The 72,089-nt window shown below is 40.9% G+C and overlaps 2 protein-coding genes across 2 annotated transcripts; one reads left to right on the forward strand and one right to left on the reverse strand.

Moving 5' to 3' along the window:
- Positions 1-6,021: 6,021 nt before the first annotated feature.
- Positions 6,022-23,105, forward strand: TEX28 (testis expressed 28). Its single transcript, XM_031944599.1, has 5 exons — positions 6,022-6,244; positions 8,974-9,212; positions 10,522-11,243; positions 18,909-19,044; positions 22,355-23,105. Exons 2-5 carry the CDS (start codon positions 9,072-9,074, stop codon positions 22,709-22,711), a joined length of 1,356 nt encoding a protein of 451 aa, XP_031800459.1. The 5' UTR covers positions 6,022-6,244; positions 8,974-9,071; the 3' UTR covers positions 22,712-23,105.
- A 179-nt stretch (positions 23,106-23,284) lies between these two features.
- Positions 23,285-34,769, reverse strand: LOC100921555 (red-sensitive opsin). Its single transcript, XM_003774721.2, has 6 exons — positions 34,638-34,769; positions 33,841-34,137; positions 32,746-32,914; positions 31,773-31,938; positions 26,283-26,522; positions 23,285-23,475 (listed from the first exon to the last, which is right to left on the reverse strand). The coding sequence occupies exons 1-6, from the start codon at positions 34,744-34,746 to the stop codon at positions 23,365-23,367; spliced, it is 1,092 nt and encodes a 363-aa protein (XP_003774769.1). The 5' UTR covers positions 34,747-34,769; the 3' UTR covers positions 23,285-23,364.
- Positions 34,770-72,089: the final 37,320 nt, after the last annotated feature.

Genomic DNA, 72,089 nt, shown 5'->3' on the forward strand with positions numbered 1-72,089 from the left:
TTGAATATTATAACAATCATTTTGCTTTTAAAATACCCAATACTCAGAAAAATTCCAAACTACATATTGTCCATAACAAAACATTTTCAAAAGGATGAAGGCAAAAACTATTATCCTTGGAGTCCCTTTAAATAATTGGCATCAATACATTAAGTAAAACTTCCTATTTTCACATAAAAGAATCTGAAAAGTTCTTAAAAACATCAATTAAACTTATTGAAATAACCCTTTCAAACTAGAGATCACATTTATGATCATATTCCTTAAACAAGAAAACCATTGGGTTTCAAAGAAATAAATATTCAGTCAATTAACACCTTGTGAAAGCAGCCTGTCCCTTTAAAAGCTTAGACTGCTTTCTTCAGCAGAAGGAACCAAGTGGCTGCAGCACGAACAGAGGCCCCTTTCCACTACTGCCCTTTCCCCCACTCAATTTCCTACATGGGAATCCTTCTCAAGATTTAGGCAATCACATTGTCCAATTGATAAATGGTCAAAGGACATGAACAGACAATTTTCAGATGATGAAATTGAAACTATTTCCACTGTATGAAAGAGTGTTCCAAATCACAATTGATCAGAGAAATGCAAATTAAGACAACTCTGAGATACCACTACACACCTGTCAGATTGGCTAAGATGACAGGAAAAAATAATGATGAATGTTGGAGGGGATGCGGGAAAACTGGGACACTGATGCATTGTCGGTGGAGTTGTGAACGAATCCAACCATTCTGGAGAGTAGTTTGGAACTATGCTCAAGAAGTTATCAAACTGTACCTACCCTTTGACCCAGCAGTGCTACTACTGGGCTTATACCCCAAGGAGATACTAAATTAGGGAAAGGGACCAGTATGTGCCAAAATGTTTGTGGCAGCCCTGTTTGTAGTGGCTAGAAACTGGAAAATGAATGGAAGCCCATCAATTGAAGAATGGTTGGGTAAATTGTGGTATATGAATATTATGGAATATTATTGTTCTGTAAGAAATGACCAGCAGCAGTAATGAACTGAACCAGCTACGCCCAGAGAAAGAACTCTGGGAGATGACTAAAAACCATTACATTGAATTCCCAATCCCTACATTTTTGCCCACCTGCATTTTGGATTTCCTTCACAGGATAATTGTACAATATTTCAGAGTCTGATTCTTTTTATACGGCAAAATAATGGTTTGGCCATGTAGACTTATTGTGTATCTAATTTATATTTTAATATGTTTAACATCTACTGGTCATCCTGCCATCTAGGGGAGGGGATGGGGGGAAGGAGGGGAAAAATCGGAACAAAAGGTTTGGCAATTGTCAATGCTGTAAAGTTACCCATACATATAACTTGTAAATAAAAAGCTATGAAATTTAAAAAAAAGAAATATTAAAAAAAGAAAAAAATCAACAAAACTAGCCAATACATTGACCACATCTGAACATATATGCAATAGTCCCCATTTGTGGTTCCCCATCTCTACAATGAAGGGAAGGAGGATCATTTCCCCACTCTCTTCCCAAGCCAAATTTATTCATTTTAATTAGACAGTGTTCATGTTTGGTTTTGTTATTATTGTTTGCTCTATTTGTATTGCTGCAGTCATTATGCATATTGTTTTCCTGATTCTGCTTACTTCATTCCATATCAGTTTATATAAATCTCGTGTTTTTCTGAATTCTTCATATTCATCCCTTCTTACAGCACAGTAATATTCTATTATATTCATGTACAATTTATTTACAATTACAAACCCACAACCTAGTTAGCTATTTCCCAATTAATGGTCATCTACTTTGCTTCCAATTCTTTGCTACCACAAAAATACTGCAATTGATATTTTGGTGAATATATAATCTTTTCTTTCATTTTTGGCTATGGGTCTACTAGTGTGATATTTAGTTTAAAAGTGTGGACATTTTAGTACGTTGGCATAATTCTAAATTGGTTTCCAATTTGCTTCATGAACAGGGTATTAATGGCCTTCCATAGTTTCTCTAACATTGATTATTTCAATATTTTCTCATCTTTGACAATTTGCTCGGTATGAAGTAAAACCTCAGCACTGTTTTAACTTACATTCTATATGTTTTGCATAACTTTACATGGAGGAAGGGAGAGAATTTAGAACCAATATTTTTAAAAATTAATGTTGGAAATTAATAGATTGATTTTGAAAGTTTACATTTCTATTTTTATTAGTGATTCAGAATAATCCTTCATATTGTTTCCAATAGTTTGCTGTTCGTCTTTTGAGAACTGCTAGTTCATATTTTTTTTTTCACTTATCCATTGAGTTTCTTAGTCTTATATATTCATTCCTTATACATCTTAGGTAAAGATCTTTATCAGAGATATTTAATGCAAAGATTCTTTCCAAATCAAGTTTCTTTTCTTATTCTAGTTTCAATGATTTTATCTTTGCAAAAGCTTTTCAATTTATTCTAATTGAAATTCTTTTTTTTTTCTTTTATGACTTCTTTTTTCATTTGTTTGGCTAAGAAATTTTCCCCTTAGTCATAGTTTTGGAAGATACTCTCATCCATTTTCCGCAATTTCTAAAATTATGTGAGCTTTTATACCCCCTTGGATTATTGTGATGAATGGTCCACCTTCCTATCTACTCTTATGCTTTTGAACACTGCTGGAGAAAATCATGTAGCTGTGTCAACTACAAAGTGAATATATATAATTTCAGCAGGGTCTTCATTGCAACAATTTAACTCAACAAAAATTTATGAAGTGCCTGTATGCCAGGCACTGTGCTAAACATTAAGAAACACTATCTCTAAATAAGAAAAAGAAAGAAATTCTTTTATTTTTACCCTGGTTGAATCTCTATTACTCTTCCCAAGGTGGCTGTTCCAAACTTTCTCTTCTGTTTTCAAATTCCTTATACTACCTCCTTCCCTCCTTTTCAGCAGAAGACCTCACCTCCTATCTTTCCTCAGAATTTCCCCCCTTAATCCTAATATTCTATTCACCTTCCATTTCTTCTTACCCGTGGACTTTTTCTCTATTGCAATCAAACATGTCTAAGTCTCCCTCAACCTTTAAAAACCTTCATGTGATTTGGCCATCCAATATAGTTTGGATATATAAGTTTGGCTGTAAAAAAGTTTCTTGAGACTGTTTCCTCCCACTAATTTATGTAATCTGGCCTCCTATCCCTGTCCTAAACAGATCTCCCCAAGTTTACTAATGATGTCAACTGTTAAACCTCATTCTTTTATCCTCATTCTGCTTGACCTTTCTATAACTTCTGAGAGTCAATCAAACACCCCTTCCTAAATATTTTCTCTTCCCTTGGCTCCCATGACTCTACTTTCTTTCTCTTTTCTCTGTCTCTGTCTCTCTGTGTCTGTCTTTGTCTCTGTCTCTGTCTCTCTGTGTCTCTATGTCTCTCTGTGTCTCTCTTTCTCTCTCTCTCTCTCTCTCTCTCTCTCTCTCTCTCTCTCTCTCTCTCTCTCTCTCTCTCTCTCTCTCTCTCCCCCCTCCTATCTATCTTGCTGTTCTTCCTCTTACCTATTCATAATGGCTGTCCTCCAAGAGTCTGCCCTTAGCCTTTTTCTTTTCTGTCTACTCTCTTTATCCTAACTGTTTCCACGGATTCATTTATCATCTCTATACAATAATTCTTGAATCTATGTAATTAGCCCTCATCTCTCTCCACTCCCACTTCTCCAACTGCCAGATATCTCTACCTGTATGTTCCAGTGACATCTCAAACTCAACATGTTCAAAATGGGACTCATTATCTTTCCCCTGAAATCACTGTCTCCAAACTGCTCCATTTCTATTGATGGCACTGACATCCTTCCAGTCACCCAGTTTCACAGTTTCAGAATTGCCCCTGGCTCCTTCACTCTCATTCATCTTTGTCTAATCATCTGCCAAATCTGATCGATGCTATGTCTGTAATACCTCTTGCTTCTTTCCATTCACCTTAGTCATTACCCAAGTTCAAGCCCTCATTGCTTCTCAACTGAGATGCTGTAAAAGTCTTCTAATTGGTCTCCCTGGCTCAAATCTTTTCCCTCTCAACCCATCTTCCACATAACTGTTAAAAGTTATTTTTCTAAAACTGAACACTGTGCAGTTATAATGACAAAGCTTGGCTAGTGATAAAAGTTTGGAAAAATGTCCCCCCTCCCTTCGTTAAAGAGGTGGGGTACTATAGATGTTGAATTTCACATATACTATCACACTTGGTCTATGTATTGGTAAGTGGGAGCCAGTTAATATAATATAAATTTGGGAGAAGGAAAATTGGAAACAGGGAAGCCAATTAAAAGACTTACAATAGTCAAGGTGAAAGGTGACCAGAACTGACAAGGGAACCAAGTTGACTTGTTCATATAGTATATTTTCTTCCAGTTAAGCAGAAAATACCACACTATACCACAGCAAAGCCCCCTCAAAAATATGGCCTATTTCCTGATTAGATGGTGTAGAGGGTCACAGTCAGTGGGGAAACTCTGAGGGAGGTATAAGACCCTTCAGCCCAGAGAGAACCTGCTAACAATGTCTGGTTGGGCTCCCCATCTTCTCTAAGGGCTCTTGGCCTTCCTGAGAAGTCAGGGGGCGGTGACAACCCGTGTGGAGATTGAGGCAGAGGGATACCAGGTGGAAGAGTGATACCAGGTGGCAAACCATATACAATAGCAAGTTGTTTATGTTTTGTTTTTGTTACAATATATAAAGGGGAAGGTCCTTGAAATAAATGGACTCCATTTTCCCATCCTCCTCAGGAGTTGCCTCATCACTTCTCCACTAGGAAGGGATATTTTAATCACCCTGGTGTGGGGGCTCTAGGAAGCAATGGTACATTTTGTCACTTCAACTTGGGGGCTCTAGAAAGCAGGACACAACAAGATGGTGCTTCTTCCTGATCATGCTGTTTCTTTTTTCCCTTCATTTAGTCTCATTTTACCAGGTACCACCAAGGAGCATACAATCTAACTCCTCACATGCAGAGCAGATGAGGAAGGTACTAGGGCAATCTTGAGGATACAAAACTACATGTGTATATATAATATGGGTGGAACAAGCAACACTAAGCACAAGTCTTGAGGAAGAGCTCAAATGACAGAAGAAGAGGTCAAGAGACTGGAGCTACTACAGGCAGGATTGGATGCATGTGGGAAAGAACCTAAATCAGGGAGGAGGAGAAAGTATTTCTTAAGCTGAAGGGACAGTGGGTTCTGTGGAGTCCAATATTTGGATCATCTTTATAATCTTCCAAAAGGAGTGTTTTTCCACTAGGAATATTTAGGGTGTGGGGGACAGTAGGGGTTCCTCCCCTTATCATCCCCTCTTGCTAAAGCCAAGAATGAAGGGGGGATGACTGTAGATGAGTCCTTCATTAGATGGGAAGGATAGAAATCAGAACCTCCCTGTCCCCACCAGTTGCTAATGTCCTCTCTTCCCAACTGTCCCCCAGCCTCGACTAGTCCCTTCCTAATGCTAATAAGTACCCAGTCCCTGGAGATGAAAGATGAGGGCTAAAAGAAGAAGGCAAACTAGAGAGTCCAGATGCAAGACCTGGAGAGTATAGGCAAGCAGCAAAGTACTGAGAAGTCCCCCTCCCCAGATTGAGAAGCGAGAGCTTTTGCCTGGGGTCACCATCAAAATGAAGGCCTGTCATAGTGAATTCTTATTATTATACTCCTCTTAAGAATCATTCTAAAGCCCCTCAGGGTGTCACTATAGAGACTAGTTACCAGGGAGACCACCTAAAAGGTCTACAAATGAAATGAAATGAAAGAAAATGGCTACCTAGAATTCACTATAATGAGTGCAGCACAACAGTTGCCATGGAAATAGAGGTAGGTCATCATGGAGATTCTCTCCCCTTAGGGTGATATGGGTAAGAAGAAGGTTACCAAGGTAACCAGTTGCTGAAACAACCAATCCATGTCCTCATAATTGCCACTGCAAAAACAGGAGGATGCTTGTCAATAATGGTAAGCTAGCTGATGCCATAGGTAGGCCTCCTGGTGGGCCTGTCTCCATGGTGGGCCTCTTGTCTCCTGCCTTCTGGATAGTCTGGTATTGACAGCATGCCAGCTTGTTATAGATCAGCAGGCATTCCACAGAATCTGTTGATAAGGACTTTATATTGATCTTGGAATCAGTTCCAAAGCCCTCCATGTAGAAGAGCTGAAATTCACACTGATGGTAGCCTGGCATAGAGGAAATATATGGGGAGCTTGAAGCCAAAATCAGCTAAAGGAATATCCTCAGAGTCTGGCTATGAGGTGGGAACTATTGAGACTATAAAGCTGAAAATCTTCTCATTCTTCTGCAAAGAATGGTCACTCAGGGACAAATGTTCATTCAAGGCCACTGTCACCTGGATGAGTGGGAGAACTAGGCCGCATTCATAGCTCTCCACAATCATCCTCATGGCAGAGCTCAGAGAACATATGGTAGAAGTTGAAGGATATGTAGATCACATAGATAAGCTGTTTAGAGTTGGAGGAATTGATTCCTTGGATCTCCAAGCTGGAGGAGGCCATGTAATATATTTCATACTTGAGTGGCATACACCTAAGGCCATATTTTAGACATCTTTGATCTTGAAAAAATCGTGACAAACCAACGGAAATTACTGTAGTCGGAATGGGTTCATTTAGTTAGATATAAAATGAAATTTCCTGATGTGACTTGTTAAGTATTAGAATGTATGACCAAAAAAGGCTATATGATCTCTTATCTTGAAAGGAGAACCAACTGGATTAGATATAATTCTACATGGAGAAAGAGGGATGAACTAGATGAGTTTTAGTGATTATTTCTTGATTTGTAGATTGTTCTATAATCATAACATAGATTCATCAATTAGCTTATCCCTTTATCATCTTTCCCCATAAATGAGAAATGACAAATGTATGTAATTTATCTTGACAATTCCTAAATATTGTCTACTGCTTTCAATATGGATAAACAAAATAGTCTACGTGTTCATTGAAAACATTAACTATAGGAGAATGGCTGAATAAATTGTGGTATATGAATATTATGGAATATTACTGTTCTGTAAGAAATGACCAACAGGATGATTTCAGAAAGGCCTGGAGAGACTTACACGAACTGATGCTGAGTGAAATGAGTAGGACCAGGAGATCATTATATACTTCAACAACAATACTATATGATGACCAGTTCTGATGGACCAGGCCATCCTCAGCAACGAGATCAACCAAATCATTTCCAATGGAGCAGTAATGAACTGAACCAGCTATGCCCAGAAAAAGAACTCTGGGAGATGACTAAAAACCATTACATTGAATTCCCAATCCCTATATTTATACCCACCTGCATTTTTGATTTCCTTCACAAGCTAATTGTACAATATTTCAGAGTCTGATTCTTTTTATACAGCAAAATAATGTTTTGGTCATGTATACTTATTGTGTATCTAATTTATATTTTAATGTATTTAATATCTACTGGTCATCCTGCCATCTAGGGGAGGGGGTGGGGGGTAAGAGGTGAAAAATTGGAACAAGAGGTTTGGCAATTGTTAATGCTGTAAAGTTACACATGCATATAACCTGTAAATAAAAGGCTATTAAATTAAAAAAAAAAAAAAGAAAAAGAAAGAAAACATTAACTATCTGCAATGTATTATAGGGCTTCAGAGGATATGAAGGTGATTTTTTTTTACTATGAAAAGCAAGCATTTATTTCAAATTGCAATAAAGGCTTTTTGATCACTTTTAAAAAAAGAAAAGAAAAGAGAACAGTGATCTGACAGTGGGCAAAAAACTCCACAGGATGTCAAAATGGCAGCACAAGAGCTGGAGCTGTTTACATCACCAAAAAAAAGTAAATAAATGTAGTACCTGAAGTCTGGCACTTACTCCTGTGACTTCATTTCTAAACAAAAAAGAAGGACTTCTAAATGATTACATTTATTCATATATTAGTAACAAAGCCCCACCACTATAAAGTAATACAATATTTAAAATTTTAAAAAAATTAAAATTTTGCCATAATTTCTTGCCTAATTCTACCCATGTTTTTCTTGATTTTTTTTTTGGTATTACTCTAATTTTTCCCTAATTTTTTACTTATTTGATTTTTTAAATTTCTTGTAAGCTCTTCCAAGATCTCTTTTTGAGCTTGTAACCATTTTACATTTTTCTTTGAAATAGAAGTAGCCGTTTTGATTTCACTGTATTGAGTTTGAACGCAGATCTTATCACCATAGTAGCTATCTAAGTCTAGTGCCAGCCAGGGGAGGGCTTTCCTATCTTCCCAGATCAGCCCCCAGACCCTTAATGTTGGGTGTTGGGTGAAAGTTCCTGAACAGTTGCCCCCAGAGCGTGCTTTTTGTTGATCCAGCAGTATCTGCCCCAAATTATCTGCATTCCCACCAGACCAGACCAGACCTACCTTGAGAGCTCCAATCTTTCTAATGCCTTCTCAAGTTATCTTAGATTTTTCCCCTTACTTTTAATTATTTCTGCCAAGCCAAAGTTCACTTTGAGACAATATTTTAAATTGGGGAATTTGGGAGAGCCAGGTAATTTCCTGTCTTATTCTGTCATCTTCCCAGAATCCTTTAATTTGGGAACATAGAATTATAGAATACAAGAATTAGAAGGGATCTCAGAAGCCAATACATCCAATCTTTACCTGATAAAGAATTCCCTTTATAACATCCTTGACAAATGATCCCCCTGCCTCTGTTTGAAGATCTGTGGGGACAGGGCTCCCCCAATCTCCTCTGGAATTGCCTTCCCATTCAAACCCGTAGCACTTTGCATGTGGTTAGGGATTATTCCAAAGGAGATATGACTCTGCATTGGTGTGTCTCCTGATTGAGAGAGAACATTGAGAGAGCTATAACACTGAATAAGGAATGGAGTTGTTGCCAGAGCTTCTTGGAGGAAAGACAAGAAACTCTTGTAGAGTGACACATAGAGAATCTGCATATATGTAAAGAAATCCAGTTTTTCAACATGTGCTTGATTTCTAGCTTGCATTCCTAGCTTGCAACTGCTAGCGTGGACATCCTGATTTCAAGGGAAAGAGCCTGTTGAGTTCAGTAAGGGGGATCAATATCCGTGAAGAGTGATGCAGATCGATAAATTGAATCCTGAGAATGTGCGCACAATTAAACCTCGGAGAGCGAATAAGGGCTTGGCATATGACCCTCATGCATCGAGCATCATCACAGCGATGCAGAAACAGAAGCCTCTACAGAGAATATCTGAGGTAAGTCAGGTACTCCTGAACTTAAGGGGTCAGTCTACTTGAAGGGCTCAGCCCCAGCTGATTCCAGATCTTTAATGGGTGAGCCATAGAAGCAAAGTAAGGGAATAGCACTAGTGCTGAGCCATAGGCACATGCCAGAGACACCTAGGTAAAAGAAGCAATGATGCACAAACCCATTCTCCATAGTGATGTAGAGGCCCAAGGAAATTGGAAGACATGAAGACATGGCACCAGAACACCTCCATCAGGTTATCTGTTATCCCATGTTATCCCACGTTAACCCTTCTGTTATTATGGTAGTCATACATGTGTTGACTCTCCTCATGCCAGAAATGCTGAATTGGTTTTGTAAAAGCTGATGTCTTCTTTTTCGGCTTTAGAAAACCTAAGGAGACCCCAAGTAAAAAAGGCTACCCTGGGCCTGTGGACAGCTACAATGATTTCATCATCAATTCCTGGGTCAGCTAAGTGGTGAAGTGGATGTAGCCCGGGGCCTAGAATCATTAAGACTTAAATTTAAATCCAGTCTTGGACACTTTCTAGCTGTGTGACCATGAATAAGTTTAATCTCTTTCTGTCTCAGTTTCCTCAATTGTAAAATAGGTCTAATAACTGCTATACTTATTATGAGGATCAAAGGAGCTAATATTTGTTTTGTTGTTGTTGTTGCTGCTGAGGTAATTGGGGGGGTCACACAACTAAGAAGTATTAAGTTTCTGAGACCAGATTTGAACTCAGATCCTCCTGACGTCAGGGCTGGTGTTCTTTGTGACCCTATTTTGCATTATAAATTAATTATTAATATCAATACTTATTAACACTTTAATGTTTGCAAAGCCCTTTGCAATTATTATTTCATTTTATCTTCACAACAACCCTAAGAGGCAGATCCTATTATGATCCCCATTTTCAGATGAAGAAACTGAGGCAGGCCTGATGCTCACTTCTTTCTTTGACCAATTCAAAGAAGGGCATTGAATTAAAATTATATCTCTACGTTCCCTCGGATATTGGTAGTATGAGGGTTTAAGTCTGACTCGGAAGGAAAACTGTTGCCCTGGTCAGTCTCAGGAGAGACTAGCCTTTAGTTTATACTCACCAGCCTAGCTCTTTCTTACCAAGTTAGGTGATTTGCCCAGGATCACACAGTTAACAAGTATCTGGAGAGGAAACTGAACTTGGGTCTTCTTAACCCCAGTCTCACTCAGCACTCTCTTCACTGTCACCTAGTTGTGGAAATGTCATTGAAATCTCTCTCCGTGCACTAGTGAGGATTCCCAACTCTGTGACATCTGTTTTCCCATTTCAGGCAAAATATATGAAGAGTCAAAGTTCTCCACACCCTTCCACTCGCCCCTTTATCCAAGAAAGATCTTCCACTCATAAAGAGGGCCCCCCTGCCAAATCCGGTCAATCAGTCAATGAGATTAAGCGAAACCTCCAGGATAGCGTCAAACATCGTATCCTATACTTGTCAGAGCAACTGAAGGTGGAGAAAACCAGCCGGGATGAGAACACGGTGGGTTACCTCAAACTAGTATCAAAAGCTGACCGGCATCAGGCCACTCACATTAGGCAAGCCTTCGAGAAGGTGAACCAACGCTCTTCGGCCACTATCGCCCACATAGAACGAAAGCTCCGACAGTATCACCAACAGCTTCAGGAAATGGAAGAGGGTCACAGGCCCAAGTCCTTATTTCTAAAGGACGAGAGGGCCAATAGAAACCAGGAGTTGCTTGGCAGGGGCTTTTTGATGGAGCATGAAAGGTTCAGAGCGGATGAATACCACCCCACAAATCTATTGTATACCCTAGAGGAAGATATGCTAGCTGCTGCTTTCCTACCAGAAAAGTCCTTCAAGAGAGAGAACCTGATCGGGAACCCAAGCCAGATTGTCCTGAAGATCAAGGAACAGCTGGATGACATTAAAAAATCCCATAGCAGAATTGAGCTATCCTATCAAGCCTTGAAAGAGAAGTACATGTCTGATCTGAAGCTGATTGTCAAGTCTCTTCAGGAAGAGAAATACAGGTAAACTCAGGTCCTTTGCCTTTACCTGCTCATGACCCTAAAGGCCAAGGCCTTTTCTTTTATGGTCCATCACCCACCCAAATCTAAATCTTTAAAATATCAGAACTGCTATAACTTAGACGTAACTTAGACATAACTTAGAAGCCCAAGATCTTAGCCCAAGAAGGCATCTCGGAAGTCACCAAGTCCAATCCTCTTATCTCACATATGGGGAAGCTGAGACCCAGAGAGATACAATAATGAGGTCCAGAAAGATGCAGAAACTAGCTCGGGACTAGTCAGTGACAATTCAGAACTAGAATCCAGGCTCTCAATTCCCAGTGCAAGGTTTTTTCGGCCTTCCCAGACTGCTGAGAATTTTCTCCTACAAAATTTGAAATTTCTGTAAGGATACTACTTTGTAGGCAAACCCACAGACTGCCAACCCTGGGGAGCCTCTAGATAAAAATTCTTTCTTCTTGTAATTTGCATCTGGCAACAATAGAACCATAACTAGCATCGCTTGTGCTTAGGACAAGTGTATTATAAATTCTGCCTTGAGCAAAGTGTCCTCAACTGAATAGGGAGAGGAAGGTGTAGAGGAGTTTATCTTAGAATGGTAATAGCAATGATCATAATAGCATTATATATTTATAAAGCAGGTTTGCAAAGCATTTTACAAATGTTTTATTGCATCTTCATAACAACCCTGGTAGGTAGATGCTATTATTATTATCCCCGTTTTACAAGTGAGGAAAATGAGGCAAACAGATTAAATGTCTGAGGCTGAATTTAACACAGGTTTTCCTGACTTCAGGCCCAGTGCTCACAATCTGCCTGCCATTGAGGACCTTTCTTTTTAACTAATTAAAGCTTTGAACCAGATGCTAAACCTGTTTCTGGTTGATACAGGAGTGCCCTCTAAATTCAGTGCCCTAGGGGAAAGTTTTGCTCATCTCATGCGAGTTTCACCTCTGAAGTGTGGCAGGTGATTGATGCCCAGGATAATCTAAGGATTGCTTCTCTGCCCTACCTGGACCAAAAAGCCCAGCCTTATAGTCACTTGCCTGAGTTAGACAGCAAAGGGGATTTGCTCCAGTTAGGGAGGTGTGAAAAATTAATCAAGGTCTTGGAGGAGCCCCATTCTCTAATGGAAACATATCTAGACTTGGAGTCAGAATACTAAGGTTAAACAAAAGAGACAGAGATTGAGAGAGAGACAGAGACAGACACAGACACAGATGCAGACAGAGACAGAAATAGACAAACAAAAACAGAAAAATACAGACAGAGACAGAGGGGGTAAAAGAGGGAGAGACAGACAGAGAGAAAAAGGGACAAAGAAATAATAGGAAGGGACATAGGGAGGGGGCAGAAAGATAAACACAAAGTGGGGAGAGAGAAAAAGAGACAGACAAAGTGACAGGGGAAGGTTTTCAGAACTACGAGCCCTCCTTCACCCCTCTAATGCCTCTGTGTCTTTTCTTCCTCTGCACCTCATTTGTATAACATAATTACTAATATTAACTTTGTCTAGGCAGTTTTTACTTTTTAGAGTCAAATCATACTCAATTCTGCCCCAATCTTTCTTTTGAGTTACCCAATTGATGTCAATCTTAAACATATGGTATACATTTCGATGTAGAAAACATAAACAATTTGTCCATATTATGTTCCTTGAAACTGATCTTTGATAGTGGTTCTTATATGTTAGATTTTCTATTGAGTTCGGGTTTGGTTGAAAGAAAGTCTTGAAAATCAGCCAATTCATTGAATCTACATTTTTAAAAATTCAATAATATAGATAATTTTGCTGAATATGATATTTTTGGCTGTAAATCTAGTTCTTCTGGTTGCCAGTATATATGAGTCTTTTATTGTGGCTGCTGGTCAGGCCTGCACAATTCTAATTGTAGCTCCAGTGTATTTAAATTGTTTTTCTTGTTTCTTGCAAATTTTTCTCTTTGATAAAGGGGTTTCAAAATTTGGCAATAATGTTCTTATATGTTTTCCACAAAGGATCTCTTTGAGATGATGATTGGTGGATTTTTTCTATTGCTACTTTCCTCTCATGTTCTAATCACTCCAGGATAATTTTCTTGGATTATTTCTTGCATTATTGTGTCAAGGTTCTTTTTTTTTTGGTCACAGCTTTCAGGTGGTCCAATTATTCTTGTTTTCTCTTCTTAATCTGTTCGACAGATCTGTTGTTTTTCTTATAAAGTGTTTCATATTCCGTTTTATTTTTTCATTCTTTATATTCTGTTTTGTTATTTCGTGGTCTTTTATGCCTTTACTGGCTTCCCCTTGCCCAATTCTAATTTTCAAGGAGTTATTTTCGTCTGTGTATCTCCCTTTCTAGTTAGCTTTTGTTTCATAGTCTTCTTGTTTTTCTTGAATGTTTTTTAGTTTTTCTTCAATGTCTCTCGTTTGATTTTTAAATTATTTTTTGAGTTCTATATATTGGGAAGAGCCATTTAACATTACTCTGGGGTGGAAGCTCTTTTTACTTCAGAGACCTCTGAAGATGAACCCCTGTTTTCCCTGTTCCCATAGTGGTGCTCAAGGCTGGCTATTCATGCTGCCTATCTTCTGGGATTGCCAGGGCCCAGCCCACTCAGTACTGCATAAGCGGACCCCTCAGAAGGGAGGCTTCTGGAATTAGTGTTGCGTCCCAGGAGGAGATCTAGCAAGAGGACACACCTCTTTCATTTCAGGAAACCTATTAACAGTTTCTTTAACTCCTGCCAGGCACAAGCTCCTGCCTCAGAGGTCAAGCCCCTTTTTAGCTCCTGGGCCCGCCCTACCAGCTGATGTGGCAGACAGGCTCCGTGGCACATCTCAAAGACAGAGCAGTGCCTCTTTGGCCCTAACAATGGGGGATGGTATCTCTAGCTTCACTTCATTTTTCCCCTCTCACCTGGAACCCCAAACTAAAAGCTCTCCCCTCCTGCATGTCCAGCAACCTCCCTGCCCCATTGCCTCTGCACTCCTGGTGTGCTGCTTCCTTCTTACCTAAGACTGCATTTCTCCAGCACAGCTGGGCCTGGCATTTCCTAATCAGGCAGAGGCTCCCGCAGTCTTCACAGACTCCAACCCCGACTTTGCACACTGTCCACAAAATTAAAATCTCTGTGGTTTCTACTGAGGCTCCAGCCACACCCAACTCACCCTAGGGGTCCCAACTTGGGGTTTCTGTGGAGCTAGCCTGGAGCTGTTTGCACTTCACATTGGATTAATCCTCAGCCTATGAGCTCTCTTCAGAGCTTCTCTGAAGTCCCAGTTGGGACGCCCAAGTCTTCTTTATGTTTCATCAGTCTATGTTCATCCTGAGGCGCAAATTTTTTCGGTTTGTGGAAGAAATTTGAAGAGCTTAAAATTTACCAGCCTACTCTGCCATCTTCCCAGAATCTTCCCCTCAGCACTTTTAAAATATACATTTTCCAGTGAGTGTACAAGATAGCCAAGTTAGAGACATTCTTTTTCCTCTATTAAAAAAAACAGGTGAAAAATAATAAAGTGGCCTTTTCTTGATATATTTATGGTCCTATTCAATGGTTGTTACTATTTATTTATTTATTTTAAACTTAAATATAAAATAGGAAAAGAAAAAACATCTCCATGTGAAACAGCAGAACATGAGAATTCAAAATATGAGAAATAAAATATCCATTTCAAGAAAGCCCATATCATAAATACTACACATTGTGTTCAGAGCTGTCCATCTTTTCCTTGCTTCCTTGTAGGTTTCTTTTGTTCTCTGCTGGGCACTTTTTACTTTATTGGTTTTTTCCCCCTTTCTTCACTCCCTCCCCAAGAACACTGCAATAAAATGCAAATACACACATATGTATGTGTGTGTACATACATATACATACATACACATAGATACAGGTAGATATCTATAGTCATACACGTATACATTGATGTGCATCTATGCAACACCATACTATGCTTGTTTGTCCTCTGTTTCTCTAAAGGCAGATAACGTCTTCCTTCATAAATCCAAGTCTTTCCATGTTTTTCTAACTCCACCAACTCATCATTTCCTATACCACAGCTGTGGTATATTCCAATCTTATACTGCCTGGTTATTTTAAATAGTTTAAAACAATATTGCTTAATACAGCTGAAAATATAGTGTAGTTTTCCTATTTTTTCTCTTTTGATTAAATCTATTTTAGCTTTAACTTTGAGATCATGATTACTATCCCTCCTTTTTTATTTTTTTACAAAATAGCTTCCACTCCTGATCTTTATTTTATGTTTGTATGTATCCCTTATTTCCTACCCCTCCTCACTTTTCTACTTTACTTCTATTCACTACCCTTGCCTTCCTATTATTTAATCTACCTCCTCCAAGGATTTCCCCTTATCCTCACCCCCCCCATTCTATCTTTCTTTAGCCCATTACCATTAGTTTACACACTCTTCTATACTCCCCTTATCCTATTCCCTCCCTCTCTTATTTCTTTATAAATTTAGAAGACTTATTCTCTTCTAAATGTATATGTTGTTCTCTCTTTGACCTAGATCTGATGCAAATAGGGTTCCTTCTAAATTCCTCCCATATCCTATCCCCCCTTACTATCCCTTTACCCTCTTATTTCTTTCTGAATTTAGATTTCTATACCCTTGTAGATATATATGTATTGTTCCCTCTTCAACCCATTCATTCCCATGAGAGTGGGATTCCAAAACTACCAATCCTCCTTCCCCATCTGGTTCTTCTATGTCAGTTCTTTCTCTGGAAGCTCATTTGTATAAAGTAATTATTCTTTTTACTTTTTCCTACGCAGTTTTGCTTTTTAAAATGACATAATACTCAGTTTTACCCCAATCTTTCTTTAAAACTACCCAATTATGACAATCTTAGACATACAATTTACATTTCCACAATAAAACAGAATGAGTTTGTCCCTTGTAATTAGTCTTTGATGTTTACCTTATATTTTTCTTGGATCTTGTATATCAGATTTTCTATTCAGTTCAGATCTTTGTGCAACAAAATCCTGAAAGTCTAGCAATTCATTAAATGTCTGTATTTTTTTCATTCAGCATTATGCTTAACTTTGCTGGATATGGTATTTTTGGACACAAAGTCAGTTTTGTTTGTTTTGTTTTTGCTCTTTGATATATAATGTTCCAAGACCTGTGGATTTTTAGTGAATCTACTGCTAGGTCTTATATAATTCCAATTGTGGCTCTGCCCTATTTAAATTGCTATTCTCTTGTTGCTCATAATATTTTCTTCTTGACCTGGGGTTTCAGAATATGACTAGGATATTCCTGTAAATTTTCCTCATAGGATCTTTCAGGGGGTGATCAGTGAATTTTTTTTCTATTTCTACTTCCCTCTCTTGTTCTAACACTTCTAGACAATTTTCTTTAATTATTTTTTACATTATTGTATCAAAATTCTTTTTTTTTTATCAGGTAGTATCTTTTTTTTTTTCAGGTAGTCCAGTTATTCTTAAGTTTTCTCTTCTTGATCTGTTCTTTGGAACAATTATTTTTCTTTTGAGATGTCTCACATTCTCTTCTAATTTTTTTCATTCTTTTATATATACATATATATGTATATGTGTTTATATGTCTCATAACTTTGCTGGTTTCCCCTACAATTCTAATTGTCAAGGCATCATTTTCTTCCTTAAGATTCTGGATGTCCTTTTCCAATTGGTTGACTTTTTTTTCATAATCGTCTTGTTCTTTTCATTCTTTATAATGTTTTGTTATTTTTTTTTTGGTCTTTTATAACCTTTTATAATCAATTCTAATTTTCAGTTATTTTCTTTTTTAAGACTTTGTAGCTCCTTTTCTAGTTTATTAACATTTTTTCAGTCTTATTTTTCTAGGATTTTCTTTTTTTCTAGTTTTTCCTCAATGTCTCTCATTTGATTTTTAAATTCTTTTTTATATTATATTATAATTCTATAATATATTATATTATAGAATTTTTAAAATTCTTCTATAAATTCTTTTTGGGCAGGGAGCCATTTAACATTACTCTTTGGGGTAGAAGAAGCTTTTTTTACTTCAGTATCCTCCTCTGAAGATAAACCCCAGTCTTCCCTGTTCTCATTTCCATGGTTGGGTTCTTTCTTCTTTGCTGGTTCATTTTTTTAAAATGAGAAATATTAGTATAAGTGTCTCTAATCATGGGGTGGGGGGAGCCTCTACCTTCACTTCAGTTCTCCCCTGTGACCAGGAACCCCAAACTAAAAGCTCTCCCTTCCTGCAAGTGCCCACAGCTAGCAGTGTCCCTTCCACCTGCTTCTGTACTCCTAGTATGCTGGTTCCTTCTTGCTTAGGGCTGGGTCTCAGCAGCACAGCTGGGCCTGGTGTCCCTAATCAATTGAAGTTCCCTCAGTTTTCCTGGACTCAGACCGTAGAGTTTACACAGGGTCCTGGAGGTAAAAGTTTCTTTGGTTCCTGCTGAGGCTCCACTTCACACGGGTTAATCTCCAATCTGGGAGGCTTTCTTGAATCCTCTTGGGTTATACCAGGAAGACCCCTGTTCTGCCCCAAGTCTTCTTTGTGTTTCAGCAATCCATGCTTGCCCTAAGGCCCAAATTTGTTCTGTTTATGGGGGAAATCTGGAGATCTTGAAATTTATCAACCTACTCTGCCATCTTCCCAGAATCCCCTTCCACTTTGGCCGAATATTTGATACCTTCTGTTGTTGCTAAATTTTTTCATGACCACCACATTCAGTTACATATGTGGCCAAAACCAATAGTTCAAGAAGTTTGGTTTAGGGGCAGCTAGGTGGTGTAGTAGATACAGCCCTGAAATCAGGAGGACCTGAGTTCAAATTTGACCTCAGATACTTCCTAGCTGTGTGACCCTGGGCAGTTAACCCTAACTGCCTCAGCGAAGAAGAAGAAGAAGAAGGAAGAAGAAGAAGAAGAAGGAAGAAGAAGAAGAAGAAGAAGGAAGAAGAAGAAGAAGAAGAAGAAGAAGAAGAAGAAGAAAGTTTGGTTTAGACTCCAAGGGGAGTAGAATGGATTTCAGGGATGACAGATCAGTAGGGACTGGGATTATCAGGAGATGAGGTGTTTATTAAAAGAGGTGGGATGAACTACATCTTTAAAACTTGTCATTCGAACAGATAGGATGGGGGATTCCAGGTGAAGGAAGATCTGAGCATAGGCTCAATGATTTTCCCCTTCTTATCCTGGATATAAGACAGCCTGATCTCTGACTCTTGATTTCCAAAATCAGAATGAGTATCAAGTGCCCGGGAAATTAGTTCTCTGACTCCAAGAATTATTTTATTAAATTATTAATTAAATTAAAATTATGTTTTATTTCATTAAAAGTGGGTTCCCCACTGATGCAATAGGGGGAAATGTTAGATTTGGAGATTAAGGAGTGAGTTCAAATCTTAGCTCCACTCCCTTTGTAACTTCAGACAGGTCATGTAACTTCCCGATGGCTTTTGCTTCTTCCTGTGAAAAGTGATTTGCACCAGAGAGTCTCAGCTTTAAAGCTCTTTCCCTTTGTTTTGTGCGGGGAAATGGATGCTGGTTGACTTGGGTCTCAGGAAGCATTTTAGAAGGAAGTAGGATTTAGTTGGGCTTTAAAGAAAAGAAGGGGGGAAAGTCTTTGAGTATTTTCCAGACCCCAGAGAAGTGAATACTGTTTCCTGATGTGGTTTTAACTTTCTTTTCCACACATAAGGCAAAAAGCGATTGAAGAACAGGTCAATGACCACATGCAGGGGCACCTGGGTGAGATTTCTCATATCAAGCAGAACTTGGCTTGCACTGAAGAGAAGATGGTCTATCTGTCCTACGAGAGAGCCAAGGAGATATGGGTGAGACTTTTGGGACACCCAGGAGGGGGGAGCTTTTCTCCCAAGAGGAGAGGAGGGAATGCCATGCTATGCCATGGCATTCACTTCTAAGAGAATGGTGTACAGTGACCAGATATAAAGACCGAGGACCCAAAGCAGACAATTGTCTTATGCAGAGGTTCTAAACCAGCCCAAATGTTCTAATACTCCAAAGGGTCTGAAACCCTCCTGGTGTAACCGCTTCACTGACACAGGTGGCAATGCCTGCTCTGCCCCGTGGTTCCCATGCGGGGGGGGGGGGGTCATGCCCAGGGCCTTCATCAAGTCCTCTTGGCAATGGAAGGCCAGTTTATTTCAGAGCCGGCAAAGCCCTACCTTTTGATATGTTTGCTGTTTTCCATTTCCATTAGACTCACTTTAGCTGAATGGGTTAGAACATCGTATTACTGGCATTTACTAGTTGCCGGCTAGGAGTGCACTTGGTGGACCTACAGAAAAGGAGGCAGTTAATTAATTTGCCAACTAGGGAATGTAGGATTTAATTTGGGCACCAGGTGGCACTATTCTCGGGCCACCAGCCAAGTACATTAGACGGTATTGAATATACATGCACTGGCTTTCCCAAAGATCACATTACCATTACTTCTCACTAGGGGGCGCTTACCCTAGAAACTCAGACTTGTCCCTGCATAAATTCTGGAGGCCTACGCTCTGGACCAAGTTCAATACAAATCTAAGGATTTGTGGGGGAAAAAATAAGCCTGAGAGATAGAGACAGAGACAGAGACAGAGACAGAGACAGAGACAGAGACAGAGAAGGACAGAGAGAGGGGAAAAAAGAGAAGAAAGAGACAAAGACAGAGACAGAGAGAGACAGAAACTGAGACACAGAGAGACAAAGAGAGGGACAGAGACAGAGAGAGGGGAAGAGAGAGACAGAGAGAGGGACAGAGAGAAGAGAAAGAGAACGAGAAAGAAAGAGAGAAAAAAAGAAAATACCCCTTTAATGTATACAAATTATGAAAAATGGAGTCTGGCTCTCTGTGTGGCTCTGCCTCCCCCCTGAATTTGGCAGCCCCCCTTCAGTCCTGCTGACTCTGTATTTCACAGCATTTCACAGCAGTCTATACTGCACTCACACATAATTTTATTGTAAAAAGAATGTTCTATGAATGACATGCTTGTTCTGTTACCCTGTGAAGTGCTCGGTTCAATTACTTTTCCCATCCATTCTCCTGACCTTTTCCCAAAATGGAAAATTTCTAAACTGCCTTCTGGGGAGGGGGGTGTAGGGGGTGTGAAAAGGATTATGTTCAGGAGTTATGAGTCTGGCACCTCCTTTCAAGGGTCAAGGACCTTAATCAGCCCAGAAAAAGAATCCTGTCAGGGAGGGGCTCTGTGTGCCCATCAGCTGATCCAGCTTTCATAACACTACATAGTCTGGCGCCCCAGAGACTGGCTTTGCCCCAGATCTGCTTCATCTCAGCTCTGCTGCCTCTCAGAGCTCAGTGGGCAGCTCGTCTCCTCTCTGGGCCTAGGTATGAGCCTCTCCCTTGTCTCCTGGGGCATTTGTGCTCCCGAACATCACTCTGAACACAGAGGCGGATACCTTCTGTGGCCAACACTGCAGACAGAGCACACAGCTCTGCCTTCCTCCTTCTCCAATCTGTACCCCCAAACTCTCAGCTGGAAGTCTTTTCAAGGGCAAAGGAAATGGGAGCTTGAGAATTATTAGGTAACTCTGTCCATATATAGCCGCCTTTGTGGCCAGTCACCTTCCCCATCCACACTCCAAGGAGGGGATTTAGGAACACTTGGTACATTCATAAGGCCAAGAACCTTGAGCCTGTAATCAGTTAGTTTCAGAGTGTTCCAAGCCCACAGATTGAATTCCTAATGCCTGCTGTTCTGGTACAGATCTTTGATTTCAATCATGTAGAGAATTTAGTGTAGAAAAGTTCCCTTTATCAATATAGCCCCATAAAGAACAAATACGTACACAGATATTTATAAGCGGCTCTTTCTTAGGTGGTCGGGAAGAAGTGGAAATTGGGGAATAGCTAAACAGGGTGTGGTATATGACTGTGCATGAGATTGTTCTCCTGGTTAACAAGTAATACAATGACAACAATATTGTTAAGGAAAATCCACTGTGAAAGACTTAACTAAACTCTGATGAAAATGAAGATTCCCCACGACTCCAAAGGGCTGAAGATTAAAAATGCTATCCACCTCAGGAGAGCTGATGAACTCAGAGTGCAAATTGAAGCATAGTTTTTTCCTTTATTTTTCTTGCTTTTTTCCCAAACATGGCTAATGCAGAAATAGCTTTTGCATGACTGTATAATAGGAATCGTATTTCTTGCTTTCTCAATGGGTGGAGGAGAGTTAGAGGGAAGAAGAGAATTTGAAACTGAAAATAAAAATTAACTTAAAATTAAAAAAAAAACCAGCTCCATCTATAACCTACAATCTTTGACAAATGCTAAGAGTATGGAGAGATTAAGTGATTTGTTCAGTGACATAACCAATAGTCGAAGGTAGGTCTTCCTGATTGCAAAGTTGGCCCTCTGTTCCCTATACCAAAGCTTCTTAAACTGTGGGTTGGTATTCCATATGGGGTCTTGTAATTGAATGTGTGGGTAGTGAAATTCTGATTCATTTTTAGTAAATATTTGATTTGTGTACCTCTTTCATAGCTCTCTATATGGGAGGTCATGTAGAAATTTCGGAGGCAAAAAGGGGTCACAAGTGGAAAAAGTTTTAGAGGCCCTGGCCTACAGCGCTTTGCCCCTAACTTCCTGCTGGATTCGAAGGCCTCCTTGCTCACAAAAATGAGAAGAGCTGGGTCCCAACCTCCTCCTCCTTACAACTGGGAACCCCACCTGGGTCATATGAACTGACTGGGAGGAAGGGAATAAAGCCCCACTATAGTCAACATTTCTCTTGCACTTTCCTACATTCCCTCTGGTCTCTTCTCTCTTAGAAGGAAAATTTCAATTCAGTTTAATTGATATTCATCTTTTTACTTCCTTCCTTTCCCCATGATTCCCCACCCCCAATGGTATCTTTCTTTGTAGCAAATACAATGAACAAATGAACACATTGGCCACATCAACCAGTGTATACCTCACTTTGTGCCTATTGTCCACCACCTCCTAATCTAGCCGGAGCAGGCATGCTTCACTAGAAAACTCTAAGTGTTCATCGAGCACTCTCTAAGAACTCAGTAGTATGTATGTATGTAAATAACTTCTCCAAAGAGGGTCTTCTGACGTGTATGTGTTATGTGGTGTGTGTGTGTGTGTGTGGTATACTTTGTCATCCTCAGGAGGTGATGGAAACCTTCCAGAATCGAATTTCCAAGCTGGAGATCCAGCAGCAAGCAGTCCAACTACAAATAATAGAGAAGTCCAGAAGACACCCACACATCTTCCTAGCCAAATTCATGAACTTGCTCCTCACACTGACCACCATTGTTCTCGTCTGTGTGTCCACCGTCTGTACGTGCTCCTTGCCTTTCCTAAAGTGCCGTCTCCGTACCTGCACAATCCTCCTGCTCATCGGGCTGGGGATGGCCACCTGGAAGAAGTGTTATTCTGTCTCATACGTATATTGGCATGAATGGATCTTATCAAGGTGGAAGTTGTATTACAGAGACTTGTGGCCTCTGCCAAGGAGGACTTAAAAGACCAGAGCAACCGTCCCCAGACTGACAATGCCCGCTGAGTGTCTCCTGCATTTGTGCCAAGACTGCCAGCGGGGTTGTAGCAGAAATGGCCAATCCTCTATTCACTCTTCCTGCTGCTATGAAGTTTTCAAAAACTCAATCCTCTTCCCAAAGTTACTTCTGCTCATGCTTTCTCACCTCTTTCCCCTGTAATGGGTGATTCAGAGAAGGGTTGGGGTTTTCCATTGTCCACTTTACTGAGTATCTGAATATTAAAATCTGAGAAATAAGGAATGTGTCTCCTTTGTGTTCCCTAGCGCCTCCTCCTTGGCCCTGCCTTTGCCCTCTTTTCCACCTCAACTTTGAGAACGGGATGACCTTGGCAGCCTCAGACTCCGGCTGCCCAGAAAGGAAGGAATTGGGGCTCTCGAACAACTGCAAACTCAGAAGGGAAGAACTGCTGGGAGACTAGCACTGGCAACCTTTGTGACCGGTTGCCTAGGAGTGGAGAATCCCCACTTTGTTCCACAAAGTTGGGAAGGGAACAGAGCAGGATGAGGGTAGGAAGAAAAGCGAAGACTGGAGTCGGGAAAAGTGGGGGTGTAGGGTTTTGTTTCTGTGTGAGGCACAGGCCTTGTTCTCAGGCCTTGGGGTAGGGGAGGTGGGGAAGTTTAGGCAGGTGCCACAGAGGAGACAGAAGAGACCTCTGTCCTAGAGGTGCTGGAAACTTCAGAGCCATCATCCACCTTCTTCCCAAAAAGCTGTAGGATGCAGGTTCGGAACTGGAAGGACAGGAGACATTAGACAATGTTGCAAAACAGATCTGCGCTTAGTATTTGATTAATCACGGACCCGCCAGAAAAACTTCATAATCTTTTCTCTGCCTCTACTTTCTGCCAATTCAAGAATACTCTAGATTAGAAAGACACCCTCATGATCCAACAAGAATAGCTGTTTACATCTTATCTCATTTGACCCTCCCGATAAGCTTTTATTGTCCCAAGTTTTCAGATGAGAAAACTGAGGCTCCGGGAGGTTAAGCAATAGAGGCATACTGCTGCTGAGGGCCTGAGAGGCCAGCCTCCAAACCGGAGCCCTCCGGCCAGCGTGCAAGGGTGCAAAGGAAGAGCCCCTCCTCACTGTTCTGTCGCCTTGGACAGCAGCTGGTCTTGCCTCGAAGTGGCCATCTTTCTGGCAGTCACATAAATCATCTCGGGATGTTTGGGCAGATCTAGGTGGGAAGGAAACCTCTAGAAAAAGCCTCTAGAAGTGTTACACAGTACCCCTTCCCTTTTTTTCTGTCCTATTGTTGCTGGGGAAGGGCAGAAGAGGAAGGAAGCACCAAATGGGACTTCCTCTATTTCCCCAACCTCTTCTCCTCTACCCAAAAGGGCTATCTGGACCCAATGGCTTTTTTCCTTTTACCAGTTGGTACCTGAGGGAATGTGGACACCTTAGCTTCTAAATAAATTCCCTCATTATATCTGAACTGACCCCAATATTAAAAATTAGTCTAAAGAAATTTCTCATATGCCCTACCCATTCAAGAAATTTCTCAAAATTATGATTTCACGACATTTTCCTTTTATCCTCACCCTCCTCGTGCTCTGTCTCTCTCTGTCTGTCTGTCCTTTCTGTCTTTCTCTGTCTTTCTGTGTCTCTCCTCTATATCTGTCTCTCTCTGTGTGTGTATGTGTGTCTGTGTCTCTATGTATGTATGTGTTTCTGTGTGTATGTCTGTCTCTGTTTCTTTTCTGTCTCTCTGTAAGTATTTCTGTTTTTCTCTCTCCGTGTATGTGTGTGTGTCTATCTGTATGTCTCTGTTTCTGTCTCTTTTGTGTGTCTGTCTCTATGTGTGTCTCTGTTTCTCTGTCTCTGTGTCTGTCTGTCTATCTGTCTCTGTCTCTCTCTTTCTGACTCCATGTGAATCTCTCTCTCTTTCTGTGTCTCTGTGTCTGTCTCTGTTTGTGTGTATCTGTCTCTGTGTATGTATGGATGTCTGTCTCTGTGTGGATGTCTGTCTTTGTGTATGTGTTTCTGTATGTATGTGAGAGACAGAGACAGAGACAAAGACAGAGACAGAGATGAAGATGGAGACAGAGATAGAGGAGAGACAGAGACAGAGGAGAAGCAGAGAGACACAGAAAGAGAGAGAGAGGAATTCAGACGGAGGCAGAGAGAGAGAAACAGAGAGACAGAAAGAGACAAAGAGAAACAGAGACACACAGAGAGAACCAAGGGAGAAGCGAGAGAGATGGAAAGACAGAAAGGGACAGATAGAGACAGAGACACAGAGACAGAGAGAGACAGAGACACAGAAAGACACAGTTTGGGAAAGGTAAGTTGGAGTCAACAAAAGGCTTTCCCCCGAGGCAGACAGTAGATACAGAGATTGGAAAAGAGAGATGGGATTTCCCACTTACTACACATGAAACCTTGGGCAAGTCATTTCACCTGTATTCTCTACAGGACTTCCTAAACTTTTCCCACCATTTCACCCAAGACATTTTCAGGCACCCCAGGATATATAGGTTTATAAAATTGGTCTACGAATCAGACATTACTACTGATAAATCAGAATTTCGCGACCCACCCCCATTCAGTTACAAGAGCCTATATGGGGTTGTGACCCACAGTTTAAGAAGCAGGGGTCTATAAAATGAGGGCTTGATGACCTCTAAGGGTCTTTATCTAAATTTATGATTTTATTTAGCAGAAGGACATAGCCCTGCCTCTCTTTTTTTCTTGGCATGATCCTGCTATTTCCTTGGTACAGAGAAACTCTCGGTATGGAAAATTCCTCTAACAATGACAATCGACAACTTTTCTGCAGTTTATTGTCTTAATGAATCTCTGAGGCCCTGGAAGGGTAAGTGACTTGCCTAGGGTCACACAGTCAATTTCAGAGGCAGAATCTGAACACAGGTCTTCCTATCTCTAAAGCCAGTTCTCTGTTCATTGTGCCAGGCTTATTGTATTAGTATCAAAAATATTATTTTACTTTCTTTTTCTTGTTTTGTTTTGGAGGTTTTTTTGATCGGTGTTTTTTTTCACAACACGAATAAAATGGAAATGTGTTTTGCATGACTGTACATGTATAACCTTTATCAAACTGCTTGTCATCTCAGGGGAAGAGGGGAGGGAGGGAGAGAGGGAGAGAATTTAGAAATCAGAATTATATTTTTAAAAAAGGCTAAAAATGTTTTTCACAGATAACTGAGAAAAATCCTGATTTTTTTACAGTGTTAGTTACTGTTAGTACAATATTATTACCTTGGTGATGTTGGGTATTGCCCCATGTGAGCCTCATCTATAAAATGGACAGTCTAGAAGGTCTATTTCAATGCTAAATCTTGCGCTCCTCTGAGACTAATTTCTGGCAGAAAGATGCTAACGCAGGTTATTAAGGGCTGTGCATGCTGAAGCAGCCATGTTCTCCTACCCACTGTCTGGCCCTTGGCGCAATGTCACACGTGAGATAGTGAGTGGTGTGGACCAATGATTGGTTGGAGCTCTTGTGGTCACTTCCGAGGTCACTCTCACGGAGAGTGGCGGGACTGAAATTTGAACCCCTTCTCCTTCTCCTTACCTGCCGGTTCATGAAGACATAGATGATGGGGTTGTAGATAGTGGCACTCTTGGCAAAGTAGGCAGGCAGGGATGCTGTCAAAGGGTGGAAGGCGTAACCAGGGTTTGCCGCCGCAAAGCATGCAAACAAGGTATAGGGCCCCCAGCAAAAGCAATAGGCAAGGATCATTACCACCACCATGCGAGACACTTCCTTTTCAGCCTTCTGGGTAGATTCTGATTCCTTCTGTTGCTTAGCAACCTAAGGGAAGGAGGCAGCCTATCAAGCACAGACAAACAAAAACCACTGCAAGGATGCCACAAAGTGGGGCAATTGTTCTGGGTCCCGTAGGATCTCCCCTCCCCCCACCTTTCACTCCCAACCTACCCCCTCCACACACACACACACACACACACACACACACACACACACACCAGTATTTCAAGGAGTTCTTTAGAATTCTCATATAAAACACTGATTATTTTTGGTAGCCATCATCATTGATCATTCTTTGAACAGAAAAGTCATTCAGAGCTCAGAAGAAATCTGGGCTGGGGGCTGCTCTTTAGAAGTTGGAAGATGGGGACTTGGCTTGGAATCTGTGTTCTGTTCACTTCTTTCCTCCAAGTAGGAAAATATGCATCTCTGGAATACGGAAGGATGAGAAGTTTCCTCAATTCCCTTTCTGAATTCTCCCCTAGAGCATCTCCAAAGGACAATGGCTCTCCTCATCTGGCAATTGACCAGTCCCAGGAGACATCCTGGTGTAGTAGAAAAAACCATTGATTTGAAGGTCCTGAGTTCAAATGCTAACTCTGCCACTTGCTACTTGTGGGGCCTTAGGCAAGTAAATTCACCTCTCTTACACTCAGTTTTCTCACTGTAAAACGAAGGACTGGATTGGAGGACCTCTAGGACTCCCTCCAGCTTCTGTGCTCTTATGACCTTTCTAGGTGATCTCTCTCTGGCTCCTGCCCAATTCTTGACCTGGAATAAATGACTTTGACCCTCTAGGCCTATAGGGAGTTGGACTGGATGCCCATATTCTTATAATCTAGATGACCCTTGAAGGCTTTAGAGCTATCAGAGGATTTCCAACTTTCCGTCGTCAACTGTGGAATGCTTTGAGGAAGCCAAAGGAGGAAAACGCCACCCGCCCTTGTTTAGACTGGGAGCAACTCAATGTCCAGCAATACAGGAATGGTCAGGGACCGGTGGCATGTGAGACCTTTATGAAATAATGCAAAGCAAGAAAAACCAAACCAAGCCAGAAGAATTCTCAAGGTGTGGCTTCCTGTGAAGGACCCTGGGAATGCAAAACAATTTTCGTAATAATATGAAGATGCTTTCATTTCTACTAGGACAGTTAATGCTGGATAAAACATGAGTTTTAAATTAAAAAAAAACTTTAAGGGGACCCCTGCTCATTTTTAAAAGTGTAAAGGTTCTTGAGACCAAAAAGGTTGAGAATTACTGGAATAAAAACTATGATAGGAGGGAAAATGACGGATGAGACTTTAGGAAGAAACTGAGAAAGCACTAGGGTTAATCGAAATCAAGTCATTTAAATGAGAGGCGGTGAGGCATTGTGCCAAAAAAGCTAGAGCTGGCCTGGAAGCTGGGTTCAAGAGCTTACTGCCCATGTCTGTGTTCTCGGGTACCTCCAAGAAACTCTCTCTGGCTTGAAATAGAAGAACTTCTGTTCTTGCCTCTCTAATAGGGACTTTCCCATATCTCTGCAATCCCAGGCTCATTTCCACAGCCCCACCCCTACCAAACTAAAATTTTTTAATAAAGTATGTTTACTTGTACTGATGTTTAATGCTTAAGTTTTTAAGAAAACATTTATTTTTTTTCTCATCCCACAGTCCACAATCAAGCTGATGATGGTCCCATTCTCACTAAGACACAAAGGAGGCTGGGACTCCGGACTCTCTCTTCCACAGCCCCTTCCAAGGTTGTCCTTTGATGACATCCACAATCACTTTCTTTTTTTTCTCCAAGGCAATTGGGGTCAAGTGACCTGCAGCTAGTAAGTGTTAAGTGTCTGAGGTCAGGTTTGAACTCAGGGCCTCCTGATTTCAGAGTGGATACTCTATCCACCACACCATCTAGCTGCCCTCCCCAATGCTTTCAAAGTGTCTACAGGCAGGATAATAATAATAATAATAATCGACATTTATGTAGTAGTTTAATATTTATAAAATGTTTTACATACCTTCTCTCACTTAAGCCTTACAATGTTTCTGCCCATTAAGTGCTATTATTTCCATTTCCAGGTGTTTACTTGGACTATCTGTGTCCAACCTGTGGCAGAACTTTCTGAACCCATATTGGTCTGATCAGTCACAGTCACAAACACTGTACCTTGACCTCAATATAATGATGCCATTTTTGGTGCTCTTTGAGAATAAAGAATAACTACCAACCAATCATTTCCAATCTACAGACAAGGAAATCTATGCTCTGAGATATTAAGTGAAGTGGCCAGAGTCTCCCAGCTGTTAAATGGCCCAGGCAGGATTTGAGGCCAGACTTCCCAATTTCCTATGTAGCTCTCTATCTACTATATCAAGCTTGGGACGTCCCGAGGACATCTTCTGAGGAAACTGGACCACTAGGTTGTCCTGGCCTCATGGGATAAGCCTTTGATAAGAGTGTCTTGTACTGTGCCCAGGGATTACTGCAGAGACCAGACAAAGGCTGGCAAGGCAGCCATTGGGGGGTGCCAGGCAAAAAGGGTGCTAGAAGGAAAGGGGATGGACTGAGATAAGGAGACTCCTAGAATTTGAAGATGGGGACCTAGCCTGTATTTGGATCCCAAACTCTTCCATAGTATTGGACTAGATGACCTCTGAGGCCCCTGCCAACTCTCAGTTTGTGAGCCTACGATCCCATCGGCAGCATAAGGGACAGCCCTGGATTCAAGTCCTGTTTCGGATGCATATGCTCCATGTGACCACAGACGGATCATTTTGCGTCTGGGCCTCGGAAGCTCATTAAAACTATAGGGACCGGATGGACTGTATGGATCTGCATCTTTGGAAGGGATTTCCGTACGGAAATTCTCTGCTCTAATGAAGCAATCCATCTGAAGCAAGGAAATAAAATCGCATCCAAAAGTACCTCACTTGAGTGTGGCCAGAGCTACCCTGGGGAGCCAGTTCAATCTGTACATGCAATTCTCTGCGTAACTGGAGAGCTGAAAAAGCAGCTTGACTACATCATCACCCAATTCAATAAAGTCCAGCAACTGCCTGTGACCGCTGAGATCAAGCAGGAACTCTTCTGGTCGGCCCTTAAAGCCCCAACTGCCCTTGCCAGCATTCCCTTCATATCCTCCCCAGTCTAGGCAGACTGGCCTTTGGGTTCATCCTCAGACACCAACTGCTCAGCCTCAGGGCTCCTATTTTCTTACAGACCATGCCCCATTGGGGGAAGGAGGCTCAAGTCCTCCTCATTTTTGTCTCTTAGAGTCCTGACTTCCCTTCAAATCTCAGTTCAAAAGCCATCGTTTACATGAAGACTCTCAAGAGCCAATGCCTTCCCAACCCAGCTCCAGCCTGATCCCCAAAAATATATTGTGTTCCTTTGGCAGGTATTCGTTTTCAATTATATTGTTATAAATTGGGTTGCGTTTATTTAATAAATATTTAGTTTAGACTTATATGTGTGATACACACACACACACACACACACACCTTCCACAATGCGACTTTCTCCATCATAGTACCAATATATTGCTAGGAGGCATAAGAAATTAAATGGGAAAGTTTTGTGGAAGCTGCAGACTGCACACAAAGGCCAGCAGATGACACAAGCCTATGACCAAATACTTAACCCAAATTTTACAATAATGTAAATCCCTCATAAAAAAAAAGAAAGAAAAAATCCAAAATTCTTCTCTGGTAGGAAGGAAAGGTCAAAAACTTTTCTGTGAATTTTCTAGATCCTGGGGGGCAGTGTGTCCCTAACCCTGTGATGTGGAAGGGATAATGGCAGTTAGAGATATATATTGTTTGGGTTGGTAGGGCTGGCCCACAGGTACCACTTGTTATCTTCCCAGAAGAATACAAGCAAAAACTTTCATTCTTGACTTGGTTAGTACCCGGCACATAATGATGCTTAATAAATGCTTATTGATTGATAGCGCAATCAGTGCACACTGTGAACCACAGGCAGCTCGGTGGCCTGGTGGCTAAAGAGCTAAACATAGTGTCAGGAAGCCCTGAGTTCAAATCCTGTCTTAGACACTTACTAGCTGTGCAACCCTAGACAAGTCACTTAATCTCTGTCTGCCTCAGTTTCCTCATCTGTAAAATGGTGATAACAATGGTACCTACCTCCCAGGATTATTGTGAACATCAAGTGAGCCAATAGACATAAAGTTCTTTACAGAGCTCAAAGTGATGTATAAGCATTAGCTCTTGTTGTTATTAATAAGGCCAAGTGGCAGACAAGCCCTGAGCCATACTGAACCTATAGCTACCTGTGTTTTAAACATATACCTTCAGTCATGAGGGGCGATGGGGGAGAAAGAGCATAAAGAAATTAAAATATGCCCATTTCCACTAGCAAAGAGGCTCAGATTTTGCTGACTCTGGGTCATGAATATCCTGTTAGTAAAGCTCTAACGACCACCACTACCTGCCCCTCCACACATACGCTAACCAGACATTATTCGACAGTATTATTCTACAGCATCTGACAGATGAATGCGGGTGAGCTTCATACTTGGAGCCAGAAAGCTGAGGGTTCAAAGGCTCACTTCTGATACTTACCAGCTGTATGACCCTGGACAAGTCACTCTCTGAACTTCTGCATCTCCTCCTAAATATGTTATTAGTATGTAGTGTGGCTCTTTCCACAACTCGTCTAAAGAGTTCAAGGAATTGGTTACAAGAGTCTCTCAATGAATTGACTCCCACTTTTGGTCTTCCCACTTACTGCCTACAGATTGTGGCCGAGTCCCTTCCCCTCCTTGGGCCTCAGTTTCCTCTTCTGTAAAATGAGGGGATTGAATTTGATGTGCTCTGAGGGCATTTCCAGCTCCACATCTAAGCTCCTGTGATCCCACAATCTGAGCCCTCCTTCATATGCTGGACAGGAACAGAATGATGATGGTGACGATGATGATGGTGATAATGATGATAACAATGATTATGATAATGATGATGATGGTGGTGGTGATAATAATGATTATAATGATGATGATAAACATTTATATAGCACTTTAAGGTTTATAAAGTACTTTACATAGATTCTCTTATTTAGGCCTTGTAATACTCCTAGCCTTTAAGTGCTATTATTATTCTTCTTCCCATTTTCTAGAAGAAATCAGTGCTCAGAAACATAAGCGATTTGTCCAATGTCCAAGCCAGGATCTGAACTTGGGTCTTCCCATCGGCTCTACCCTGCCACTTTTCAGATTCTTCCCAAGTCTCTTACCGCTGGGAAGCCTGAGCCAGAGCCCCCAGCAAGGTGGCCCTTTGGAGGTAAAAGGATACTTACTGCGCGGATGGCCAGCCACACTTGGATATAGCAGAGGATGATGATGCTGAGAGGAAGGATACAGCAGGTGGACATGAGGACAATCATGTAGGACTGTACACCAGGGTCGGAGCTGCCACTAAATACGTCAGGCCCACAGGATGTCTTCAGCCCGTGAGGCCAGTATCTGAGAATAAAGGGGCAAGAGTGAAAGCAAAAGGTACAAAGGCCCAGCAAGAAGAAGAACCAGGCTTTGGGGCTCTCCCGTGACCTCTCACAGGTGCTCGGGCCTGACTTCAGGAGGAGCCTTGATTCAACAGCTGAAGAAGCTAAGGCTCAGAGTAGACAAAGGATCTTGCCCAAAAGAGAACAAGGAACACATTCAGGATCTGAAGCCATTTTCTCCAATTACAAACCCCACACTCTTTCCCCTGAACCAAGATCCACTTTAACAATGCTTCAAAAAGCATGTAATAAGCACCTGCTGTATCCCAAGCCCTCTGCTAAGGCACTAGGGTTACAATGACAAGATAGTCTCTGTCCTCTTGCTGTTCAATCACTTTTCAGTCTCATATAACTCTTCGTGACCCTATTTGGGGTTTTCCTAGCAAAGCTACTTCTCCAAAGGATTAAGGCAAACAGAGTGAAGTGACTTGCCCAGGATCACATGACTAGCAAGTAAGTGAGATCAGATTGGAACTTGGGCCTTCCTGACTCTGTATACAATTCAAGCCTTTGTGGGGGTCTCTGAGTTTCATTTATTATTATTATTAACAATAATAATAGTAATAGCTCCCATTTCTTGGGGGTTCTAAGATTCGCAAAGCACTTTCCTCTCATCGATCCTTCAGAGGAAATAGTACCATTATTCCAATTTTATAGATGGGAAAACTGAGGCCCAGAAAACTGTCTTGTAGCAAACACGTATGACTCTGCATGATATATGAGTTCTGAGGAACCACCAGCCCTCGTCCCACTCCTCAGAAATGCTCACCGGCTCCAACCAAAGATGGGTGGTGCAGTCCAGACAGCCGCCCAGACCCAGGAGAAGACAATGCCCACCATGGCCAGCTTGGCATCAAACTTCACATTCCCAAATGGCTTGCACACCACAACCCACCTCTCCCAGGAAATGATGGCCAGGGACCAGAGACCTGTGATTCCTAGAGAAAGAAGGGAGAAAAGCAAATAATGGATTCAACAGGAACTAAGGGTGAGGTCAGTAGGGGAGAGGAGAAATCCTGAGATGTGAAGAGGCTGCCTCCCTCTCAGCTCTCACTCAGGCCCCCACCAATCAGTCCAACCCCACGGAGAGGCATCGGGATTTCCAGGGAGAGACATGTTCTCAGCCTTCTAGAAAAAAATTCCTTACTTCCCCCCCTCCCTTCCTCTTTTCCTCTTTCCCTTCCTTCTAGCTTCCTTCTTTACTTCCTTTCTCCTTTCCTTCTTTCTTTCCTTTCTCCCTTCGTCCATCCCTCTCTCCTTCCCTCTCTCTTTTCCTTCCTTTCTGCCTTCCTTCCCTCATCTGTTTCCTTCCTTCCTCCTTCTCTCTTTCTTCCTTTCCCTTGTTATTTTTTCTATTGTATTTCTTTGCTTTCATTTTCTTACTTTTTTCTTTCTTGTTTTCTTTCCAACATTTTGCAAATGCCCATCAAATTCCTCATCTCTATTCCTTTTTCTTCTTTCCTTTCCTACTCTTTTGTAGTCATCTGTTTTTTCACATTCATTTCTGTAGCTGGAACACACCTAGTGTAAAGATACTAGGGCAGCTTTGCCACGGTTACTTCTGTCTTCTGACATTATCACTTTCATCAACCTTCCGACAACTTGAACAAATACAAGGAAGGGTTCAACTGGGAGAGCACAAGGCTGTCACATGGCAGGAAGTAAGTAAGAGCTTAGCCCAGTCTACCGCCTTGGAAAAACCTATCTTAACTAATTATTCTTGTTAAGACAGTGCTAAGCTCTGTTGTTTCTGTCTATTGAAGGACTGTTAGAGCCCCCTCCCCCCCTTAAATTTTGTACCCTCTAAATCTAGCCCCATTTTAGCCCCATTTCTGTTTCCAGGCTGCTCCTGGAGCTTCCTTACCACATAGAGAAACAGTGTAGCCCTCCAAAACACACATCGGGTGGCCCAGGATGAAGTAGCCATAGATCTGATTGATGACACTGATGGTGCTAGCGATAATGGTCTCTCCCAGGTCTGCCACGGCCAAGTTCACCAGAATCCAGTTCAGGGGATGGCGCAATTTCTTGAACTTCATAGTCGCCACCAGCACCAAGCCATTGGTGAAGACGGAAGCAATGACCACAAAGATCATCCAGAAGCTGGTGAGATTATATACCCAGCGTGGGGCAATGTGATAATTGGGACCTTCAAATGGGCCTATGGGAGGGAGTATTGAGTGGTACATGGGAGAAATTAGAGAGAAATCAGTCACATAATGGACCTTGGGTGGGAGCCCCCTCCCAAAAACCAAGTTGTCAGATGAGACACTTGGAAATTATGTCCAAAAAGAACATCTCCCTCAACCAGGGGGTGTCCATGACATTCCTTCGACCCCACCACCCTCTCTCTACCTTCCTTAGTCACCCCCCCTTGGTGAGGCAAGCCCTGCTCACTACAGTCTTTAGTTTCCCCTCTGCCTTCAATCATGTTTCTTTCTGAGCAAGACTTTCTGTGTTTCTGTTCCAGCTTCATGTTTCCTCCCTCAATCATTCAGTGATCTTCTGAGTGACAGCAGGGGACCCGCCAGAGTCTACCTGGATGGGCACTTGCTCTGTTGGCTCCTGTCCATTCTCCAATGAGAATGACCAGAGCCTTTATCTTGAGGCCTAATTCAATGAGCACCAGTGACCTCTCTAACATCACGGTCACAGACTCACCCTTTGTGTTGTTGCTGTTGGTATAAACAAAAAGACTCGCCCGAGTAGTCTCCTCGTTCTCGTCCCGCCGCCAAGCCAAGAACCCTGCAGGGTCCCATGCCTGTGTCATGGTCCCTGACTTTCTTCCCTTTCCCTGCCCTCTCTGTGCTCTTCAGCCACCTCCCCACAGCCCTTCCACTGCTCTGAAGCCTTCTTCTACCCCTCCCCCACCTGCTGTCTGACCTGGTGGTAGTCCTGTCACTGGGTTTTATACCAGCCTTACTGGATTAGCTGTGGCCTTCCTCACCTTCCAAGCTCCCCAAATGCTTAAACTTCTGATCTCTTAATTGGGCCAGGGGCTTAAGCCTCTCCACTTCCCCTCCCCTGCCCCCCCTCGGCCTACCCAGAGAAAACCATAATCATTTTTCCCATCCATTTGCATTAAACCCACTTGGAGGTGGTAGGGAAGTGAGGAAGTCCTGGCCAGGCCCTGCAGCACCTGCCTGGTTTTCTTCCGAGGGCAGGGCCTTGTGTGGCTGATCTGCCTTGCTTTCCTGGAGCTCCCTGACCCTGAGAGCTGGTTCCTTAGATTGGGTGTAGGAGATGCGGCTTTATACTTTTAACTCTAACCTTAATTCCATTTCTATCAAATCCACCGTCCATCCCTAAACAGACTTCTCTGCCCATGGAATCTGGGCCGGGATGAGGCCAGGATATGGGGCCAAGTAGTGAATCCAAGGGTTCAGATGAACGCCAGCTGCTCCCCCTCCCCCTTCTCCCCCCTGCCCCACTTCTAGGCTGGCAAGTTGGGTAGCCTATTTCTAGGAAGATTAGCACACTGGTTGCAAGATGTCTCCTTTTTCCTCTCCCACTTAGATGGTCTCTCCTTCCATGTCACAGCCCTCAGGCTGTCTCTTGGTTGTGTAGGAGCTCCCACTCTAAAGGCCCACACAAAACTTTCCCTCCTGACCTTCCTCTCCCTTTTTCTCATTAAGACAGGAAGGAAGGAAGGAAGAGAGGGAGGGAAGGAAGGGAGAGAGAAAGAAAGGAAAGAAGGAAGATAATAGATACATAGAACAATATATAGATACATAGATCAATACATACATAGAAAATGGATAGATAGAACATGACACATACATAGATAAATACACAGAGGAAAGATACATAGATCAATACATAGAGCATAACTAGATAGATAAGGAGCTAGCTTATTTGTATTCTTCAAGGAGCTATCTATTCTCTGCAGAACGAAGGTAAGGTAGCTAAGACACAAGAACTGGTCAGCCAAACTACCAACAGAGACAGGGTTCTCTGAAGACAACAATAATAAATATGATTTTTAATCTCTCTATTTAAATTCCAAATATATATAGTACCAAGGAAGAATAAAAGGAGAGTGATGAAAAAGCCTAACAGGGCTCCTCAAACTTTTAAAATAGGGGGCCAGTTCACTGTCTCTCAGACTGTTGGAGGGCCGGACTATAGTAAAAACAAAAACTTTGTTTTGTGGGCCTTTCAATAAAGAAACTTCATAGCCCTGAGAGAGGTGGATAAACGTCCTCAGCTGCCGAATCTGGCCCATGGACCGTAGTTTGAGGACCCCTGGAAAACTTAGGCATTCACCCTGGATTAAAAAATTAGACTCTACCACCCCACTCCCATGGATATAATTGAAGTAGTTCCCCAGAACAACCCCCTAAAACAAAATGAGATAGGGTTGTTGTTGCTCAGTCATTCAATCATGTGACCATGGACCATAGCATGCCAACCCTTCTGTCTTCCACAAACTCCCAAAGTCTCTCCAAGTTCATATTTGCTGCTTCTATAACATTCTCTATACATCTCATCCTTTGTCATCCCCTTCTCTTTTTGCCTTCAACCTTTCCCGACAATGAATCCTGGCTTCTCATTATGTGGCCAACGTATTTAAGCTTATGCTTTGGTATTTGATCTTCCAGTGAACAGCCTAAATTACTATCATTATGTATTGCTTAATTTGATCCCCTTGCTATTGAAGAGTCTCTCAAAAGTCTTCTCCAACACCATGGTTGGAAAGTTCTGATTCTGCAGCACTCAGTTTTCCTTATAGTCCAACTCTCAGAGCTATATATTGCTATACAAAGCCATACATTTATACTCCTGGAAAAAAAAAACCCAGAGCTTTGGCAGCAAGGTGATGGCTCTGCTTTTTAGTACACTGTCCAAATTTGCCATAGCTTTTCTTCCAAGGAGCATGCATCTTTTAATTTCACAGCTGCAGTCACTGTCTGCAGTGATATTTGAGCCTAAGAAGACAAAATCTGCCACTGCTTCCATTTTTTCTTCCTCTTTTTGTCAGGACGTGATGGGACCAATTGTCAAGATCTTAGATACTGTTGTTTTTAATGTGAATTTTCAAGCCAGTTTTTACATTCTTCTCTTTCACTTTCATCAAAAGGCTTCTTACGTCTTTATTTTATGCCATCGAAGTAGTTTCATCTACATATCTGAGATTGTTGCTATTTCTCCTTGCAACTTTAATTCTGGCTTTTGGTTTGTCAAGTCTGGCATTCTGTATGATGCACTATGCATATAGTAGATTATATAGAATTAAGGTGCTAATATACAGCCTTGTCACACTCCTTTTCCAATCTTAAACCAATCAGTTATTCCATGTTTGGTTTTAACTATTGCTTCTAACTGTTGATCCTCATACAGGTTCCTGAGAGACAAGTCAGATGACATGGTAATCCCATCCTTCTGAGGACTTGCCACATTTTCTTGTGACTCAGAGTCAAAAGCTTTAGTAAAGTCAATCAAGCAGAAGTAGATGTTTTTCTGGAACCTCCATGTTTTCTCCATAATCCCATGAATGTTGGCAGGATGGTCTCTAGTTCCTCTGCCTCTTCAAAAACCAGTCTACTCTTCTGGTGATTCTCAGTTTACATATTGTTGAAATCTAGCCGGAAGAACCTCTAGTATAACCTTGCTGGTGTGTCAAATGGTTGAGTGTAATTGTTCAATAATTTGAACATTCTTTGACAGTGCCCTTCTGTAGAATTGGAACATTAACTGATCTTTTCCAATCCACTGGCCACTCCACATTTACTGGCATATTGAATTGTATCACTAACAGTAGGATTTTAAATAGCTTAGTGTGAATTCCATTACCTCCACTAGCCTTATTGTTGACAATGCTTCCCGAGGCCCACTTGACTTCATTCTCCAGGATGTATGTTTCTAGATCAGTAACCACTATTGTGGTTATCTGTGATGTTATGATCTTTTTTGGAATGGTTCTTTTTTGTATTCTTGCCACTTTAAATCCACACTATTTTTGCTTTTAATCATGCCCATTTTTTCATGAAATGTTCCCTTGCTATCTCTAATTTTCTTGAGGAGCTCTCTTGTCTTTCCTATTCTATTTTTCCTTCTATTTCTTTGCATTACTCATTTAAGAAAACCTTATCTCTCCTTGCAATTCTCTGGAATTCTGCATTCCCTTGGGTCTATCTTTTCCTTTCTCCTTTCCCTTTCATTTTCCTTCTTTCTTCAGCTCTTTAAAAGCCTCATCAGACAGCCATTTTGCTTTCTTCTTTTTCTTTGGAATGTTTTTTTGTTGCTGCCTCCTGTACAATATTGCGAACCTCTATCCATAGTTCTTCAAACATTGTCTGCTAGATCTAATCCCTTAATCTATTTCTCACTTCTACTTCATATTCATGAGGGATATTATCTAGTTATATTTATATGATCTGATAGTTTTCCCTACTTTCTTCAGTTTACAGCTGAATTTTGCACTAAAAAGTTCATGATATGAACCACCATCAGCTCTGGTCTTGTTTTAACTGGCTGTATAGAGCTTCTCCACCTTTGGCTGCAAAGTATATCATCATTCTGATCTCTGTATTGACCATCTGGTGATGTCCATGCATAAAATCTCCTTTCGAGTTGTTGGAAAAGAGTGTTTGCTGTGGCCGTGAGTTATCTTGACAAATGAGGTAGGGCGCTTAACTGTTTAGAGACAGTAAACCCCTGGTGAGGACAAAGCAATGCCTTGAATTGCACTAGAGAGATTAATAAAGTGATTCAGACTTCCAACAAAAGAAAAAAAAGAAATTAAATGACATTGAATGCCTCTGTCATCTGTTCCAGATTGTAATCTTGCAGCAGTCTGCTTAAGGCCCGGAAAATCACTGAAGGATGTTGGCAGTAACCTTTGCCCCTTGTAAGGGGGCTCTCCAAAGTTTGAGCCAGAATGGAAGTCCTAGTGCCTGGGGGACCTGAAGAGGATCTAGAAAAGAGGCACAAAAATGACCAGAGCATCAATTCCCACTGTCTAATACAAACAGAAAGAAAATATTGAAGTGGGCAGTTAATTGACAATTAGGGCTAATGGGAGATCATGGCTTGGTTTAGTATAAGGCAGATTAGGGATCTAGAAATTCACTGTGCTCTGTGTGTGTGTGTGTGTGTGTGTGTGTGTGTGTGTGAACTGAGACCATTTTAAAGCCTATTTAACTCTGGAAAATCATGGAGGGGTTGGGAGAGGTGCAAGGGAGGACAGTGCCTATGGCATAGAAGGGCTTAATAAGTGCTTACTGATTAATAGATTGATAGGTGGAAGAAAAGGAGAGGCAGAGATGGGGGAAAATGATAATAGTGATGCTGAAGAATTCAAGGCCCAGGAAGGGGGCCAGTCAGAAGAGTGGGGAAAGTCCTAGTCTGCAAATCAGAAAACTTGGTTTCTTGATCTTGCTCTACTGCTGACTTTCTGTGTGACCCTAATCAAGTCATTTTCCTGCTTTGGGCCACAGTTACCCTATCTTTAAAATGAGGACAATGATCATAGACCTGCCTTTCTTCTTGTGTCCCGGGATCAAATAAATTAATGGAAAATAACAATTCCCATTTCTAAAGTCTTTAAAGTTTGGAATTGCAATGTAGCTTGGGAGATCAGGAGGTCAAGGACTGTGATCACCATTTTATAAATGGAAGAAATGGAGATACTGAGAAGTGACTGATCCTAGGTCACACAGTAAGGAATAACCCTCTTCCACCCATGGTCAAGCACATGGCAGATACTTCCCCATTTACAGAAGGAGGGCTGGCCTAGAAGATAGGATTCTTCACTTAGAGTCAGGAGACATGGGTTCAAATTCTAACAATCAATTAATAGACATTTATTGTCTACCATATGGGCAGCTAGGTGGGAGCAGTGGTTAGAACACCAGGCCAGGAGTTGGGAGAACCTGAATTCAAATCCATCCTTAAACAGTTACTAGCTTAGACATCCCAGGCAAGTCAGTTCACCCTGTCTGCCTCAGTTTCCTCTTCTGGAAAATGAATTGAAGTTGAAATGGCACACTACTCCAGGATCTTTGCCAAGAAAAACAATAAAGGAATCAAGTCGGACACTACCGAAATGACTAAACAACAACAACCAGGACTAAGTACTGGGGATACAAAAAGAGGCAAAAAAAAAGCAATCCCTGCATTCAAGGAGCTTACGATGTAATGGGGAAGACAACATGCAAAGAAATATATACAAAGCAATCTATAAACATGATAAATAAGAAATAATGAACAGGTGGCGCAGTGGATAGAGCACCAGCCCTGAAGTCAGGAGGACCTGAGTTCAAATCTGGTCTCAGACACTTAACACTTCTTAGCTGTGTGATCCACTTGCCTCAGGAAAAAGAAAGAAAGAAAGAAATAACGAACAGAGGGAAGGCACTGGAGTGAAGAGGATTTGGGAAAGACTTTCTATAGAAAGTAGATTTTAGATGGGATTTAAAGGAAGCCAAGGAGGTCAGTAGCCTGAGCAAAGGAGGGAGAACATTCCAGGCGGGGGACAGACAAGAACAATGCCCAGAGCCAAGAGATGAAGTGTCTTGCTCATGGAACAACCAGGAGGCTAGTGTCCCCGGATCAAAGAGTTTGTTTCGGGGAGTAAGGTGTAAGATTAAAAAGAGAATAGGAGGGTGTAGCTTATGAAGGGCTTTGAATGCCAAAGAAAGTATTTTATATTAAATCTTGAAGACCATAGGGAGCCAATGGAGTTTGAGTAAGAGGAGGACGTGATCAGAACTGCACTTTAAGAAAATCTCTTTAGTGACTGAATGGAGGATGGACTGGAATGGGGAGAGAGCTGAGGTGGGCAGACCCCCCCCCCAACAGGTTATTGTAGTAATCAAGGCATAAGATGATGAGGGCCTATACCATAGCAAGTATCAGAGGAGAGAAGGGAATATATTCAAGAGATATTGCAAAGATGAAATCAACTGTCTTTGGCAACAAATTGAATATGGGCCAGGTGAGATTAACTAGTCCAGGATGACCCCTAGGTTGTGAGCCTGAAGGACTAGAAGGATGATGTTGCCTTTTATAGTAATAAGGAAGGGAAGAGACCCAGAGGGTTTGAGGGAAAGATAATGAGTTCAGTTTTGGACATATTAAGTTGAAGATGTCAACTGAATCCAAGGCACTCCCAATAAACTTTGGATAGAAAATACCATTTGCAACTAGAAATAGAACTACAGAGATTGAATGTAAATCAATACATGTAGAGCAACAAGTTCACTTCTGATTTTTTTTCTCTCCTGTGATTTTTTTCCCTTTTGTTCTGATTTTTCTCTCTCAACACAATTCATAAAGAAATATGTATTTTAAAAGTTAACATATCATGTATAACCAGAAAAAATGTTTTAATTTAATTTAATAAAAGAAGTCCCCCCATTCAAGAAGACTAAAAAGCAGTTGGAGATGGGAGATGTCAGTGAGAGTTTAAGGCAAGTGAGGTAGCTTTGAGAATCATCAGCGTAGAGATGGTAATTAAATCCTCGGGAGCTGATGAGATCACCAAGTAGTGAAGTAGCATAGAAGGAGAAGAGAATAGGACCCAAGACAGAACACTGAGGGACACTAGGGTTAAAAGGTGTGAGCTGTTTGAGAAGTTATGATCTGGATCCAATAAAGGAGACAGAAGAGGGACCAGAAAGATGGGAGGGAGACCAGGAGAAAGGAACATCCTGAAAACCTAGAGAGAAGAGAATATCTAGGAGGAGAGAATGAGCAATAGTGTCAAAGGCTGAAGAGTGGTCAAGAATAAGGATTGAGCCAATTGATCAATGGTCAAAGGATATGAACAGACAATTTTCAGATGATGAAATTGAAACTATTTCTACTCATATGAAAGAGTGTTCCAAATCACTATTGATCAGAGAAATGCAAATTAAGACAACTCTGAGATACCACTACACACCTGTCAGATTGGCTAAGATGACAGGAAAAAATAATGATGAATGTTAGAAGGGATGTGGGAAAACTGGGACAGTGATGCATTGTTAGTGGAACTGTGAACGAATCCAACCATTCTGGAGAGCAATCTGGAATTATGCCCCAAAAGTTATCAGACTATGCATACCCTTTGATCCAGGTGTGTTACTACTGGGCTTATATCCCAAAAAGATACTAAAGAAGGAAAAGGGACCTGCTTGTGCCAAAATGTTTGTGGCAGCCCTGTTTGTAGTGGCTAGAAACTGGAAACTGAGTGGATGCCCATCAATTGGAGAATGGCTGAATAAATTGTGGTATATGAATGTTATGGAATATTATTGTTATGGGGGAAATGACCAGCAGGATGAATACAGAGAGGCTTGGAGAGACTTACATGAACTGATGCTAAGTGAAATGAGCAGGACCAGGAGACCATTATATACTTCAACAATGATACTGTATGAGGATGTATTCTGATGGAAGTGGATTTCTTTGACAAAGAGAAGACCTAATTCAGTTCCAATTGATCAATGATGGACAGAAGCAGCTACACCCAAAGAAAGAACACTGGGAAATGAATGTAAACTGTTTGCCTTTTTGTTTTTCTTCCCGGGTTATTTCTACCTTCTGAATCCAATTCTCCCTGTGCAACAAGAGAACTGTTCAGTTCTGCACATGTATATTGTATCTAGGATATACTATAACATACTATAACATATTTAACATATATGAGACTGCCTGCCATCTAGGGGAGGGGGTGGAGGGAGGGAAGGGAAAAGTCGGAACAGAAGTGAGTGCAAGGGAGAATGTTGTAAAAAAAAATTACCCAGGCATATGTTCTGTCAATAAAAAGCTATAATAAAAAAAAGGAAAAAAGGAAAAAAAAGATTAAGGATTGGGAAACAGTCATTGGATTTGGCAATTAAAAGCACAGCAAGGCTTAACACTTCCTAGCTATATGACCCTAAACAAGTCCCAATCGCTTCACCAACAAACAAACAAACATAACAGATGGTTGGCATCTTTGGAGAGAGCAGTTGTGGTGAAATGATGAGGTCAGAAACCAGATTATGAGGAGTTAAGAAGACAAGAAAGGAGAGAAAATGGAGGTAACTATCATAGCCAACCTTGTTGAGGAGTTTATCTACAAAGAGCAGAAGAGACATAGGATGATAATTAGCAGGGATGGGAAGATCAAGTGAAGTTTTTTTCAAGATAGAGGAAACATAGATATATATGTAGGCAGTAGGGAAGGAGTCAGTAGAAAGAGAAAAATTGAAAATAAGTGCTAGAATGGGCATGCCAGAGCAGGTAATCTGTTAGAGCAGGCTGAATGCAGTGAGATCATTTGAACAAGTAGTATTGTTGTGGTTGTTTGTCCTTTGTTCTCAAAGAGGACCGTTATGTCAAGAAGTGTCATGACATGCAAGTGAATTGGATTTAAGTGAGGGAGGGCTGGCCAAGGTCATCTGCCTCACGGTTTCCTCCAGAGCCATCAGAGTCCAGTGGCCAGATATAGATCAGAATAACTGGAGATGGCCCTGGCTGAGTAGTGTTAGCCTTAGTAAGGAACAACACCACATCTCTTCATGTGCCACTGAATGAACTAGGACATAATAGTAGAAGGCATATGAACAGTAGGAAATGAGGAAGAGGGGAGAAGAGGGAACTCGTGGCAAATGGCCTTGATTTTATCTGTAAAATATGAGCCAAGGTTTTGAGATAAAAGAATGCAGGAGAAGCTGTGAGAGGTTTAAGGAGAAATGAAAATGTTTGGAAGAGCCCCTATAGAGAGTGAATTAATAAAAGATAATAGGATTGCCTAGAAGACCTAGATATACAAACATATTTATAGAAACTCTTATAGCAAAGAATTGAAAACTGAGGGGATATCCATCAATTGCGGAATGGCTACAGGTTGCTATAAGAAATTGGAAGGGAGGGATGGATTCAGAAAAACCTAGAAAGATCTATGGGAACTGATGCAAAGTGAACTGAGCAGAACCAGGAGATTACTGTATACATTAATAGTTACATTGTTGTGATGATAAACTGTGAAAGACTTAACTACTCTATTCAAATCTAATCCAAGACAATGGCTCATAATGAAAAATGCTATCCATCTCCAAAGAGAGAACTGATGAACTCTGAGTGAAAATTGAAGTATGATTATATTTTTGTGACATGGCTAATATGGAAATAACTTTTCCATGATTTCACATATATAACTGATATCATACTGTTTACTTTCTCAGTAGGGGAGAGAATTTAAAATTCAAAACTTTTTAAATATTAAAAATAAAAATATTTTTAATTACAAAAATAAATACACCATCTGTTCTCTATCTAATCTTCAATCTCTCCCTATCTACTGCTTCCTTCTCAGCTGACTAGACTACAAACACTCCCACATTTCTCCCATCCTTAAAAACCCTGCATTAGATGCAACTATCCCTATAACTAATCTTCCTAGATCTCTCCTCTTCTCAAATATCTATACAAGGTGTCTCCATTTCTTCTCTTCTCACTTTTCTAAATCTTCTACAATCTGGCTTCTAGTATCATTCAAATGAAACTCCTTGCAAGATTACCAATAACCTGTTGTAGCAATTGCAATGGTCTTTTTTGTTGTCATCCTTTTTACCCTCCCTAAAACTTTTGATATCATTGGCCACTCTCTCCTCCATAAAATTCTCCCCCTGTGGTTTTGTGTGTGTGTGTGTCTGTGTATGTGTGTGTGTGTGTGTGTGTGTGTGTGTGTGTGTCTGTGTGTCTGTGTGTCTATGTGTGTTTGAGTGAGTGTTCTCTTCAGGGTTTCCTCCTACTTCAGTTTCCTTACTGGCTCATTTAGATCACTTGTCTCTCCCTCCCCAAGGCTAGTCTATACCCCTGTTCTTCTCTCAATGAACTCACCAACTCCCATGAGTGTAATTATCATCTCTAAGTAGATGAGTCCCAGATCTATCCAGCGTCAATGTTTCTTCTGAGTCTCAATCTTGCATCACAAACTGCCTATTGGACATTTTAAAATTAGATACCCCAAAAACATTTCAAACTCAACTCAAAGCAGAATCTCATTGTCTTTTCCTCAAAATCTATCCTTCTTTCAAACATTCCTCTTACTATCAAGGACATCACTATCTTTACAGTCACCCACGTTCATGCCTTCAGTGCCATTCCCAAGTCCTCTTTCTAGTTGTTGTTTTGTTGATTAGTCATATCCAACTCTTCATGACCCCATTTGGGGTTTTCTTGATAGAAATACTGGAGGAGTTTTCCAGCTCATTTTACAGACAAGGAAACTGAGGAAAACGGGCTAAAGTGACTTGGCCAGATTTACACAGCAGTATCTGAGGCAAGATTTGAATTCAGGTCCTCCTGATTCCAGGGCCAGAATTTTATTCACTGTAATGTCACCTAGTTGTCCCCTCTTTCTCATTTACCCCTCTTAACAATCTTGTCATTTCTTTCTCTGCAACATCATTTATATGTGATCCTATCCCTCTACTTATAAAACTACCACCCTAATTCAGGTTCATATCAGCTATCTCCTAGACTATTTCAGTGACCTCCTAATTAGAATCCTCATCACAAATCTCATACTACTCCACTTCATCCTCCATATTGTTGCCAAAGAGATTCTCTTTAAACATAGATATGACAGTCACCCCTATATATACATATATACATATGTGCGTACATATATATATGAACACTCAATAAACTCCAATGGCTCCCTATTGCCTTTAGGCTCAAATATAAATTTCTTTGTTAGAAATATAAATCTTTTCACAATCTAGACACTCTCTACCTTTTCCATCTTCTTACACTTAAGTCTTCTCATTCTGTGTTAATGACAATGGCCTTCTTGATATTCCTCACTGGATGTACTCCATTTCCTGGCTCTATTATCTCTGGTGGCTCCCCTTTCCTGGAATGCTCTTCCTCCTCACTTCTTTCACTTAGAATCCCCACTCCCTCCTACCTTTCCTGTCTTCTTGCACTTTAGTCGTTGCCATATAGTTTGTGATCCAATGACACTGACCTCGTTGCTATCCACAAATTAGACATTGAGCACTTTCTCCAGCTGTCCTCCATGTCTGTAGTGCTTTCTCTCCTCATCTCCACCTGCTGGCTTCCCTGACTATCTTCAAGTTACAACTAAAGTTCTACAGGAAGTTCTACATCTTCTACAGGAAGCCTTTCTCAATCCCTCTTAATTTCAGGGCTCTCTCTCTCTCTCACCCAAGGGAAGCTTCCCTAATGTAGCAAATCATGAACAGACACATGATAGAAACAACCAGCTCTTTTCATGTTGGCTTTTTCCAAATCTTATTTTCTTTTCAACAACCTGAAGTAAGGTTTGGTATTATCCATCTTCTCTTCTGAAACTGGAAGCCACAAGGGTCCAAAGAAATTGCAGAACCTGGAGAAACTCAAGAGACCCCAAAACGACTGCCAAGATCTGAAAAGACTGGAGCTCTTCTCTCTGGTTCTTATCAATCCCTCTCTGCCTCTTACACAGGCATGTCATCTTCACTAAAGAGGAGAGAGTCCCATACCAATGGGCTTTGGGGCTCAAGTTAGAATAACAGGTTACAATATCCAAATTATTATATGATCTCATTCCCCAGAGTTTCTAATGAAATAAGCTGGAGATAAGGGTATGATGGAGACTATCAGTTCCTTTCATGTCACCTTCTTTCCAGAGCCTTTTCCTCCCTGTCAGCAACCTGAATAAAGGTTGACATCATTCATCTCCTTCATGGTTAGAAGTCAGAAGCATCCAAAAAGATTAGAGCCTAAAGGGATTGATGAGAGAATATCTCTCTTCTCTTTTGCCCATAACAATTCCACCCTGCAACTATATGAGCAAAACTACAAAACACTTTCCACACAAGTGAAGTCAGATCTAACCAATTGGAAAAATATCAAGTGCTTGTGGCTAGGTCCAGCAAATATAATAAAGATGACAATACTCCCTAAACAAATCTATTTATTTAGTGCTATACCAATCAGATTCCCTATTTTACTGACCTAGAAAAAATTACAACAAAATTCATCTGGAAGAACAAAAGGTCAAGAATTTCAAGGGAATTAATGAAAAAGCAAACAAACAAACAAACAAATGAAGGTGGCCTAGCTGCACCAGATCTAAAACAATATTATAAAGCAGCGGTCATCAAAACCATTTGGTATTGGCTAAGAAACAGAGTAGTCAATCAGGGTAATAGGTTAGGATCACAGGACGAAATAATCAATAATTATAGCAATCTAGTGTTTGACAAATCCAAAGACCCCAGCTTTTGGGATAAGAATTCACTATTTGACAAAAACTCCTGGGGAAATTGGAAAATAGTATGTCAGAAACTAGGCATTGACCCACACCTAACACCATATACCAAGATAAGGTCAAAATGGGTTCATGATCTAGACATCAAGTATGAGATTATAAAAAATTAGAAAAACATAATAGGATAGTTTACCTCTCAGGCTTGTGGAGGAAAAAGGAATTTGTAACCAAAGAAGAACTATAGGTCACTATTGATCACAAAATAGATAATTTTGATTATATCAAGTTTAAGTTTTTGTACACACATAACTAATGCAGACAAGATTAGAAGGGAAGCAATAAACTGAGAAAACATTTTTACATTCAAAGGTTCTGCTAAAGGCCTCATTTCTAAAATATATAGAGAATTGACTCAAATTTATAAGCAATCAAGCCATTCTCCAGTTGATAGATGGTCAAAGGATATGAACAGACAATTTTCAGAGAAGAAATGGAAACTATTTCTAGTCATATGAAAGAGTGTTCCAAATCACTATTGATCAGAGAAATGCAAATTAAGACAACTCTGAGATACCCACTACACACCTGTCAGATTGGCTAAGATGACAGGAAAAGATAATGATGAATGTTGGAGGTGATGTGGAAAAACTGGGACACTGCTACATTGTTGGTGGAACTGTGAACACATCCAGCCATTCTGGAGAGCAGTTTGGAACTATGCTCAAAAAGTTATCAAACTGTGCATACCCTTTCACCCAGCAGTGTTACTACTGGGCTTATATCCCAAAGAAATCTTAAAGGAAAGAAAGGGACCCACATATGCAAAAATGTTTGTGGCAGCCCTTTTTGTAGTGGCCAGAAACTGGAAACTGAATGGATGCCCATCAATTGGAGAATGGTTGGGTAAATTGTGGTATATGAATGTTATGGAATATTATTGTTCTGTAAGAAATGACCAACAACATGATTTCAGGGAGGCCTGGAGAGACTTATATGAACTGATGCTGAGTGAAATGAGCAGAACCAAGAGATCATCATACATGGCAACAACAAAGATCAATTCTGAAGGACGTGGCTCTCTTCAACAATGAGATGATTCAAACCAGTTCCAATTGCTCAATAATGAAGAGAGCCATGTAAACCCAGAGAGAGGATTATGGGAAATGAGTGTGGCCCACAACATAGCATTTTCACTCTTTCTTGTTATTGTTTGCTTGCATTTTTGTTTTCCTTCTCAAGTTTTATTCTTTCTAGATCCGATTGTTCTTGTGCAGCAAGATAACTGTATAAATATGTATATATATATATTGGATTTAGCATATATTTTAACATATTTAACATGTATTGGACTACCTACCATCTAGGGAAAGGGGTGAGGGGAAGGAGGGGAAAATTTGGAACAGAAGGTTTTGCAAGGGTCAATATTGAAAGATTACCTATGCATATGTTTTGTAAATAAAAATCTATGATAAAATAAATTTAAAAAAAACAATTCCACCCTGCCCCTTATATAGGAATGGCATCAATCTCTACCAATAAGGAAAAAATCCCAAACCAATTGGTTTGGGGACTCAATTACATTGACATATATACATATACATATTGTCACTCTCAGTAAAACCTATGTCCCTTAGTGGAAGGGATTATTTTCCCCACTTTTCCTTTGTAACCTAAGTAGTCGTAAATTATACAAAGGCTCTTCCAAATCTTTCCATCCCTTCCCTCTCTCAGATGAGAATCTTGCCCAATATATTACCGAAAAAAACATATCATTTGCTGAGAGGTCTCTCATCTACCCTCCTTTTGGTCTCATATCACCCAATATAAAACAATATTAACAATCAATTTCTACTTCAAGAAAACATATATAATAAAAACTACACATTATTTTCAAAGCTACCCAGCTTCTCTTTCCTTCCTTGTGAGTTTTCTTTTGTTCTCTGCTGTGTACTTTTGACTTTATTTCCCCCTCCTTTCTCCAACTACCCTAAACAAGACTACAATTAAGTATGGATGTATGTGCATATACATTGACATTTATAAACACACACACACACACACACACACACACATGACCATATTATGCTTATTTCACTTGTCATCTGTTTCTCTGAAGGTGGATCACATCTTCTTTCATAGGTCCTAGTCTTTCCATGATTTTCTAAATCAACCAGCTCCTTGCTTCCTATGCCACAGCGATATTCCAATTCAATCACATCCTATCTGACAGACTGGCCATAAAAGTTTCCCCCCCCAGTTTTCTTCATTCTTTCTATTCTTAGCTACATAGGTTTTACTTATACAAGAAAATTTTAAGTTAAAATCATCAAAATTATCCTTTGTACACTATAACAATGTTCTGACCTTATAATATAGTTTAAGGTCTGATGTTCCTGACTCTCCTTGCTTTACTTCTATTTTCCCTGGCTTCTGTGAAGTTCCTGATCTTTTGCTCTTCCAAATGAACTTTGTCATTATTTAGTCTCGGTAAAATAATTTTTAGTAATTTAATTGGGATAACATTGAATAACTAATTTAGATATAACTTTCATTTTAAAAATTATATTGACTTTACCTACCAATGAACAATAAATATTGCTTCAATTATTTAGATCTGAGTTTATTTGTATAAAAAAGTATTTTATGTTTACATTCATATAGTTCCTGTGTATGTCTTGGCAGGTATACACAAAAAATATTTAGTATTTTATGCTGTCTAGGTATTTCAAAGAGTCTAGAATAATATTGAATAATATTATTGACACATAATATAGTTTCTCTATTTTTCACTTTTGCTAAAATCTATTTTAACTTTAACTTTGAGATCATGATTACTGTACAATAATCATATAAAGTAGGTACAGTAATCCTGCTTTTTTTGTATACTAAATTCTAGTCCTGACCTTTGTTTTGTCTCTGTGTGTATCTCATTTTTATAATGTTTCCTGAAAGCAACATTTAGTTGAATTATTATTATTGTTTTGCTGAGGCAATTGGGGTTAAGTGACTTATCCAGGATCACACAGCTAGGAAGTGTTAAGTGTCTGGGCCAGATTTGAACTCAGGTCCTCCTGTCTTCAGGGCTGGTGCTCTATCCACTGCACGACCTAGCTGCCCCGAATTCAAATTTTTAATCTGTTATCCATTTCTGTTTTATGAGTAACTTCATCCCATTCAGATTCTAAACTACAATTATTTGTTGCTTATTTTTTCCTTGCTATTTTTTCTCATTATTCTTCTCACCCTGTTTACCATATCTCTCTTTACTTCCCTGCCATACTTCTTCTACTCACTATTTTGCCCTCCTATTCCTTAACCTACCCATTCCTCTAAAAATCCCTCTCTTATCCTCTCCCCTCCTCTTATCCTCTTGCCATCTTCTTTCTGAATGTAGAACACATATGTGTGTGTATTCCCTCTTTAACCCATTTCCAATGAGAGTAAAGTTCTAGCATTACCTGCTCTCCCCCCACTAGGTTGTCTGCATTTATTTTTCCTTTTCTGACTCATTTGTATGAGATATTTACTCCTTTTATCTCTCCCTACATGGTTTCATTTTTTTAGATTCACTCCATCATACTCAGCTCAGTCCAAGGGTTTCTTTCAAACTCTCCAAATAATGATGACAATCATGAGTACTACTACTATTTTCATATATACAAAGCAAACAATTTGATCTTATTGAGTCCCTAATAATTGGTCTTTAATGTTTCTTTTATATTTCTACTGGACGTCATATGTTGAATTTTCCTTTAAGTTCTGGGGATTTTGTCACAAAAACCTGAAAATCTTTCAGTTCATTAAATGTCCTTTTTTTTCATTCAGGATTATACTTAACTTTGCTGAGTAAATTATCCTCGATTATAATCCCAGCTCTTTTGCTCTATAGAATATAGTATTCCAAGATCTATAGTCATTCAGAATAGTATCTACTATGTCCTGTATAATCTTTATTGTAGCTCTATATTTAAATTGTTTTTTCTTGTTGCTTCCAATGTTTTCTCCTCAACCTGGGAGCTTTGAAACTTGGTTATGATATTCCTGCATATTTTCCTCCTGGGATCTCTTTCAGAGAGTGATCAGTGGTTTTTTCTATTTCTGCTTTGTCTTCTTGTTCTAGAATTAGTTTCCTTAATAATTTCTTATAATATTGTACCAAGATTCTTTTTCATTATGTTTTTCAGATAATCCAAGTGTTTTTATATTATTTATCCTCCAACTGTTCTCCAGATTCATTGTTTTTCTGAGATGTTTCACTTTCTCTTCTATTTTTTCATTCTTTTAATTTGTGTTTATGATTTCTTGGCATCTTAGAATGACATTACTTTCCCCTTGCTCAATTCTAGTGTTTAAGAAATTATTTTCTTTCCTAAGCTTTTGACTCTCTATTTCAAGTTGGTTGACTTTCTTTTCATAATTTTCTTGGATTGATCTTATTTTTTTTTTCTAATTTTTCCTGAATTTCTCTTATTTTTAAAGTCCTTTTTAAATTCTTCCAAGAATTCTTTTTATGCTTGGTACCATTTAATGCTTCTCATTGCAAAAAGGAACGCCTTTTAAAGCTCCATTATCTTCCTCTGAATATGAAAGCTTCTCAGCAGCTACAGCCCTAGACTCATCTAGTCAGCACAGCTGTCAATCTTCTATTCAGGTGACAGACCCCCACACTGCAAAATGAAAGTTTCTAAGGCACAGGCTGCTTCTCTATCCAGCAGCTCCCATGGCTTGTTGTTTGCTGATTCTGCTGAGTCAGCCTGGAGGGGTTTGCATTTCATTCAGAGCAAACCCCAGGAAGTCTGGTCTTTCCTGGGGTCTTCTTAAATTGTCTTAAAAGGACAACGTTTTATTTCTGCTGCTCTAAGGGGATTTTCTGTCCAGTTTTGGTGGTGGTGGTGGTGGTGGTGTGTGTGTGTAGGAAATTTGGAGAGTCAAGTTTTCTGACTCTGCCATCTTCCCAGAATTCTCCTTGGTCCTTCTTCTTGTCAAGGCTAACCCTTTACATGTTCAAGTGAATTCATTCCATCTTATTTTCTCAAGCAGATTGCTACTTCCCTCATTCCCCACTATCTCATATCTTCAAACTCTCCCTGGCCATTTCCTTGCTGCCTACAAACATGCTCATGTCTCTCTAACCTTACAAAATCCTCATTATGTTCCTATATCTCTCTTCCCTTTTATGACTCAACTCCTAAAGAAGACCACCTACAATCGAGGCTTCCATTGCCTTCCCTCTCACTTCCTTAACTCTCTGCAGTCTTGCTTCCTATCTCAAAAAGACTCTGTCCAAAGGTGCTAACAATCTTTCAGTTGCCAAATCTCAAGGCCTTTTCTCAGTTCTCAGCTTTCTCCACCTCTGCAGTCGCTGACACTGTAGATCACTCTTTTCTCCTGGATACTCTCTTCTGTCTAGATTTTCATGACATTGTTGTCCTGGTTCTTCTACCCATCTGGGTACTCCGCAGTTTCCCTTGCTGGATCTTCATCGATGCGTGTCCCACAGGGCCCTTTTCTCCTCCCCAACATTATTTCACAATCTACTATGGATTCAACTGTTATCTTTATACAGGTGTGTGTGTGTCCACCTCATCATCTGGCACAACTGCCGGAACTAGTTCAGTGTTTGGGAGGCTCTGAAGGAAAGTTAGGAGAGAAGAGGGATGGACAGCATGTATAGTGGGTGGTCAAGAGCAAGTCTTGCTATTACACATTTCCTAGCCATGGCAACCCTGAAAAACCATCTATCAAGACATGGAGGGCTCATCTTCATTGGCAGGAGTCTGCCAGTCTTATAGAATCCAGACCCATGAAGGCTTGAAATCCTGAAGTCTCTCATCCCCACCCGGCAACATGGTACCATATATCTTGGAGTCCAGGCAAAGCTGTCTCATGGCCTCTCTGCAGCCAAGGCATTTATTAAACCTTAAGGCTGAACTCCATGACAATGTTGGTGGTGACCCTCACATTGGAGGCTCCCATGCTCTGGGAAGGTATTGTTAGTGAATAGAGAGAGGGGTAGAAGGCGTTCAGTGGAAACAGAGCTACCTGAATTTAAATCCAACCTCAGATGCTTCCTGGCTGTGTGACAGCCACTTTACCTCTGCCTGCCTTAATGCACTGGAAAAGGAAAAGGCAAATCATTCCAATATCTGCCAAAAAAAGCCCCCTGGACATTATGGTCTGGGGTCACAAAGAACTGAACATGGCTGAACAACTTAACAACAGAGAGGGGGTTGGGGAAAGATGAGCAGTTCTCAAGATAAATATGAGCCCATCCCTTTTGCAGAGAAGAATCCAATTGAATCCTGTCTCCAACCTAATCTATTTAATTCACCTTTTCCACAAAACCTAAAAAGATAAATTTAATCCAACATCCAACTCCATGAGTTCTGCCTCTAAAGCAAAACAAAAACTAACCTCCTTTATTTAACACATGCCGTGGCCTCAGCCTCAGAATGTCAGAACTGGCAAGAACCTTATGATTTGGAACCAAATGCACCTTGTATTTTTTGAAGGTTTTCTTGATGCCATTTTTGTTACATCCTTGTAACTTTACCCTCCTCACATAAAGTCCCCTTTTCAATAAGGAGTTCAGTAAAATAAATTAAGGAAAGTAAATCAGCACATTGGCCAAGTCTGACAACATTGACCCGTTCTGTCCCTCTAGCTCATGACTTTTTTGCCCAGAGGTAGGAAAAATACACGCTCTGTTGCTGTCCTCTGAGGCAAGATGGACAAAGGTTGGAGTCGGAGGGCCTTCAGTGTTGTTTCCTTTACATTATTCTGGGCTTGTATAAATCATTCTAATCCTACACTTCCCTCTGCATTACATATGTCTTCCCATGTTTCTCTAAATTCTTCATATTCATCATTTCCTGCAACTCAATAATATTCCACTATATTCCTATACCACAACGTACTTAATCATTCCCCAATCCACAGCCACTCAACCCTCTTTGCTCCCCATTAGTTCTCACAACAAAAAAAGAGCTGCTGTTAATGCCTCCTTGGCATTTATGCCTAGAAGAGAGGTCTCTGGGTCATAGGATTTGGATATTTTGGTCACTTTCTAAAAATAATTTCAAACTCCTTTTCATAATGGTTGGCCCAATTCTCAGCTCCACCAACAGTGCAATAGCATGGCTATCCACAATCTTTGCAACACTAAATCTTTTCCTCTTTTGTCATTTTTGCCAATCTCTTGGCCAAGTCCCTCATTTTACAGAGGAGGAAAGTGAAGCAGAAAGAGGGGAGCAAACTCATATATTTGTCCAAGGTCACATACAAGTTCATTCCTTTCCCTTCCCCCATTTCCTCCTCTCCAAGCTCTAAGCAAGTTAATGAGAAGTGCCCCAAATCAGCTCACTTCAAGATGAGAAGGAGAAATGCCTCCTCTTGCCCTTCCTGACCCCCTACCTTCTGTTCAGTTATAGGCACAGAGCCTGATAAAAAGTGACACCTAGCCACCACTGATTCTCTAATCCTCCTTGGGATGTCCAGTTCACTCTGGGCTAGTCAGATTAAAAACAACTCCAAATTGTAATCCCCCAGCCTAGCAGGAGGGGATGAGGGTCTTCCCTGGCTTGGTGGCAAGTGGGAAGAAGGACACTGTTTTCAGGCAGATGGTGAGGATGAGAGGGCAGGATAGACCACAGGGTAACATGGCTGTCATCTTCCCTGCATTCAGGAAGCAAAAGTAACCACCCTCCCTCCCAAACAGGGAGGGAGACAGCAGAAACATCATTTCCTCGGCAAACTCAGAAAAGTACTTGGCTGAAATGGGAACCTAAGCATAAAGGTCTGTGGAGAATTAACTGTCAGAGATAAATGCAGGAGTGCACTGGTAAATATTTAACAGCCGGCTCTTTGGGAGGGGGGGTGTAACATACTTTTAAATTTAATTTGCACCATTAACATTTTCTCTATCACTTTCTTAAGTTTAGACTATCAATAAAACCATAAATCAAGACTTCATTTGTAGTGTTTGCCAATTCCGGAGGTATAAATGGTTCTCCAAAGCTGGGAAAAGCTGGTTCTACCCCATCCCTGAATAAGGGTCTCAGTCTGAGGGGAGGAGGAATAAGGAGAGATGCTGGTTATTAAACTCTGCAGATCCTTTGATCCAGTGATACTGATGGTAGATCTATATCACAAAAAAGAAGAAAAGAACCTGTATGTATCAAAATAGTTATTGTACTCTTTTTGTGAGAGAATAGAACTGGAAACCAAGGTGGGTATCCGGTTGTTGAGAAATGACTTAATAAATTATATGTGTAGTGCATTATTATTCTATCCAAAATGACAACATGCACTGTTTTAGAGGAAACTGGGAAGACTTGTATGAATTAATACAGAGTGAAGTGAGCAGAATCAAGAGGTCAGTGTCTATAGTACTACATTATAACAGGGACAATAACTTTGAAAAAACTCTAACCAATGCAGTGACCAACCACAATTCCAGAGGACTGGTGATGAAGCATTCTACTCAGCTCTGACAAAGAGGTGGGGAACTCAGGGTGTAGATTGAGACATAATTTTTTAATATGGCCAATGTGGGAATTTGCTTTGCTTTGACAAGGTATATTTGTTATGAGTATTTTCCTTTGCTTTCTTTTTCATCCTTTGATTGGGGATGGGTAAGGTAAGAAACAAAGCAAATCCATGCTTGCTAATGAAAAATAAATTAATCTAATGGATCTCATTCTCTCTTTTTTTATATAAAGTTATTTTATTTTTTTATTTTTTCAGAACGTATGCATGGATAATTGGACAATACTGACCCTTGCATAGCCTTATGTTTCAGATTTTCTCCTCCTTTCCCCCACTCCATCCCCTAGATGTCAAGCAGTCCAATATATGTTAAACATGTTAAAATATATGTTAAATCCAATATGTATAAACATATTTATACAATTCTCTTCCTGCACAAGAAAAATCAAATAAAAAAAGAAAGTAAATGAGTAAGAAAACAAAATGCAAGCAAATAACAACAAAAAGAGTGAGAATGTTATGTTATGATCTACATTCAGTTCCTATAGTCCTCTCTCTGGGTGCAGATGGCTCTCTTCATCACAAGATCATTGCAACTGGCATCAATCATCTCATTGGTGGAAAGAATCATCAGAATTGATCATAGTATAATATTGATGTTGCCATGTATAATGATCTCATGGTTTGCTCATTTTACTTAGCATCAGTTCATGTAGGTCTCTCCAGCCCTCTTTGAAATCATCCTCCTGATCATTTCTTATAGAACAATAATATTCCATAACATTCATATACCATAACTTATTCAGCCATTCTCCAATTGATGGGCATCCACTCAGCTTCCAGCTTCTTGCCACTACGAAAAGGGCTGCCACAAACATTTTTGCACATGTGGGTCCCTTTCCCTCCTTTAAGATCTCTTTGGATTAGGCCCATCAGAAACACTGCTGGATCAAAGGGTATGCACAGTTTGATAACTTTTTGAACATAGTTGCTCTCCAGAATAATTGGATCCATTCACAATTCTACCAACAATGCATCATGTCCCAGTTTTCCCGCATCTCCTCAAACATTTGTCATTGTCTTTTCCTGTCATCTTAGCCAATCTGAGAGGTGTGTAGTGGTATCTCAGAGTTGCCTTAATTTGCATTTCTCTGATTAATAGTGATTTAGAATACCTTCTCATATGATTAGAAATGGTTTTAATTTCTTCATCTGAAAATTGTATGTTCATATCCTTTGACCAAGGTCTCATTCTCTTTAACCTTTCTGTGGTTTTTGACATTGTCTACTACCCCTCTTGGTTTGGATATTTTGTCCTCCTTTGGCTTCTGGGATGAGCCTCCCCCCCCCCCTGCCCAGTCTCTGCCCAAAAAGCTAAATCAAAAGATTCTTTTGAGCCAAGGATCCATATCTCATCCAGTCTGTGTATACCTCCCCCTCTACAGCCCCAGATAGCCACTGACAGACACTGAGGAAAGATAAATACTGTATGATAATGATGAAGAAGGAAGAAAAGGAGAAGAAGAAAATGAAGAAGAGCAAGAACAAGAAAAGAAGTGACAGAGGGGGCGATCCGCAAGAGGGGACAGGATAGAATAGAATACTTGAACAAGTAGAGGGGTTAGTTTTGGTAAGGAGTAAGGTCATTTTATTATGTGAGAGAGGGGTGAAGGAAGGGAGAGTGGTAAGAAGCACTTGAGTGATAGGTGATGAGAAAGAGAGAAGAAAGAAATCATAGCTGAATAGCTTCATTTTTTTCCAGTAAAATATGAGGCTAAGTTCTCAGCTGAGAGAGAGGGGGAAATGGGAGCCATGGGAGGTTTGAGGAGGAATTAAAAGGTTTGGGAAAACTGCTATGAAAAGTGGAAGAGTGAGTTGATAGGGGAGATATAATAGGATTGCCTAGCAATCGTGAGGACCCAGTTGAGGTTGTGAACAAATTTATAGTGAATACATTGAGAATGATTGCATGATTTTCTCCACCTTTGTTCAGCAGCACGTGTATAGGAGTAAAGGCAATGAATGATGGGAGTGATGCAAGACTGAGGTTTGGCTGGGCATAAGAGGGCAAGAGATTCACAGTAAAGTTGAAATGGTTTTCCTATGGGGGCAAGAAGAGAGAATGGCCTGTGCCGGGGAGATGACCTGGGAGAGAAGGCAGGGATTGTCAAGGGATTGGAGGTCTCAATGTGAATGAAGAGTGGAATTTTATTAGGGAAGGCAGAGAGAGAGGTGAAAAGCTGATAGATGATGACAGATAAAGGAATTTCAGAATTCTTGAATGTAGAGGTGACACAGTTGTAGGTGATGGAAAGATCAAGGTTATGGCCACCTCTGTTTATGGCTAAGACTGAGCAGAGAAGTATTTCGTGGGAGGTAAGTAGATTAAGAAACTGAATGATTAGGATGTTTGAGAGAGTCAATATGTATGTTAAAGCTCCCTAGTATGAGGGGAGGAAATGAGAAGCAGAGAAAAATTGTAAGCCATTATAATTCATCAAGGAAGGAAGGAGAGGGACCTGGGGGTCTGTTGGCAAACCAAGATGTTGATTGGGTGGTAGATATGAATAGCATGAACCTTAAAAGAAGAGAGGAAGGAAAAGAACCTGGATGGGGAGCAAGAAGTATTCCAACTTTCCCACCTTGTCCAGTGAACTAAAGAGAATGAGTGAAGGTATAGTCAGAACTGGAAAGTGTGTCTGGGGAGGTTGTGTCATCGGGGAAAGCCAGGTTTCAATAAGAGCTAATAGATGGAACGAGTGGGAAAAGAAAAGATTTAAGATGAAGAAAAATTTGTCATAGGACTGGATGGTGAAACTTAAGGTTAAGAGAGATGGGGGGTGGGAATGAGGAATTTGGTGGTAGGAGATGTTGAGTGGGACTTGGATAATGATCTACAGAAGTTCAGAGTCAGTAGGATGTGAATGTTCATCACTGAGTACAGGGCATTATTGCTCAGTCTTTAAAAGGACAGACACAAGCAAGATAACTATGTATATGTATACATATATTGTATTTAACATCTACTTTAGCATGTATTGTCTACCTGCCATCTAGGGGAGGGGGTAGAGGGAAGGAGGGGAAAAGTTGGAACAGAAGGTTTTGCAAGGGTCAATGTTGAAAAATTACCCATGCATATGTTTTGTGTATAAAAAGCTATAATAAAAAAATATGAGAAGAGAGGTTTAAAAAACGGAAAGAAAAGATCCTCCATACCACCTAGCTGCCCTACCTAGTATGTAGTAACTACTTAATAAATATTTGTTGAATGATTCAGTGACTAACTTACTTACACAGGTCCAGAGGTAGCTGAATTTCCTTTAAAAATATGAGAAAAGAGGTTCCACATTCTATTTCTTAAATTTTCCTATTTTTAATAATAGGAACTTAGTTAAGAGACCTGTTCAAAATATTCAATCATAAGTATTTTAATTCCCTATTTCTTTAAAATTCAAACTTTTGATTTTCATAAAGATATTATAGATGTGATTCCCATTACAAATACTCAACAGCCTATCTCCCTTTTTGGATAGATAGTACTCACAGGTCACATAAGTGGAAAAACTTGTATTTAAATCGAAAACTCCTGATTCCAAGTCAAAAGACTGCTGAACACACAGTCAAATATCTGGATTCCCCAGCAGTGTTACTACTGGGCTTATATCCCAAAGAGATTATAAAGAAGGGAAAGGGACCTGTATGTGCACGAATGTTTGTGGCAGCCCTTTTTGTAGTGGCTAGAAACTGGACACTGAATGGATGTCCATCAGTTGGAGAATGGCTGAATAAATTGTGGTATATGAATATTATGGAATATTACTGTTCTGTAAGAAATAACCAACAGGGTGATTTCAGAAAGGCCTGGAGAGACTGACACGAACTGATGCTGAGTGAAATGAGCGGGACCAGGAGATCATTATATACTTCAACAACAATACTATATGATGACCAGTTCTGATGGACCAGGCCATCCTCAGCAATGAGATCAACCAAATCATTTCCAATGGAGCAGTAATGAACTGAACCAGCTACGCCCAGAGAAACAATTCTGGGAGATGACTAAAAACCATTACATTGAATTCCCAATCCCTATATTTATGCCCACCTGCATTTTGGATTTCCTTCACAGGCTAATTGTACAATATTTCAGAGTCTGATTCTTTTTGTACAGCAAAATAATGTTTTGGTCATGTATACTTATTGTGTATCTAATTTATATTTTAATGTATTTAACATCTACTGGTCATCCTGTCATCTAGGGGAGGAGGTGGGGGGTAAGAGGTAAAAAATTGGAACAAGAGGTTTGGCAATTGTTAATGCTGTAAAGTTACCCATGCATATAACCTGTAAATAAAAGGCTATTAAATTAAAAAAAACAAAAAACAAAAAAACAAATATCTGGATTCCAGATCTGATTCTGCAATTAGCTAGTAATATCTCTGGGCAAATCACCAAAATTCTTTGAATCTCTCAGCCTGACTACATATGCTTATCTCACAAAGATGCTATGGCAATAAAATAAGATAATATGGGAATATTTGAGTATTTTAAAAACACATATAAACACGCAGCCTTAAAGTGCCATATGATGTAATGAATATATCACCCATCCATTAAAAAGAAAATATTTCAACCACACACACACAAAAAGGACAGGCACAGTAGGAGATGAGAGGCCTGATTTTCAAGTATTTCATTTTTTCCCAACATCACCCCTAAAGTAGGAGAGTGTTGGCACTAGGGCCACGCTTGCAACACCAGCATTAAGAACAGTTCTGAGCACATAGCAAATGCGTAATAAATTGTTGTTCGTCCTTCATTCTCAAAATGGTGCAAAGACATCACTGGCAGTGTCTTGACTCAGGTATACGGAGTTGCACAAAGTCATCAATCAGCCTCACTCTCTCTTTCAGAGTCATCCAGTGACAGGACTTAACTGACAAAATGTCAGAAGAGGTCGTCCTGGCAGCAAAACCAATTCTCTTTCTACTATACCACACTGACTCTCCAAACGAGTAGAATAAAGCAAAATGAATCTGTGCTCTACTGATCATCTCTGAAAATCATATTCTGTATCTACGGTCCATCACTTCTGTGCAAAAAGGTGGGAGCCATGGTTCTGACCTGTGTTTTCTACCATATTCTTCACTCTCCTCCTCTATGCCTCTTTCCCAATGAAGTAGCCAGACGGAATTGGTTTAGAGAAGCTTGGCGATTTCTCTATCTAATTTCTCTATTTTATGATCCTCTGCAATAAACATTAGTAGAGTGACAAGTGCTTTCACAGGGGTCTTTTTGCTGATGTTCAGCACAGCTGGGCAATAAAAAAAAAAAACGTCCCATGAAATGCTGCTTCTTAGTGCCTCTGAGTATATAACAAACCTAAGTCTGGCCATGGCTCCAAGGAAAGAGAGGAGCCAGGAAGTCTCGAAATGCCAGTTGCTAGAGTCAGCACTGTCTGTGGCCAGTGGGGCTCGGGCTTTATGGAGACACAGAATGAGAAGAATGGGCAGAAATGTGGGCATCTGTCAAGCTGGAGTGGCAGGGGCTAGGAAAAACCATCTTCCCACATGAAGGCAGGAGTCTGGGGGGAGATTTAGTTCCAGATATTTCTCTGAGAGAAAAAAGAGGAGAATGTATTTGCTAAGGAAAGCATGTGAGGTTGTTTCCCTGTTGTTTCATTGTTCCTTTCAGTCCCAATGAAATGCTGGACTCTGGAACTAGGTGGGGACAGCAAGTGATTAACCAGTTGAAATAAATTATATAATGGAAAATAATGCCTCAAAGTGAATCCCAAACCCATGAATTTCAGTGAGCTCAAAATGAGTTATATAGGGCTCGAAGGTCCTTTTCAGCTCTAAATCCTTCATTCATCTGAGAAGAACTTATAAACCTTCCTCCCATTTAGCTGCAACTCCTTTATGTCTCAGCTTCTGCTTTCATTTCTAGCCAGACTGTGACCTCAATGTGGTTATTTCCTCCTTCCTCCTGTGATGAGTGCAGCAGCTTATTCATTATTGGACAAAGAGCTCACGTGTAGAGGGTTTCAATAGCTAAATTAGCATTCAAGATGATCACTGAAAATTCCTGTGCTTCCTAACTCACTTGCCTTTTTTTTTTAACTTAAATGAAATGTTTTTCAATGCACAAAAATTGATTTTGTCTCTCTCCCCCTCCCCCATGAAAAAGGAAAAAAGAAAAAGAAAAATGAAATCCTTGTAACAAATACACCTAGCCAAGCAAAATAAATTCCTGGATTGGCTCTGTAGAAAAAAAAAGTATATCTCATTCTGCACCCTGCATTTATTACTTCTCTGTCAAGAGGTGGGTAGTCTATTTTCCTTTTCTTTAAATTGATTTTTTTTCCCAATTAACAAAAGCTATTTTCTTTCCCTCCCAGTCACCCTCACTATTAAAAGAAAAAGAAAAACAAGACAAAACAAAACTCTTGTTAATATACACAGTCAACAAAACAAATTCCTACATCGGCCATAACCAATTATATATGTCTGATTAAGCACCTCTTTATCGGGTTGTAGGGATTATTTTTCATCATTAGTTTTCTGGAATCAAGGTGTAGGTGTTTATACTTTCTGTGATTTGTTTTGCTACCAACTGAGATAAATGGGTTTCCTTGCTATGTGTGTTCATTGTGGGACTGGTTTTTGGTGGATCTACAGCTTGGGGTTCTCCTTTTCCCATGAATGAATAGCAACCCGAAGTTTAGCTTAAATCTGAAAATACATCCCCTAGACTAACACCATTTAAGGGAGCAGGCAGATAAATTCTAGCCTGGTTACCTCCTCCCCTCCCTCTCTCTGGAAAGCAGAGTGGTAGACTCCAACCCCAACATCCTTGCTTCCATCCTAGCAGGAAGTGAAGTGTCCCTCGGAGAAGGGTGGGGAGAGAAGAAGCTACCAATAATCTATTCTGCCTCCCTTTGGGCAACACAATGATACACCCTTGCTACTGTGGGAGATAATGTAGCTACAATATCAAATTCAGCTATTATCATTACACTGAGGAAATTGAAGTTTCATTCCCAGAGGGTGTGGACAGGGCCACAAAAATCAAGGCTTTGAGGTCATACCTCACTCTGGGATGATGAAAAAAGCTCTGCATTGAGAGCAGGGAGAAGCAATTTGAGCCCTTGCTGTGCCGTTCACTCACTACTTGAATTTACCCTTCCCTTCTCTGGGCCTCAATTTCTACACCTGTTAGATCAACCAGGTGGGTCGCAGTTGGGCGGGAGCCATATTATTTCACATTTCCATAGGGCTTTCCTTACCACCCTGGGAAGGGCAGAGTATGGTTATTTGTTGTTTGGTCATTTCAATTCGGTCTGACTCTTCGTGACCCCATTTGGAGTTTTCTTGGCAAAGATGCTGAGAAGGTTTGCTCTTTCCTTCTCCAGAGAAATAACTGTCTCCGAGATGAAATTTACTTGACCCCAGCCAACTAACAAGTAGGGAGAGGAGCTGAGATTTCAAACCAGTCTTGGAACTCTGAATCCGCCGGGCAAGGGTGTGAAGGGAAGGGGAGAGGGGGCCTTCGCTTGCCCCTCCAAGGTTTTCTGCATTTTACTACTGGGGTACACACCCTCATTACTTTGGTGGGGAGCAAGCTTCCCAGGCTGCAGTGGCAAAGGAAGGCCTCAAGGTGGTATTATAGCACCACTCATGAATCTGGAGACCAGGCATTAGGCTAGGGAGGTACAGAGTGGAGAAGGGAGGAGTAGGAAAGGGAAGGAGTACAGGTCACTCGGGAAAGAGTAGAAAAAAGGGCAACCATTTCATTAAGGAAGGCAAGATGAGAGGAGAAACAAAATGACTGAGCCCCATTAGACCAAGGAATACCACTAGAGAGCCCTCTACTGGTTGGTACTATGATTACCAATAATTTACTAAATCCGAACCAAGTAGTGTATAGACAATTCTCACTTTACATAAATTTGCATTAGGCAAATTTGACTTTAGCTAAGGAATTCTGAAAGAAATCTGCATTCAAAAAGAAAAAACACTATGTTAACTTTACTGTGCTCTTGTTTTCTCTTTCTCTCTCCATTCCTGTATCTCAGCTTGACCTTCCCGGCCTACCACTTTTCCCCCTCCAAAAACAAACAACAATCAAAAAAACCCTTCTCTAAGTAAAAGCAGAAAAACGAGTCCCAGAGTGTTCAGCCTCCCTCATGTCTGTTTTCCATCCATCCCAGTGTTTCTTCTCCTGCTCTCACTTCTCTGCATTATGTAAAAATCTCTTTAGAGGTCTGCAGAATGGCCCACTTATGTAAAGTGAGAACTGTCTGTATATTTGCAAGAACACTGGACTTGGGAGTCCCAAAGACCTGGGTTTAATTAACTGTGTGACCTTAAACCAATAACTTCCATCTCTGGTTATCCCCTTCTGGCTAGTTTTCTAGTGACGAGCTCCACCATACTTCCCAAAGTGAGGTTGTGGACTCAGAGACTTTCTAGCTAGGCAGATTTATCAAAACTTGTGCTCCGAGTCTTCACTGGAGGCAGAGAATTCACTCAATCTCTGAACAACTTTATAGACTTTGCACAAAGTAGGTGCTTAAAAATGCTGTTTAATAGGTTTGGCATGGGAAATGCCATCCACATCCAGAGAATGGTGACATTTGTTTGTTTGCTTTTTTTTTCTTCTGTTGTGATTTTTCTTTCACAAAATGATTAAATATAGTCATCAGTCATAAGTGACTAATATGATTAATGTATAATAATGTAACTAAAACGACTGTATATATATAAACCTGTATCGTATTCCTTGCTGTCTTGAGGACAAGGAAAGGAGAGAAGGAGAAAAAAAAATTTAGAACTCAAAATCTTATAAAAATGAATGTTAAAAATTGTCTTTACATTTCAAATATTATTGAAATTTTTTAAATGTTGTTTGGGGAGCAGGTAGGTGGTGTGGTTGGATAGAGCACTGACCCTGGAGTCAGGAGGACCTGAGTTCAATCTGGCCTCAAACAGTTGACACTTAGTAGCTATGTGACCCTGGATAAGCCACTTAACCATAACTGCCTTGCCAAAAAACCAAACAAACAAAAAAGCAAACACCTGAAAATTTTGATTCTATTGGATTTGAGAAATTCAAAAGAAATATCAGGTCACAACTTTAGAAGGAAGCATGCAGAAAATTATTGATTTTTAACTGATTATTTTAAATAGGGTAGGGGTCCTCTTTCCTACTTTTCCTGCTTTTGTCACAAGTCCTACTCCAGACAAGAGAACATAGTAAGTACTCAATAAAAATCTTATGAACTCAAGAATAAATGTGTTCTGTATCACTATTCAAAAGTCCCAGAGATTCTTCCCTCCCATCACTTCCTATATCCCTTCCCTCCTCTCCATTTTAATCGTTACTGCCCTAATTCAGGACCTCATCACTTCTCCCTTGGACTTTTACACCAGTTCCATTGTTTCTAGTCTCCCCCTTATTCAATCTATTCTACACATAAGCTGCCAAAAGAATCTTCGTAAAGCCCAAGTCATTCTGATGCGGTCTGAGTGGTCTCAGTTCCTGGTGGTCCAGATTAGTGGCAATAAGAGAGTTGTTATATATCCCCTTTAAATGGGCCCCAGGTTTTAGGAGTGAAAGAATTCACTCATTTCTGAATTATTAGTTGCAAAATGAAAGTTTATTGTTGGATAGAAATCGGTTTACCAAGAGACTGACTTCTAGAGTGGCAGATCTATAGGAAATGGAGTTTTGCACTGAGAATGCTTCCTCAGTGGACAGAAGGTCCTGGCAGCTGAGTGAGCTACTGAGGTCCATCTGCAAAAGACTTTCGTTGAAGGAAGCTGTTATATTGGGTGTCTTGGTAGGAGCTGGGACAGCTGGAGCTGGTCAGACCAGGTTGGGGGGGAGGGGGCGAGGGGGGATGGGACAGTCCAGGTTCCCAGGCTTAGATTCTTATCAGCCCGGATCTCCTACTGGAATTCCCAACACTTCAAAGGGGGGCTTTTTGACCAGGATTTCTAATTGAATCAAAGGTCCTGGCATCCTGGAAAGAGAATTTGTCTAGGGAGGATATGCTCCCCAGGAGGGGCTGAGAATCTGAAAGGGATCACAGATCAAAAGGAAATAGTTTCTTAAAGGGACCACAACCTGCTTCAATTCTCCTACAGAAAGCCCTTCAGTGGTTGCTTATTGAATAAGCATCTGGGGAAATATTGGAACTCAGATCCTCCTGCCTTCAGAGCCAGTGCTCTATCTTCTAAGTCAGCTAACTCCCAAGGAAACAGAAAATGAAATAAGCCCAATGGCCGGAGAGGATATCCCAGATTTGTAGGGGGATATTGGTATCAAGTCTTCTCCAGCCCCTTCAAATCTTACAAGATCTTCTTTTCTCCAAAAGTCCTCCAAAAGGCATAAGGTGGAGAGGAGAGGAGAAGAAACCTAGCCTCTCCTTCCTCTCAAAGTGATTTCCTTCCTTTTTAGAGAGAAACATAGCTCTTGACTCAATCTCTAAAAATAACTCCAGTCTTCAATTCATTAGATATTTTAAATGACCCCAAGGGCATGACCAAGTTTCTTCATCCTTACCTACCCAAATACTCTACCAACAGGGGAGTAAGAGAGAGGTGCAAGAAGGACTAGCACCTCTGGTGTGATGGCTTGCCCAGCCCCTTTTGGGGATTCTCATCCACCATTACTGTCCACTGGCACTGAACCTGTGGCTCCAAGAATATGTAACTCACCCAGCAACCACACCCTGCTAAATTATTCTGATAGAGAAGTTAAACCAGGTTGAGCATAAGCAACTGCCTTTAAACCCATCAGTGAGTTAGTGAGCATTTGAAAGCTTCCCCTGGTGGAATGGGCAGATGAGAACAATTTGTGCCAGCAGTCACGGATGAGGCTGAAGCGGGTACTCTGCTTAGAATCTGATCAGTCATCCAAGACACCAAAGTCGCCCACTACATCTCAGGCCATCCCAGTCATCTTGACTTTCATCTTGCTGCTGGACTTCACTGACTCTGGAAGAGAGAGTGAGATTGATGATACTGTGCAACTGCCTCTTTAAATCCAATTCAGGAGTCAAGACATCGCCTGTGCCATTACTGGTTCTCTTCAGAGAATGAACAGCAACTACCTTTGTAACATCACTCCAGTTCCAAGTTCTTTCCCATGCTTAATCTAAAGCTCATAGGCTTTGATTGATTAATCGCCACTTATTCTCACCTCATTAAAGTATCAATACATCTTATCATTTGCTTTAAGTGGGGATGACTTGATGGAGTAAATCAATCAACTTCTCCTTTAGACAAACACTTGGGTAGCAATATATCAGCTATGGGACAGCTTTATTTAATACTCCAGAAAATGACCCCCCAAAATTCACAGGAGCCCCATAAACACATATTGAGAATCCATCCTGAGTACTCAAATAGCCCATCAGCTCCTCCCCCTGGGGCCTCTGGAAGTGAGTAGAATTTGGGATTATTACTGGGGCAGTCCTTTGGCCTTCTGCTGGGTCTCTGGCCCTCCTACAACTTTCTGCCTAGTCCCTTCCAGACTCAGTGTCACCTTATGATTGGGATTCCTTCCAGAAGGCTGATGGATTTGGGGGGCTTGTGAACAGGCAGTCCTCTTGCTGTTGGATGGGCATTGTCCAATTAACTAATTGATTCTGTTTTCCAAGTAGGACATTGCTGGGGCAAGATGTGAACAACAAAGCCCTCCTTTGTCCAGGGAAATGAGTTTCCCTCTCTTTAGAAACTCCCATTCCTGAAGTCTTGAGATTGGGAAACTTTAAATTTGTGCTACTGAAGGGGCACACGCAGGCCTTTACAAAAACTCTATCTGCTGCTATCTCACGGAAAGAAAACGTCCCCTCTCAGGAACTATGCTCAGTGTTCAAAAGTTGGGCATGAGCACCACTTCCCGTTGGAGAGACGATGTGAAATAATGGACAGAAGGTTTAGCTGAGGTCAGGAGGCCTGGTCCTCAATTATATCTCAGATACTGCTTAGCTGGGCAACTTTATGACCTCTCCGAGTCTCTGCTTCTCTCCCCCAACCCTGAACAGAAAAGAGAAATTTGCAAAAACACATGGTGAGTCTGGGAGGAGAGTTCCTGAATGATACTTTTTCTTTTACCTTTCTTTTTCCTTTTCTGGGAACCTTGCCAACCCTCTCTGATATTGCTCAGATAGTGCAGATATGCGGGGAATATGTTGCCATTCTGTTGCCAAGGTCAGCTGATTTCACCTCTGCAACATCTCTCGAATAAACCCCCTTCTGTCTCTTGACACTGCCCTCTTTGCCTTACAACTGGACTATTACAATCGCTGCCGAGGAGTCTGCCTTCTCAAATCTCTCCCCACTTCGGCCCATCCTCCGTTCGGTGGGCAAAATGATCTTCCTAAAGGACAGATCTAAGTCTATCACATGCACCCCTTTCCCTGACCCCTACTCCATAAACTTCCAAGGTTCCCTGTTGCTTCAAGAAGTAAATAGAACATGCTCTGTTGGGCATTCATCCTTCACCACAAAGGCCCCCGCCTAGCTTTCCAATTTTCTTACATCTTCCTCCTCAATACATACTCTTCCATCCTGTGACACAACACTCCAGGCTGCTCCCCGAACTCTCAGCTCTGGGCATTGTCTCCGGCTGCCCTGCCCCAGCCAGGAATGCTCTCCCTCCTCCACTTCAAAAACTGACCTCTCTGACTTCCTTCAAGTCCCAACTAAAATCCCTCCTCTTACAGGAAGCCTTCCCCAACCCCTCTTAATCCTAACACTTTCTTTCTGTTAATTATTTCCCATTTTTCTTATATATTGCATGCTTTGTATATATTTGTCTACATGATGACTTCCCCACTAGATTGTAAGCTCCTCAAGGGCAGGGACTGCTTTTTGAATCCTCAGTTCTTAGCACAGTGCCTTGCACATAGTAGGCACTTAATAAACATTTCTTTATTCACTAGTGTCCGTCAAACAGCCCAGGAGTGACTGTACTTTGAAGAGGGGGAAGTTGAAGGGAAGAGAGGTGTAATGGGACGCTTTCTTTTAGTAACTGTTCACAAGGATCTTTCTGCATCTTTTGAATTTGCTGCGGTAAGTGAAATAAGAGCTGTCCCAGTATCCATGTGATACATGGTAAAAATACAGGCCTTTGTGGGAGTTGTTGTTAGGAAGAAAGAATAAGCACTTATAGAGCACTTCCTATGTTCCAAATACTGTTCTACATAATCATAGTTATCTAGTATTAAAAGGAAATAAACCCAAAGATTCAAGTTTGGGGGGCACGAACTCACTATTTGACAACTGCTGGGATAACTGGAAGGCAGTCTGGCAGAAGTGAAGCACAGAGCAACATCTCACTCTGTATACCAAGAGAAGCTCAAAATGCGTACATGATTTAGACAGAAAGGGTGATATAATAAACAAATTAGGGGAGCATGGAAAAATTTATGTCAGATCTATGGGGAGATTATGACCAAACAAGAGACAGAAAGGATCATGTGAAGTAAAGTGGATAATCTTGATTACATGACATTTAAAAAGTTTTGCATACATACCAAAAAACCCAACCCTCCTAATACACCCAAAATGCTAAGGAAAACAGCAGGGGCAGCTAAGTGGTGCAGTGGATAGAACACCACTCCTGGAAACAGAAGGACCTGAATTCAAAACAGGCCTCAGACTGGCTGTCCTGGGCAAGCTTTAACCCTGATTGCCTCCCAAAACTAAATAAATAAATAAGAGGAAGAAGGAGGAGGAGGAAAGCAGGAAGTTGGGGGAAAACTATACAGTAAGTTCTCTGAAAAAGGCTTCTTTTCTCAAATATATAGGGAACTGAACCAAGATTCTAAAAATATGAGCCATTATCCAACTGCTAAGTGGTCAGAGAATATAAACAGGCAGTTTTCAGAAGAAGAAATCAAAGCTCTCAAGTCATATGAAAAATGTCCTAAAACACGAATAATTAGAGAAATGCCCATTAAAACGATTCTGATATGTGTGAGCTATCACCTTATACCCATCAGACTGTCTAATAAGGCAGAAAGGGAAAATGATAAATGCTGGAGGGGGTATGTTGGCAGAGTTGTAAACTGAGCTAGCCATTCTGGAGAACCATTAGGAACCATGGCCAAAGGGCAATCAAACTGTGCCTACCCTTTCATCCAGAAATACCACGGATTTTTCAGGGGAAGAAGATTAAAAGATTTCATTTGGAAGTGGGATCATCATGTAGTAAGAACATGAGCTAAGCAAGGGAAAGTCTCTACTTTGTTGGTATACATTCACTATCTAGAGGTCCGGAAGACCTACCCTGCTTCCCCATACCCAGCCTAGCATGTTGGGGAGGGGCCTTCTGCGTTTGATTTACAGCAGATTATGGACAAAAATATCCCAGCCTGGGGTGGACTATGCCCCTGGGTGGGTATATGGCATCGGAGGGCAACCTCACGTGGATGAGATTGTAAATTATTGACACAGCTGTTCAATTGAATTGAATAGTCCAGAGCTCTGCTTAAAAAGAATGCTAAAGGCTACAGAGTTCAGAACAACATATAGAGTGTATGAGGGCTGGGAATATCTGAAGTCAGTCAGAGTGTGGGGCAGGAGTGAGTCGGCTGTCAGGAAAGGTGAAGCCTTGCCAAGCTTTAGGAATGAGTTGCTAGCATTAATCAGCTCCAAGACCTACCTGGATTTCCTAATTAGCTCAGTTCTGGTCTTGAAACTAGGCTGGGGTGTCTGGTTCTCAGACAGTGCCAGCAGCCAGGAGCACCCGCCCATTTGCTATGCCAGCCTTGACACATTAGTATATACGGATTCCCCCAGCTCGTACCAGGAGCTAACAGGACCAAAAGGCCATTGCAAACAGATTCAAGACTGTACTCCTAATGCTGGTTTGGGCATCCTGGCCTGGCAGCAATTCTCCTAGACTTGGCTGCCCGAACCCTCCTCTAGGACACTGCATCACCTGAACTTGTAGCTGAATTTGCCACTTCATGGATGCTGAGAAAGCAGGTGCCCCACCATTTTTCTGCTCATAGTGGGGCAACATCTTTGAGGCAGACTGAACAAATGTCATCATACCAGGCCCCGACGTGGAGGAATCTGAAGTGGGGAGAAGGATGCCGTGAGAGTCTTTGTGATATAGCTAGGGGCTGGCTGCCACTGCTCTCCCCAGCCCAGGGAAAAGAGGTTTCAGAAATTGGAACACGTGGCGCAACCTTCGCAAAATTTGCCCTCTGATCAATTTTTTAAAAGCCAAATTTAGTTGCAGGGATGATGGGCAGAGAGATAGCCTATAAACTGATAGGTTACTGCTTTGGATAAGGGGAAAGGTAGTTCAGTCAGCTGGTAGTTTCCTGTTATTTTCACTAATTATTCTTGCTAACTAGGTACTGAATACAATTGTTCTTATACTACTGAACGAATCTATGCTTTGAATTTCAATTTTCCCAGGCAAAGTCCCAGTCATTGAGCCCTAGCTCCTTCCCTAAGGTCAGCTTTACATTGCAGAGAAGATGGCATCCTCTGGGATAGAATTTGGGGGATGACTGAAAGATCTTGATTGTATGAAACTCTCCCCTCTTCTTGTCTGTCTTTTGGGTTAAAGTATTGAATGTAAAATTTAAAAGCCAAGTATCATGGTAGGAAGGGGGTGAAAAAAAAAAGCAGCTAGGAGCTGCCCCCAGCCAACTCCCACTCAAGATTCTTCAATCCTGAACCTAGAATGACTGTGTTTCAACCTGCCCCAAAAAATGTTAACTATGAGCAGGAAGATGGTAGAGCACCAGCCTCCTCAGCAAACACAGAGGGATGAATTTTACTCCAAGGCCACGTGGAAGCAGTATTACCCCAATTATGATCCAAATTAACACTGTCTAACCCAGGAGAGGGGAATGATGGACAGTGGAGGTAGATCCTTATGAATCCTGGAAGCCCCTGTTATAAGGTCAGCAGGCCAGGATTTGGAAAGCCTTCTTGCCTTCAGTTAAAAGGCTGATGTCCCCTCAACTTCACATAATCAGCAAATTTGGATTGTGGCAGGTTGTGCCAGGGGAGAACCCCGTATGAGCCACTCCCTTAGAGCCCACAAGGAGAAAGGGGCAGTGGTGGCCCATAATCCTGGAGGCTTGGGTGGCCCAGGGGTCACTTGAGAAGTAGCATGCCAACTAGGAAGCAAGTGAGGAAACTTGAGTGTGAACCCTGCCTCCAATGGCCAGTTCCTTCATCTCCATGAGGCAGCTTCTTCCTGCTAAAGGGGACTTTAAAGTGAAGACCAAAGGGCATATCAATACAAAATTCACTTACTTGTCAATACTGCTCAGGGCTGGCCCTGTTTGGAAATAAGTCTTTACTGTACTTGGAATTAGGCTAGTCTCTTCCTGGAGAGTATCTCGGCTCTGATTCCTGCCCTCAGGAAGCTTATCTTAAGAAAGTTTTCCT

This window comes from Sarcophilus harrisii, chromosome X (genome assembly GCF_902635505.1).
Source record: "Sarcophilus harrisii chromosome X, mSarHar1.11, whole genome shotgun sequence".
NCBI classification, from domain to species: Eukaryota; Metazoa; Chordata; class Mammalia; order Dasyuromorphia; family Dasyuridae; genus Sarcophilus; species Sarcophilus harrisii.

Excerpts from the sequence above, each read along its gene's own strand:
- TEX28 (XM_031944599.1), top strand. The coding sequence starts at position 9,072 with ATGCAGATCGATAAATTGAATCCTGAGAATGTGCGCACAATTAAACCT. Across the intron at positions 9,213-10,521 it reads CTCTACAGAGAATATCTGAG|GCAAAATATATGAAGAGTCA; the intron begins GTAAGTCAGGTA and ends TTCCCATTTCAG. Across the intron at positions 11,244-18,908 it reads CTTCAGGAAGAGAAATACAG|GCAAAAAGCGATTGAAGAAC; the intron begins GTAAACTCAGGT and ends TCCACACATAAG.
- LOC100921555 (XM_003774721.2), bottom strand. The coding sequence starts at position 34,746 with ATGACACAGGCATGGGACCCTGCAGGGTTCTTGGCTTGGCGGCGGGAC. Across the intron at positions 34,138-34,637 it reads CAACAGCAACAACACAAAGG|GCCCATTTGAAGGTCCCAAT; the intron begins GTGAGTCTGTGA and ends TCCCTCCCATAG. Across the intron at positions 23,476-26,282 it reads ATGTCTTCATGAACCGGCAG|TTCCGAACCTGCATCCTACA; the intron begins GTAAGGAGAAGG and ends CTGTCCTTCCAG.